This window comes from Rhynchophorus ferrugineus, unplaced genomic scaffold, assembly GCF_030347505.1.
Source record: "Rhynchophorus ferrugineus isolate W39M unplaced genomic scaffold, kcgeb_rfMv2 rfM1, whole genome shotgun sequence".
Taxonomy (NCBI): Eukaryota; Metazoa; Arthropoda; class Insecta; order Coleoptera; family Curculionidae; genus Rhynchophorus; species Rhynchophorus ferrugineus.
Window position 1 is genome coordinate 89,457,257 of NW_027472580.1, and position 72,089 is coordinate 89,529,345.

The 72,089-nt window shown below is 33.0% G+C and overlaps 1 long non-coding RNA gene across 1 annotated transcript; it reads right to left on the reverse strand.

Moving 5' to 3' along the window:
• Window positions 1-19,964: 19,964 nt before the first annotated feature.
• On the reverse strand, window positions 19,965-35,396 carry LOC143194304 (uncharacterized). Its single transcript, XR_013005288.1, has 2 exons — window positions 35,255-35,396; window positions 19,965-20,265 (listed from the first exon to the last, which is right to left on the reverse strand). It is a non-coding gene; the product is annotated as an uncharacterized LOC143194304 (long non-coding RNA).
• Window positions 35,397-72,089: the final 36,693 nt, after the last annotated feature.

Genomic DNA, 72,089 nt, shown 5'->3' on the forward strand with positions numbered 1-72,089 from the left:
TGTAGACGGGTTTTCTTGGGCGAATCTAACTTATTATTCTTTGTTTTGTAAGCGATGTTATCCACAGTACTCACAGTAATATTCAGCCTAGCAGCAACCTACTAAAAACATTTTCAATAAAATTGTATTGACTTATATTATTTAATATCATCAATAATTACCTCTCTAACGGAATTTACCAGCAAAAGGGGGTCTCCATTATCTCGTTCCTTTACGAAATAACGTATTAAAGCCGCAATCAATTTGTGACCCTTTATATCGATAGTTTTCGGCATTTTCAAACAAATTAATTTGATATAATATTAAATAAATTTTCAGAAATGAAATAAAGAAACAATTAACAAGAGTCATAATTAAAATTAAAAGTTCTAATTCAATTAATAAATGTTGTTTTATCAATAATTTATCTGGTAAATAAGAACGTTATTAAATAATTTTCTAAACATTCTCTATACATCTAACCTGTTTTTTTTTCACCGTCGCAAATTTTAACATATTATTTCCGTAATTTTTATCAGTAATTATCTCATAAGCGAAACGTAGCGCAAAAAAGCCCTTGATGTTATTTTTAAATTCAAATTAAACAGCCTTTATCTCTATGAAGCCCCATACGTAGAATAATCTGAGGGGATTACGTAGGAATAATAAAAAAACGCAAGCAAAATAAAGTACAGTACAGTTTTTTAATTAAAAATGAAATTCTACTTCATACCTTCAGAATTAACGCACAGCTACGTGTAAAAAAGTTAATTAAGTTTAGTAAATTGAACCAACCTGCACGTTCTTAAATTCTCGTTAATTATTAGTAATTTAACAGTATATGTTTTTTTATTACGCATTCAGAACGGAAATAAAAATAATAAATTTTATTAGTACATAAAGAAATGTTGTTTGTTTTTAATTTAATTCAATTAATGTAAATAATGTAGAGTTATCTTAATACTGTGGCGACCGCCACGACCCTTTAGGCCACCACCAATTCACCATCAACAACTACAAAGGTTGGCAACGCCGGTGGATTGGTACCATGCAGTTCTGGAGTATAAAAGACCATCAGAACGACGCCTCGCTCTTTTTTTTTTCTTATCACCGTCCCCCTGTAACAGTACCACTTCCACAGCGCTACCGTACTTCCTTCACCTTAACCTAATATCCTGTCCATTCTCCCATCGACCACATGTATCAATCGTAAGTTAGAATAAACAACTTTGATTCAACCAGTGTTTTTAGTTCCCGTGCAAATTCCTTCCAATAATAGTAGTGAGTATTCTGATAAACAATCGCAGCGGCAGCCACACATTTCGACCGATCGACCGACCCGACGAACATTCCTACAATTGGTGACCCCGACGTGATCAAAGTGCCTAACAGGTAAATCAACTCAACATAAGCCACTCGACAGGTGCTTGACACGTGCATGGAAGGATAGCACGAGGAACGGAACTCATGAACATCACGTGGTCGACGACATCCCATGAGACTAGCCTGATGGACGAAAACCACAGAAGCCCATCATGTATACCAGCAACACATGAGCACCCTCGCATCACGAAACGGGACACGTAACACTTTTACAGGTACCCTCAAACAAAGCTGAACGCCTCAAGACGAACGACGTCCTGCTAAAACTCCGATGGCAGCTGATCCCGTAAAACTCCTCGCTCAGGTTGGGATCCCCATCTCATCAGCAGTCCCCGGGCGTTTGTTTGCGTGATTGCGGGTGCATTCCGGAACTTGCACCACATATAGGTACGTTCCACGGCTGTTCCACTAGGAGGGGAGTTATGTGGCGACCGCCACGACCCTTTAGGCCTCCACCAATTCACCATCAACAACTACAAAGGTTGGCAACGCCGGTGGATCAGGTCGACGCCTCGCTCTTTTTTTTCTTATCACCTTCCCCCTGTAACAGTACCATTTCCACAGCGCTACCGTACTTCCTTCACCTTAACCTAATATCCTGTCCATTCTCCCATCGACCACATGTATCAATCGTAAGTTAGAATAAACAACTTTGATTCAACCAGTGTTTTTAGTTCCCGTGCAAATTCCTTCCAAAAATAGTAGTGAGTGTTCTGATAAACAATCGCAGCGGCAGCCACACATTTCGACCGATCGACCGACCCGACAAACATTCCTACAATACTAAACCCTTCAAAATGTCTTTGTCATCAAGTGATAAATAAGTTCACATCAATAACACATAAATAAATAAATAAATAAGAATACTGTTTCAAATTGTCTAATAAGATTTGACCAGTTTTTGGTTCATAATATATCTTGCACTAACGAAAATAAATTTTAAATATTACTCAGTATTTACTTCAATTAATATTAACACACTACACTTTTTTACACTCTCAGATTCTTATTTATGAAATGGAATTCTGGATGTGAAAATGCTCGTTTCATTATATGAACTTATATACTTTTTTTGCTATAATCATGGTGTTAATTGTATTGTACCCTTTTTTCTTTCAACTTTTTTCAAAGCCTTTTGTATGCCCAGCTAATTGAGATGTTTACTATGACAATTTTGTATGTGTGAGGATATATCTCACGATCATTTTGTAACATAAAATACATATATTAGATGATTAGCAATGTCTATTGGTGCATATGCTCAGGATAAATGTAAGTAACTATTAAAGATCCAAACTTAACTGTTAAATTGAGTGTTTTTGACATTTCTCTACACCAAATAGCAGTTTTTCTTATAGTTTTTTATAGTAAATCAAATAAAAATATTATCGAAGGACTTAGAACTACAATTAAGACACATTTATAATGGTTCGTAGGTTAAATTTGTTTTATTTACATTTAACTCTTTTCCACACCATTAGCAATTGTATATCTGAGAAATGTATTTTACTTTCATTTATTTCATTGTGAAGTCATCTTGGTTTCACTGTATATTTTATTGCTTTTTCTACTATCCGTATACACCATTCTTCCTAAAATTAATCACTGGATTCTGTCTAATGCATTTACCATATCTACAAAACAGTTAGTATTCACTCTCTCCTCATACGTTTTAACCTAATGCTCATGTTTAAATTTGAACAATTACAATAATATCTGTGCACACAAATCTTTCACTCCCTACCATACCATTTTCTACAGTTATATTCAATTAATTATGTACATTCCTTTAGTTGCTTCCACTCTCATCACTCTGTCTCAGGAATTTCTAGCATTGCACAGCATTAACCTATATCCTGAAAGATTACAATGATTACTATGCCAATCTTGTATGTGTGAGATGATCAGCAGTATCTATTGGTGAATATGCCATATATATATATATATATATATATATATTAAATATCCAAACTTAACTACTAAACTCGATGATTTTGACATTTCTCTACATCAAATAACAATTTTTCCTTTAGTGTTATTGAATTTTCCATGAATTGATCATTGAACTTCATTTGACCGTTAGTTTTATATTGGACTTTTTTCGCGAAAACCCCGCTTAAATGCTATAACTCTTGGAAAGCTGTATGGATCAACTGTGTACGGACGTTTAAATACTATAGAAAATATCCGAAAAGGAAAGAAAATCTGTCTTCTGAATGGTAATATAAAGTGAAACATATTGACCTCAAAAAAGAATATTCATAGCCATAATGTATTGCTGTGCATATGGTAAGATCAGTGTTGTTTTACAAGCTGTTGAAAGCGAACGACACTGTTGTCATTCAGGAATGCAACTCTGGGATTATCAAGAATTTGACATACCTACAGATTTACTATCAATTCTCGTAAAAGTATAATATTTTTTGTATTATTACTTAATTATTACATTGTTACTAGTCGCTTCCGTTTAAGCTACAGTTTGTCTTTATGATAACTTAAATCTAGATATATAACTAGGAGGACCCATCGGCCCTACCTCAGTCTCTGGTGAAATAATGTTTATACATGTCACTGCTGTCTTTTTTATCATATGCACCTCATTACACAACACTACACAACATCAGATGGTTTGATTCTTTTGGGCCTGTGTACTGTTCTGGTGGTATCCAGAATGGAGTCTTTCCTCATGCCTCCTTGCAATTCCCTTGATTTCTTGACTGACTGGGGGTATCTGAAGGTCTCGGTATAGGTTATCAATCCTGGAGTATTCGGGTGCACCCACAATACCTCTCATGACCTTGTTCAGAAAAAATTGTATTTTATTTATGTTACTCTTTGCAGAACATCCCCATAATGGAACTCCGTATGTCCATATAGGTTTCAGTATTTGCTTATATAATAGCATTTTTATGTACTGATAATTACGATTTTCTTCCAATTACTCAGTATATTTTCCTATATTTTAGTTCCAATTCTTTTCTTCTTTATATGTTCCTTTCAGCGAAATTTTGCATCCAGATTCATTCCGAGATATTTAGCGTTGTTGCTAGATGGAAAGATAGTATTATTTAATGTTATAGGTGCTTGCACGGCCTGTTTATAGGTGAATCGCACATGTACAGATTTACTTTCATTAATTCTTATTTTTCGAGCTTGTGTCCAATTATTAATATTGTCACTTGCCTCTTGTAATTTTCGCGGAGCTTCTTCATTATTGTCTAGGACAGCTATAATCGCAGTATCATCAGCAAATGTAGCCATCGTAATATTCTCTATTTGTGGTATATCACAAGTGTAGAGTACAATTCCTTGTGGTACACCTGCTTTAGCTTCTTTTATTGTTGAGTAAGCTTCTTCTTATTTGACTCTAAACATTCTGGTTCTAATGTATGATTTTAATAGATTGGTGTGTTGTTTTGGTAGTATTTTCTGTAGTTTATGAAACAAGGCCTTAATGCCAAACCTTATCGAAACTTGTGCTACATCTAAGAATATAGCTGAGCATACTTTTTTACTTTCGTAGGCTTTTTCAATAACATCTGTTATTCTGTGGACCTGGTCAATTGTTGAGTGCTTGTTAATAAACCCGAACTGGCGTGTTAGTATTGAGCTTTTACTCTCTATGATTGGTGTTATTCTTTTCAACAGGAGTTTTTCAAAAACCTTACATATTACTGGCGGCAGTGATATAGGTCTATAGGCTTTTATTTCGTTTGGTGACTTCCCAGGTTTTGGCGACATTTCCGCCATCCTCCAAATGCCTGGGACATGATTTAATCTAAGTACTGTATTGATCAAGTTGGTGGGTTTTATAATTCCCTTCCTTGGTATTTTTTGTAGTAATTCTCTTGTTATTAAATCGTAGTCTGGTGATTTTTTCTAGATATTCAGCAAATGCTTCTGCTTTTTGATGATTGTCACGTGCTCAATTCCCGCATAAAACTCTTATAGGTGGACGGTGTAGACATGAGCGCTTTAGATATTATGTGGCTTTCCAGAGTGAGTCTTGAGTCTCTCTTCCTCTTCAGTCTTTGGGTTATATTGTTAGCCCCAAACAAATCTGTAGTTAGAAGGACCAAGGTGTTCATATTATATTATCATTTATAACCCCTACTGGTTTATAAGTATGTCTTTATTTAGCTCTTTGTACATATTTGGTGTCATAAAGCGATATCAAACTTGATATGTTTATTTTATCATATATCGCCTACTTCATGTGGTAAAATTAAGAATTAGAGATTTTTACGATCACAACTTGTGGTTCTCGAATTGAGATTGAGCCATGATATATAACATAATGGCCATCAATCGGTGAACTTGAATGAAACATCGAGAAAATCTATCAAAATATTAATATTACAATACATTACGTGTAATATTTGTTAATGGTCGAAGAAGTAACTTTATTATACACTTAAAGTAATGAACTTGATTCATCCAACTGTTATTTCAGAGGAACATAAAATTATTTACCTTTAGACAATTAAAGAAAGTAAGTTGGACATGAAAACGTTATCCATGTTTTAACATCCATATTTTATAACTAATAATTCCAACAATTTTGATGGCTAAATATTTTAATATATATTGTTTAAAAAAAGTGTAAATTCTTCAGAATTTTTATTAAGTCATGATTTGTAGCTTTTTTTATCCAATTTGGTATAAATTTTTGAACAGCTAATAATAAAAGCCTAATTGTTGTTAATGATCAATTAATCTATATATATTTGTAATATAAGAAAGGAATCTTTTCGGCGCTCGTTTGGTCCAATACTGGTAAGAAAACACCATTGTATTTATTTAAGCTTCATCCATCGAAGACAGCTGTTCAGTATCAGGCTCGTTTTTAATTTTTCAACCACCAACGTATTAACTTCAAGAAACATATCGATATCCGCCGTGTAATCGGATATTTTTGTGACTTGTAGATGTCATAAAGTTGAAGACATGACACATTACATAAATCTCGTCTCAAAATATTCTGTTTTCTTTTCCTTTATTTCGTTTTTGATTTTTCTCATCGGCTACGGTCGGTTCTCGTCACATATATTGATTTTCGTTGCAAGTGAATCCCAGTTTTTTATTCTTCGATTGATCATTTTTTATTTTTTCTATACTATAATGGAGAGAAAGGGCAGATAATAAAAGGCATATTTTGGGACTATTATTTAATTTAGCTTAAAATATGATTAAATTCATAAAATGATTCTGTTAGTCCTATAGTTCTATTTTTGAATATTTGTATTCCTATTTTATCCTTTTATATGATTGTTGAACATTATCACGAGGTAACATGAGCTTTATATAGGGTTGTTTTTATATTCTTGATAATATTATTAGGCTGTAACTGCAGCTCTTTTGAAAATATATATCAAAATATATGACTTTCGATGTTTTGTTAATATATTTTTGATATATTCCTTTCCATACTCCTCTACGGATCTAATGTATACTTCAAGTTTGTTACGCTCTATGGTTTGTCAGAAATATTAAAATTCATAGGGAAACTGACACTCCAGAAATCAAGCACTTCATATCTCAAACATTCCACAAACAACAACTCAGCTCCAGTTCTTCTGAAAACGCGCTTTTTCGCAAGCTGGTCGACATGCTGGGGGCTTAGCACCGCGTCACCGCCAAACTCCCCCCTTTTCCAGGCTGAAACGACCTCATAACTTTTGCCCCCAAACAACAGTATCCAGTTGTGTGTTAACACATGTTCGCGAATCAATAGAATCGCCGGGCCCTCGTGCCCATTAACGGCTGTGCACATCGGGTGCCATATCCCCAAATTTAATGCAGTAGCAGTAGCTATCCACAGGGGTCAACTGTGAGGCGGTTTCGGTTTAGTGTATTAGTAAGCCCAGAGGCAATCCCACATAACCCGGTCCACCTTGACACTCCAGGGCAAGCCTCCGCGACCAGGTATGCCGTCATGCATTCCACCACCTGGTTTTTAGGCCAGAACAAAAAAAAAAGTTATATTCCTTAAGGGTTTAACTTCTTGTGAATTATTGAAACAACACCTATATTTTATATAATGTAGTGCCTCAAATATAATTAGATTCAATGCTGATGAGCACTAATGTGCGGCTACTCCAAAATAATTTTTCTTTCATGGAACTTCATGGTTTCTCTTTAACCTCTTCTTTAAACCCCTAACCCATTGCCATATGGAATTTCCCTGGCTTATATAGGTATACACCAACAGCGATAGTTTTGTTTTTTTACGTAATTTACACGATGGACACTAGGTTGGTTCAATATTTCCCTACAATGATCATGAACACATAATAACTCCTTTCAAATGGAGATTTTTGAAAAATATTTATACTGATACAAAGCATAATAACTTCGGCAATACATTTTTTTAAGCCTTGTAAAATAAACTAAAGATGGCCTTCCGATTTCTACATAGGATATAATAATAGAGAAAGAAGGAAAAATTATACAACAATAAAATATAGTAACATTCTAGATAATAAGAAATAAAATAATTAACTGCCACAAAGCACATATGGAATGGTTTGCATATAACCTGAATTTTTAATATCTTATTAAATAAATCTTATATTATGTTATTGATTATTTTCCGTTCTGTTATTACCTATATTTCATTTGCTGATTTTTTCAAGATATACAACAATTTCTTTCTTACATTTTGTATGTCTCATAAAAATTAAATTACTCAGTATTCAAGGAATTAATAAGTGTTAATACTTAGTGATCAAGTTGCTGATTAAAATGATTGTGTAGTTTGTGCTGTTTCTTGTGTAGTTTTTGTTGGTGTGTTATTTCTTCAGACTTCTCATGCTTCATATTTTTTCTTTTTGTATTTTATACAACATACAACCCTAGCAATTTTGTAATTTGTAATTGCACATGTTGTAAATTGAAACTTTATTCTATATTGGTTTCACAGATTTTCGTAGAAGAAGCCAATAAGGTTATTCTAGTTTCAGCACTTAGTTTCTGCAAATTTTACTTTTTAACATTGTGTTTCCATTTAATTTGAACCAAAACCAGTGGGTTGTGTAGCCTTTTGTTTGAAGATTTGAGAGAAATATATTTGAGATTGTTTAGTTTTATTCGCCATTGTTAGAACCAATTTATTATTTTATCGCTAGCTGCCTGAATATTCTTCTTGATTTTTATCTACTGCTAACAATACTGTTACTATTACTTTTAAATCAAATTATTTCTCTTGTTAATTTTAAATAAAGATTTGAATACATATATTTGAACTTATCACGCCATAAAATAAGTTAATATTATAGTAGCCAATAAATCACAGATTAATGATTTAACAGCAAACAGTAATATATAATAAAAGATAAAAGGAATGCATTTTTTAATTAAAGTGTTCGTATCAGTGCGGTTAACAATATAAAAATCAAAAAATCACAATGACCGAAACCATTAGTCTCATGACAAAGGGACCTGGGGACAATTTGTTCGTTTCTGTTCCTTTTTTTATCCAGTTTTATACGGTGATTTGTCTTTTTAATAATTTTATAGCTCTCCAACCCCGAAAGCTCATAAATTATCCACTTTATTTCCATTCTAAATAGAAACCCTTTGACAAATTTTATACGGCCGAAACGACTTTGTAATTCGGTCGATGTTTTTTGTCTTGCGAAACGCGAGCCGACGGCAAAAAATTACCGAAATATGGATTAGAGTCACTTTTTGTCCGGTTATTGCATCGCTGCCCGGACGGGGTGGCTTTCCTCTTTCCCTCTCCCACCACGCTGCCGCTGTTAATCCAGATGTGACTGCGGCAAAATCCAGACAGATTTATGATCGAATTTAATGTATTAAGTTTCGATTTCAGTCGATTTGATTCTCAGATATGGATTGATGTTCTAACATTCGTCATTTTTGACGTTTTTAATAAAAATTAATATTTGATCTCACCTCTATATTCTTATATTTGTCAGATTGTTTAAGCTGAATACCTTATAATAAATTTCTATGGTTGGTTAAATTGGAAAGGCCATTTATGACAAAAAGTTGAACCGATTAGACTCATAGTCAAGAAACTCTACTGGTTAGTTGGAATAAACCCTTAACTTGGCTTAAAATCTAAGATATTAATTTGTCAGTCAATCGTAAAGCTAATTTGGACCTATGGGGTCCAAATATGGGGCTGCACTAAAACATCAAACCAACTTGTAATTCAAATCACCCAAAACAAGTTCTACGATTAATTAATTAATACTTTTGTTATTGTTTAATTATTGCATTGTTACTAGTCGTTTCCGTCTAACCTACAATTTGTCTTTGTACTACTTAAATCTAGAAATATACCTAGGAGGACCCATCGGCCCTATCTCTGTCTCTGATTAAATAATATTTATAATTGTCACTGTTGTATTTTTTATTATATGCACCTCACTACACAACACTACACAACATCAGATGGTTTAATTCTTTTGAGTCTGTGTCCTGTTCTGGTGGTATCCCAAAGCTGCACTATTTCAGTATTCTCCTGAGAATGGAGTCTTTCTTCATTCCTTCTTGCAATTCTCTTGATTTCTTGACTGACTGTGGGTATCTGAAGATCTCGATATAGGTAATCAGTCCTATAATATTTTGGTGCGCCCACTGTACCTCTCAGGACTTTGTTCTAAAAAATTTATATTTTATGTTACTTTTTGCGGAGCATCCCCATAATTAAACTCCGTATGTCCATATAGGTTTCAGTATTTGCTTATATAATAGCAATTTATTATGTACTGATAATTGCGATTTTTTTCCAATTAACCAGTACTTTTTCCAATACCAGTTCTTTTGTTTTCTTCTTTATATGTTCCTTCCAGCGGAGTTTTGCATCAAGTTTCATTCCAAGATATTTAGCATTGTTACTATAGGGAATGATAGTAATATTTAATGTTATTAGTGCTTGTACGGTCTGTTTATAGGTAAACTGCACATGTACAGATATACTTTCATTAGTTCTTATTTTCCAAGTTTGTGTCCAATTATTTATATCGTCACTTGCCTGTTGTAATTTTCGTAAGGCTTCTTCTCTATTGTCTCCGACAGCTATAATCGCAGTTAATTACAGTAGTACATTTAGGACAGTAATATTCTCCATTTGTGGTATATTACAAGTATAGAGTTGATAAAGCATTGGTTCCAGTACCCTCCTTGTGGTATACCTGCTTTAGCTTCTTTTATTGTAGAGTAAGCTTCTTTTTGTTTGACACTTAAACATTCTAGTTGTAATGTATGATTAAATAGTTCGATGTGTTGTTTTGGTAGCTTTTTCTGTAGTTTACGAATAAGGCCTTCATGCCAAATTTTATCGAACGCGTGTGCTACATCTAAGAATATAGCTGAGCATACTTTTTTACTTTCGTAGGCTTTTTCAATAACATCTCTTATTCTGCGGACCTGGTCAGTTATTGATTTTTTGTTAATAAACCCAAACTGGTGTGTTGATATTAGGTTATTTTTCTCTATGATTCATTTTATTCTTTTCAACAGGAGTTTTTCAAAAACCTTAGATATTACTGGCAGTAGTGATTTAGGTCTATAGTTTTTATTTCGTTTGGTAATTAATTAATACTAATATTAAATTAAATTAATTCTATAGCAGTTGGAATGCGAAGTAAGTAACTCGGTTCCACTGTTCCTTTAATATCTGGCTAAATCCACAAAACTCTTCAGGGCTTTATTTTCAAATACTTTCATTATATTGATATTACTTCTTGCAGATCATCCACATAACTGATATCCATAGGTCTATATAAGTTTTAGTATATACTTGTAACAGCAACTTATTAAGTACGGATAATTTAAATATTCTTCTAAATAACCAATACATGTTTTAAAAATTCTAGTTATTTTCATTTTTTTATTATTTTATATTTTTTTAAAATTAATCTCCTACAACGTCAACAATCTGCCGATGGGCAATAAGTGTAATTATATGATTTCAGTTATATAACTATCTTGACACGTAGTAGATCACTTCTGTAAGTTGTACAGTAGATCATTTACTTCAGTAAGTGATCTATTATACAACTTATAATCTAAATCTTATTCTAGATACTATTATTTTAAAGTCTATCCTAACTTAATCTAAATATTATTCTAGCTTATTCTAAAGTTTACTAAATCTCACTCTATATGTCTATTAATCAGTTTGTATGGCAGTTTGCGTTAGAGCTTACGCACTTCGCTGTCATCGCGCACATAAACTGTTGGATGCACTAATAGTCTTTCAGAGTACTTTGCACTAATACTCCGAATCACACTCGTTATGCGTTCTATGAGGATATCGCGCTGATCAGTTTGTTGGACACGTAATATGGGGCATCGACGATGACTCGCAATACTTTATTCTGGAACCTCTGGAGAATTAGATTTGCTAGTAGTATTTAATGATATATGAATATTTTGATTGTAGGCAAATTCTATTAAAGAATTCAATATATTGCTTCTGTAGCAATTTATGGATGACTCGCTTATGCGAAACTTTATCAAAGGGTTGCCCTACTTCCAACCATAGTTTTTTAGAAATTTGAGGAACTCCATAAGTTTTCTTTGGTTTAACTCATGTGGCAACGGTATATGTAACTTTTTTGTATCTAGTCAATACTGTTTTTTTGTACAATATTTAGCTTTTGGGTAATAAAGCAAGCATATTTTCTTGATTTCGAACATTTTTTTGTTGGTATAAGCGCAATCTGTTTTGTTCTATTAATTTTTAATAGTAACTTTGAACCAAAGTGTTCGATATTACAGTTACCTACTGACGAGTGATCAACTTAATGATTATCTTATAACATTTACTTACTCAAACTGGTTACTGGTGTAAGTTTTAAAATCTCAAATATATATTTATATCCTTGCAGGGATGGAATTCGAACCGTCGACTAACGCTGCAATAGGAGAACCGCCTCGTCTAACTGACTATGTATTTATAAAATGAATAGTAATTAATTATATTATTTTTATCAACGCTTACACGAAACGATATAATTGATAATTAAAAATATACGTACACGTTAATCAATTAATAAGCGTGACATAATAAAATTTAGTGTCAGTTCGATTCATTGAAACGATTCGAACTGGATATGATTGGAACGAAATGTATGATTTTGGCAAATGTAACCGGTTTTTGAAACATAAAAGGCGTTGTATTCCGGACGTAGACCAAATGAGCAAGTAGCAAACTATTGATAGGTGGATGTCGGATAGCCGATGGCTATTAATTAAAATAAAAGCTTCATACTGCACAAATGCTCTGTTTATTGGGAAATAAATTCGAAATGTACAAAACAGAAAACATACATATCCACACATATACAAAGTCCAATTTAATCAGTTTCGATTATTTTGGATGTATGTCGACGTAAAATATTAACTAATTATCAGAGCAAAGCCAATGAGACAATAATTCTTGTTATTTTTTTGGCTTCAATATATATTGAGTTTGGCAATAGTCATTATCATCTTCAATCAACAGCTGGCCATGATGTAAAATATTTAGTTGTCAGCCGAAAAGCTACTGTAGGCCTACCTATAACCTATAAACTATTGTAAACGTGTACTTAATTTTAGTCTAAGTCGTTTGTTGGTAAAATAAATTACATTTGATAACAATATTTTAGCAACATTGCGGCGTTTTGACGTCGTGAAGTTAGATGACTAATGGACAAAATAACTTTGGATAGACTATATATATATATATATATATATATATATATATATATATATATATATATATATATATATATATATATATACCAAGTGTCACTATTTATATCTCGGAAATTGGCAACACTGTTGTCATGTAAGTCCATCTCATCTAACGTTTCCATTGTAATATTTGACATTTTTGACGTACTCAGAATATTTTGTCGCACGGACGCTATTTGTTTATTTTGTATTTAGTTGAAAGTTTCGTCTCGGCAAAAAAATTGAACTGAATCGTGAACATTTTCACTTGATGATTTCTTACGATTTTCGATTATCGCAAGGGTGCATCAATCAGCTTAATTTGACTTTTGGCGATAAAAAAACCATCGTGTATCGCTAGTTTAATGAATTAAATTGTGCTCTTATTTCGCTGTGCGACGAGTTCCGTGAAGATCTTGTAGACTCGAAGGTTTCGTGTGGTCCAAAATCGGCTATTGTGCTGGAAAACATCGATGTTGTGTGCAAAATGATTGCAAGATCGTCATGTCACCTATTGTGAGATTGAGGCATCCCTAACCATTAGTTCGACAAGTATATATGCGATCCTACATGAACACTTAGCTGTGCGAAAGTTATGTTCGCGTTGGATCCCACACAATTTGACAATCGCTCAAAAAAGCTCGTGTTGATTGGTGCAAAGAAATGTTTAAGAATTTCAATCGCGGTGCTGCGAAAAACGTTTATAAATTCGGGACAGGTGACGAATCATGAATATATTTGTATAAGCCCGAAAATAAGCAGCAGTCGACTGTATGGGTGTTCCAAGATGAACCAAATCCAACAAAAGTTGTTCGCGTTCGAAGCACTTCAAAGAAAATGGTGACCTGTTTCTTCGAGAAAACTGGTCATATTGCAACAATGTCTTTAGATGATCGTAGAACAGTAAATTCTGATTAGTACACAACCACTTGTTTGCCAGAAGTCTTCAAAGTAAACAAGAACATTTTTGTTCCCATCTGTGAAGAATAAACTGCATTGTCAACGATTTTCATCGCCCGAAGAAGCTATTGAAGCATTCAAACATCGTGTTTTGAAGATGCCTCATTCGAAATGGAATAAATGCGTTGAATTGGTTTAAGCGTATGCAAAAGTGTATCGATCATCGTGGCGAGTACTTTGAAAAGCAATAAAAGTATATTCGCGCCTTAATTTTTTGTTTCTATTCCCGAAATATAAATAGTGGCCCTGCTATATATATGCGACTTTAAATTCATATATCAGATTAACCCTAACACGTTTTCTTTCTCACAAATACTGTCCCATAAAAGAGAATCCTCTTTTCTATTTTCTACGATAATGGTAATAAATTGCTTGTCTCAATCGTTCAGATTATTGTTACGTTTATCGTTTCGACAATGATAATCATTCGTGACCTGCTGCCTGGTATATAATTAAACCGAAACGGCTTAAAATGATTAGACGGTTTTCACATGGATTAAACTATGATTAAAATACTATTACGAGCATCCATTAAAACTCGACCAAATTGCCTTCAACAGCGACAACGCTTCATGGACAAATAAAATCGACTAACGAGAAATACCAGAGCGTTCATGTCATATCGACGGGCGAAAAAACCTACATGAATATTAACGATGTTTTAATTTTTATGTGTTCTAAATAAGAAACAATCGTCGTAGCCAACATTTTTATTACGAACGCCCCTATCGGGCCCCCGCGGGGTTGGTCGCGGTAATTGACGTCGTGACCTCTAGAAAAATTAACCAGAACGAAATTACCGACAGTGCGGTTGACGCCGACACTAAATAGATCGCCATCGAGACCATTTAAGTCGTCCATTTTCTATTAACAAGCAAGAAATGTAGAATTACGGTTTTGTTTTTTCTTATTTTATTTAGTCGCCGTCTTTTGTTCCGATGTGCGTAACTAGATTAAGTGGGTGGCGACGAGAACGAGCACTTAATTCCTCTTTCATTCTCTTGCTCGTTTGGTTTTTTGGCTGGCTCGTTCGGAGGCTTGACGAAGATATTTATGATACTGGAGAGTCCCGAAATAATTTCTGTTGTAATTAGTGATGAGCGTGGAGGCGGATTTGGGTAAACACGTCGAAATGTGATTTGAACTTTCTTAATTTAGTTAAGCGGGCGTGTGGATCGTTGTAATGTTCGTTTGAATTAAAAAAAAGTTTTAATCTATCTGCCTAAATCTGTATCCTGAGATTTATTTTCAGTAATGCATTTGGTATGAATAACGTATTGGGACCAGACATTAGAATGTTATTTTTCTTGCCACAAATGCATATATTTCAGGACACAATAAAGATGCTTTAAATGTATATTTATGACAAATTTCAGTTTTTCCACTGACTTCACTATATATTTATTCTCGTATTTGTCAATTTATTACGTACTTGCATGTATCCTGATCAGTCATATCCATTGGTGACAACTCGTAAACAGCCTGGATTTATTAACGGTTTTGCCATTTATACACACAAAATTATAATTTTCCATTTACTGTTATAGATTTATTCATTTATTCAGTTGTTATTTTAAATCATTTTAAAATAATAAATGACTTCTGTTGCTTGATCTGAAGAAATCTACTGCCGAGGCCCATAAAACACATCACTTATGATGATGCTTATCGTATCCTTATTATCGGTTTTGGTTTCAACGAATTTTACGTGGTGATATTGGGGTGAATGACAAAGACCGGCCTAAGGGACCAAAAGAGTCCGAAGACAATGAATAGAGCGACTTGAACGAAAATCAAGCTAAAATTCTCAAGAAGCTTCAGTCAGCTTAACTTGGATTGAGGAACATCCCAATCCATCTATTCAGTACAGCGATTTCTTTACTTGCAAGGTGAAAAAGAAAAGTTTTCTATGACGCATTATGAATGGTAATGAGAAGTGTATCTAGTACGAATACCAATATTTCTCAATAAACATTTTGATTTTAAAGTAAGTGAAACACCTAACATAAGACCGTAGGTAAATGATAATGATGTCTGTAGATCACAGACGTTTGTACGATTAGATTCATGTTAAATTTTTGTCAAGACATTATATTTTTTGTGTCATTTGGTTCAGTTATACTTTGGTTTAGTTTTTATTAACATCTTAGAACTTCCACCGTCCGCCCGTGGGCTATAAAAATTTTTCTATGATTTCCGTTATACAATATAACTATACTGATATGTAGGAGATCGCTTCAGTAAGTGATCTGCTATACAAACGTCCTAAAGAGTATTGTAACTTATTCTAGATATTATTTTATCTCACTCTATCTGTCTATTAATATGTTCGAATGGTGGTATGGGTTTGAGCCTATGCTCTTCACTCTCATCGCGCACATTTTACTATTTGGCGACAACACTGGGATACACTCATAGTCTTTCAAAATGCTTTGCACTAAAATTTTGAACCACACTTATGGATTCCAAGGGGATATCGCGCTAAATTAGTTAGCCAATTAATTAGGTTTATTAAGCTCAAGCTGTTTGCGTTTTGTCACTATATGTTTTTTCTAACTTAAAGGTCGACCAAAATGCATTAATCAAATACTTAACATTGTTTGCCAGCAGGAGTTTATAATTAGATATTTTTACTAGGAAACAAGTCCTTCTACAAAGGGTGAATATTACATGGGTAGGTTTTGTCTCATTTACTTTGATACTCCATGTTTTCAACCACAATTTTTAGTTATATGAACTATGAATTATATGGTATATATTATATATAGTATATATTATATATAGTATATATTATATATAGTATATATTATATATAGTATATATTATATATAGTATATATTATATATAGTATATATTATATATAGTATATATTATATATAGTATATATTATATATAGTATATATATTTCCTTTTGGCTGTAATTTTTTAGTAACTAGAAATAATGTGTGTGTTTATATTTCCCATGCTACCATATCTATCAAGTAACCATCGAATTTAGAGTAAGTCAGACAATTGCTCAAAAAAATTCACGGTTTGGCATATGGTAGGAAAATAATACTATCGAAACAGATTAAATTATGATTTATTTGACGTTATTATCGAGCGACTGTTACTATACCGCCGTAAACAACGAAAAAGAGATTTTTAATATTACTGGCAGTGAAATCGTGTCAGAATTCCTGAAGCCTCAAACGTCGACGTTAAACACGAACAATATAACAATTTCACGGTTAAACGTTGAATTTTTTCGACGATTGTATTGTGGCGACGGCGATGGCGGCGGCCTATAACTCGGGCCTCGTTTTTTCCTCCGTCCGTCTTCTATTTGAAAATGATTTGCATTTTAAAAGGCGATTTCGAACAGTTTTCGGCCAGGAGAGGCGACGTGTAACGGATTGACGTCGAGAGAGAACTGTCGGGCGACGAGAAAAGAGAATTCGGATATTTAACGAGAACAATTAGCGGGTTTTGCATCGTCGGTGTTTCGATTATTGTTTGAAATAAAAATCTCCGAGATGGTCTTTTTTTTGGTTTGTTGATCGCGATGTGTGGAATACATGTCAGATAAATTTTTAATTAAAAACTTCACATTTGTATACGGGGGATGAACTATTTATTTATGAAGATGTTGGTTGCCACGCCAATTTTCAGAAATATGGCTTAAAGTGACAATTTGATTTAATCCCATTATAATCGATTCAAAACACTAGTGGCGCACGTCAATATATAACTGTTATATATATATATATATATATATATATATATATATATATATATATATATATATATATATATATATATATATATATATATATATAAGGGGTGCCAGCAGCGCCAATGAGAATCCGCCAATTCAACATTGCATTCATTCAAACATTTGTTCCTCTTTTAATTTTATTTTAGTGCTGGAATAATAGGCCTAAAATTTCATTTCATTATTTCCATATCATTTTTAATTTTTTTTTTCCAAATTTTATTTAATTCACAATCATTCAAGTTCACATCAAGTGCCAAAGCGACGATGAAGCAACGGTATGTGTAGGACCGAAAAATATCAACAGCCGTACCAGATTGCAACCGTACTAACTACAACCGTTTTGATTTATCATATGCTTCAAAGCCTTTTTCATGCGGCACATTCATTCAGGGACCATATATTTCACTGATTGTTTGTTTTAACCGTCCTAGAACAAAGTGTATAAAATAACACACTGACATATAATTGCAACATTTGGTCTGTAAACTAAGCAACTATGCAACAAGATTTTTCTTACTATACCATAGACTATAATGCATAATGTTCATATTATCTTGTATTATAATAAAGGTTGTTGGCTTCGTCTTCGGTTCTTGCCTTGACGGTATATCAAATTTCATATGAATCCTGATCTTATCAACTTTCCGTCGACTTGATATCGCGAAATAGTAGAATCTTTTTACCTTAATGTATTTCATAAATCCTGAGCCTTAATTGAATTATAGTTATTATATACTTGATACCAGCACATTCGTTTTCCTACCCAAATGGTACACCAGCCAAAATCCTTTGGACTAGCTGACCAAAAAAAATCCTTGAAGCCGCAATTACTCGGAAACCTTATAGAATATTTAACTACAGTAAGCTTCACCTCTTTATTAGATAAAAATAAATTTCTAACAAAGTTTGTTTTAACTCAGAAATTATAGGGAAACGAATCTGGCGCATATACTGGATATGGAAACAATTTGTACTACTTATTATTTTCCCGCAGTTCTAGTGTTAGGCAAAAAGCTGAAAAGATTATACACACAAATAAGTAACTGCTCTGGTTACTCCGAAGGTACTTTCATCTTGATCTAAGATTAAAGAGATGTATCATTAGTAAATTAAGCATATATGCATATGTGCACCTATGGGGTTGTACTGAAGCATTCAACACTGCCAAAACAAAGCTCTTGCATTAATTAACATTTCTTATCGATGGGTAAACACGAATGAGCTAGAAATCAATACATCCACAAAATAACACAAGACGTCATTGTAAAATATGAAAGAAGATGACTAAATCACACCAATACTACAAAACACTCAAGAAATAAGAAGATTGTAGCAAACCAAACTACACGAACTTATATAGCGTAAAATGTTACAATTAATTTTGACTAACTTAAGTATTATTTTATTTTAATTTGGCAAATAAATACTAATGCTTTTATTCAGCATTTGCTTGTGAGCGATTCAAATGCCAATAAAAGAGATAGTAAGTTAATTTATAATTAAAGATGTTTTAAAAATATTTGCAGATGTCTCTTAAGTGCGTGAGAAGATGTGTTATATTTCGTTATAGTTTAATTATAGTTATGTTTAATTTATTTTTAATTTATAAATAATTTATTATCTATTTAGCGTACGAGTCAGCGCAGAATATATATATATATATATATATAAGTAGTAAATGAAATAAAAACGTTAAAGTTAAACAAGTATTCTTTCTTATACACAAGTTGTATTAACATAGGACATGAAGAATAAAATGAAGAATTATAGAATAATTGTCAATAATAGGGACAAATCTTCATCACGTAAAATTTTCATAAAGTTTATTCGTTACCTTATATGTCATTCGAACAGGAATTTTTTTCTGTGTTTATAAGTGCTACATGATGTTTATATACTTAGTACACTTCAGAATCTATGAAAATACGAAAAAAGTTTTGTAATTAACATGCCTATTGCACCATATAATAATTATTAGATTTATTTTGCTCATTAGAGGGCTATTAAAACTACAAGTTCAAGTTAGTTTTTCTGTAGTTTATTAAAACTAAGGACAAACAGAACGAAATATAAGTAGAAAAATCTCCTTCATATTTTATGAATTTACGTCGAATTTTACTTCTTGTAACTCGAGGAATATATTCCCGAATAGTTTTATTATGAATTTACGAAATAGAAACATTTATTTGAACTTGGAAGAGCGAGTCCTTTTAACTTAAAACCTACCTGCTATAAGATAAAGTCGTTAAAAATATTTTCCTTACTCTGCGAGAGCGTAGAAGTTAAAATATCGTTAATATTAATGCAGTTCCTTCTTCCGCCATCCCATTCGGACCATTTCTGGCTGCGAGGCGTCGAGAGAGAACATGGCGAGACCTTAATTTCAACAATTTAAGTTGTTTTTCTTGGTCCAGACGTGTCCACCTCCCCTTCTGTTTTCTTTTTTCATTATTATTATTCCGGCTCTCGCCTCTTTCTCTCACTCTCGTGATCTGCAACAAATAAAATGTCGTTTTAATTTTCCACTTGACAGCGTTAACTAATGGCTTTTTTCCCGATCTGTCGCCCGTGCGCCATCGCGTCCCTCTTTTCCTCTGACGTCGTTGCGAAACACGGAAAATTAGAATATGAAAATCGTTCCTGTCAAGCTTTTTTCGTTCCGAGACCTATCGACTCGATCTTGAGCGGGGATGTTGCCGCGGTAGATCGTTGCGTTCTTTTACCGATATCGATCGTTTAATGACATCGGCTCATGCCTTTGTTTGTTGGGTAAGCATTAATTATATAAGAAGGTCGATGGAAGCTAAGGTATGAAGATAATAGGACGAAGAAAAAAAACTTTTTTTTTGTTCTGGCCTAAAAACCACGTGCTGAAATAAATGACGCATAGCTGGTCGCGGAGACTTGCCCTGGAGTGACAAGTTGGACCGGGTTATGTGGAACTGCCTCTGGGCTTACCAATACACTAAACCGAAACCGCCTCACAGTTGACCCCTGTGGTTCGCTACTGCTACTGCATTAAATTTGGGGATATGGCACTCGCTGATCGGGCAGCCGTTATTGGGCACGAGGGCCCGGCGATTCTATTGATTCGCGAACCTGAGTTAACACACACCTGGATACTGTTGTATGGGGGCAAAAATTATGACTGTAATGACGGATGAGGTCGTTTCAGCCTGGAAAAGGGGGGAGCTTGGCGGTGACAGCTCGCGAACAAGCGCGTTTTCAGAAGAACTTGAGCTGAGTTGTTGTTTGTGGAATGATTGAGATATGAAGTGATTGATTTCTGGAGTGTCAGTTTCCCTGTGAATTTGATTATTTTTTCCAAGCCATGGAGCGTTTAAGATTATCCTGAGGAGCCTATCTTGGAAAACTGCAAGTCGTTTCACCCGGTTGGGTGTAACAAATTTGAAATAGATATTCGTTCCATGGAAGAGTACGGGCAGGTAATGCCATCATAGCTCTAAGTGCAGACCTGGGCTACGGTCTTGCCCTGCCAGATGAACCCACCCATCACCCTAGTACAGTTTCTCAAGGCGCAGCAAGAATCCTTGATTTCTTTATTCTTCAAGACGTAAATCGCCATTCCGAAGTTCGAGTCCTTGACGAACTAGACTCTGATCATGGTCCGGTCCTTCTCAAACTCGGAAACTGCGCCACCACTCAAGTCCCATTAACAAGATTCGGGAAAAAAACCGACTGAAAAAAAAAACAAAAACGTTGTTATGTCTATGTTACTCAAAATGTTTCTTTTTCCGTATATTTTTTATATGATGGTAAACAGTATTCAATCGATTATTATTAGTGAAACTATCGTAATTTAACCAAAAATAGTTGTACAATCCAAAAATGGTGGTGTTATGAATTCTTACCATCAAGCTGAACAATCAACAGCAATGTTATTTGAGTATTACGCGTCACTTGCATGGAACTATTTGTTTGTCACTCAAGGAATCTGACACTCACTCTCTCTCTCTCTCTCTCTCTCTCTCTATATATATATATATATATATATATATATATATATATATATATACATATGTGTGAATTTTCTTCTTACTACTCTTAGTAATTCCACAATCTATCCAGAAGTGATCTCCTGTATAAAATACTATTTTAATTAATTAGTCTTATTTTAAAGTTTATTCTAAAGTCTATATACGTCCAATAACGAGATCGGATGGTATTTGAAGTTTTACTCTACGCTCTTCACTGTCACTTCGCCTATTTAGCTGATTATCAAGTACATTTAGATGCACTGACACTTTTTCGAAGTATTTTACACAAATACGTTGAATCATACTTGTTATAAATTATACGGAGCATTGACAATGGACCCATTGTATGACGGATATATTGAGCTTGCTGAATTGATTGATGTTTATTAATGTGTTATCGCAAACAATATATTTTTATTTCTTTAGCAATTCGTAGTTTTAAGAAAAATTTTAATATATAATACGGAGCATCGACAATGGCACGCAACACTTTATTTTGGAACCATTGTATGACGGATATATTTAACTTGCTGAATTGATTATTAATATGTTATCGCAAACAATATATTTTTATTTCTTTAGCAATTCGTAGTTGCGTTTTAAGAAAAATTTTAATATATAATACGGAGCATCGACAATGGCACGCAACAATTTATTTTGGACCCATTGTATGACGGATATATTGAGCTTGCTGAATTGATTGATGTTTATTAATGTGTTATCGCAAACAATATATTTTTATTTCTTTAGCAATTCGTAGTTGCGTTTTAAGAAAAATTTTAATATATAATACGGAGCATCGACAATGGCACGCAACAATTTATTTTGGACCCATTGTATGACGGATATATTGAGCTTGCTGAATTGATTGATGTTTATTAATGTGTTATCGCAAACAATATATTTTTATTTCTTTAGCAATTCGTAGTTGTGTTTTAAGAAAAATTTTAATATATAATACGGAGCATCGACAATGGCACGCAACAATTTATTTTGGACCCATTGTATGATGGATATATTGAACTTGCTGAATTGATTGATGTTTATTAATGTGTTATCGCAAACAATATATTTTTATTTCTTTAGCAATTCGTAGTTGCGTTTTAAGAAAAATTTTAATATATAATACGGAGCATCGACAATGGCACGCAACAATTTATTTTGGAACCATTGTATGACGGACATATTGAACTTGCTGAATTGATTATTATTATGTTATCGCAAACAATATATTTTTATTTTTTAGCAATTCGTAGTTGCGTTTTAATAAAAATTTTAATATATAATAATTTTTTCAGTCAGCAAGACATTCTTATAAATCTATCTAGTTCATGAAGAGGTTCCCTGAATTTTCTTTCTGGGTAGTTTCGTTCGGTTTAGGATTCCAGATTTTCATGATCAGTGATAATCAGTTAAATCAGCTAGTCTAAACATACTTCAAGTTTTTCAAGCCAAAATCCTTGTTAACCCAACTCTAATATTTTTTATTAAGGACATTGTAGTGACAATATAAGGCTTATTAAATATGTTGTAAATATCCCACAAGCTGTTGGGAATAGAACTAAAGAAGTCAATTATCAAAATAAATCAAGGAAGTGACGGCTAAAGAATGACAGCTACAAAAATGGCAATAAATTAGTACGTCTGAAAATGAAATTATTTTAAACATTACAAATCAAAGGTTAAAATGGAAATACTAGAAATTAAAACAATCCAAAAATATAAAGCGAACTATAAAACCAACCTGATCAATGTGACATTTCAATTAAAACATATCTTAAAGGTTTGGAAAATAGCTGATATTACATGATCCCAAAACCCAAAAATCAAATATATTTAGTTTATATTAACGTTATAGTACATATAAGGCATATATTATCGAAAAATTTAAAACTACAATTAAGAACATAGGTATAATAGTTAGAAGGTTAAAGTTGTTTTAAATATTAAAGTTTTTCCACACTAGTATAGGTAGAGTTCTAGGCGCGTTTCTTCTATGTAGTGGTACCCCCTGGAAGCTTAATAATTATATATCCAATTAATGTATTTTACTTTTACTAGAGAGCATATTTGCCTTTTAACTTTTAGTTCTTGTTTCATTCGATGGTGTGTTCACTTATTAAGTCATCTTGGTACACTTGTTGGATGCACATCTTCTCCACCAGTGTACTATGATATGGTAAATTATCCATAACAATAACCGGTGGTTCGTCTAAGTTATTTTAAATCTGATTTTAAAGCAAGCCACTGCAAATATAATTTATGGTTCGTTTCTTCATGGTAGTCATCCTTGGAGTTGGAGGGAAACTCTAATTCTACACCAGGAATAAAAGCATTCCTGTCTGCAGCAGAAAGAACTATATATCTGCAATGAATTATTAATAAATGTTATGATTGCCAAAACCTAGTCGATTACCTTTTTCCATCAACTTTTGTTATCTGTACAATATATTTATTATCATCTTGCCATGAGTGACCCACTGTACCATTCTGAAATATGCAGGCCTCATCTATATATAAAAATTGATATAATAATTCTTCCTTGACTTTATTATGTTTTTAGAAATTGAATTCTTTTAAAAGCAATGTCTGCAAGTTCAATTCAATCCATTCGTGGGTTATCTTTACACCACTTCAACATCCCTCAAATGCATATCTTTCGGTTTTTTATGGATACTTTCAAGACTAACAAGTTTCTCTGAAAAAAATTTATATGTTTCGATTGATAACACTACTTACTGTTTTTACACATTTCGTATATTTGAACTCTGATACAGCTAACACAAAGCTGATCTTGATTCATTACCCGTTTCACATAAAGACGGTTTCTTGTCCATACCCTAAATAAAAACCATTATCTATTATTATTAATCTAGTTATTTCTATATGACACATCCATAACTATTCGCTGTATATGTTATTGTTGTGTCGACGAAGTAAAGAAAAACAAGTAAAGGAAAACAAAAGCGTTATCTCCAATTGTCCGTGAAGAATTCCTAACATAACCGTTCTAAATCCATCGGACTAGCAGTTGTGTGCAGTATAATGACCGATGCGTGGAGAAACGCATACGCTTCAAGCAGACGAACCGTTAAGCGCCGTCGAAATTATTATATCTCGGTCCGTTTTTCGTGGTGAACTTTATGAATTACGACCTGGCGAAACAAGATATCATCGAGCGTGTATCTGAGAGGGCACCGTAAAAATCCGAAAAATATACGGCGTTAATTCCGACGCGGCCAGACGACATATAATAATGCGTGGGCCTTACCTTCGTATGCGACGAAACATTATATTTCTCTGTTAAAAAGAAATGGCATTCATTAAACAAGCGGAGATTTTAAAATAATATTACATATTAGTGTGTCGCGACGCGATGGAAATTTAATATTTCTCCGGCGTAGATGGCGTTGACAAAATAGCCGAGACACGGTGTGGGCGACGACGAAGGGCTATTTTCTCTTCCTTGGTTACTATTCGTTATCGAGTCGCTTCTACGTATATAAATTTGATGTCAGTGCTTACCCTTTTCATTATCTTACATCGGCATAATAAATATACAATTATACTTACATCATTATTACGTTATGTTAAGATCCAAAGGTTTAATACAGAGCACACCGATAGAGATATAATGTTAAAAATCACCTCATCTTGCTATTGAGTTTTAATATTATTTTTATATTTTTATTCAATTTCTTGTAGGTATAAGGTATGAAGAATGCGAATAAATAATCAGAAAATCAAAAATTTGAGATCAGTGATCCTCTTCGGACTAAACACTTGGTCCAGCTACGCTGCTCTAACTCTGATCTCAAAGGTCAAGTTAATGTAAAACAAGTTACTCCAGCAAGCTCTGTGCGTTCCGTGGTTTTTCAGGACCACTCAAATTTACAGAGAACCTGACACCCCAACTTCGATTTTGTGAACCACATATTCAACAAATTCCTCAAAACTTCAGCCCTCTCGGATAATCCCTGTCAGAGTTTCTTGCACCTCGATAACCTACAGCCACACTGTTTAGTCCAAGCGGATAAAAGCCGCCTTCGGGTCCTCGTTACTACTATATTACTACTGCTTTTTAAAATTATTTTTATATATTTATGCAATTTATTATGGGTATAAGGTATGAAGAGTGCGAAATAAATGCATTAGTAGATATTCCGAAATATAAAAGTAAATTATGACCTAAGGTTTTTAATTCTTGGAATTTAACTAAATATCCTTTTCCATATATTCATCGGCTGAGTAATTATTCGGCGCTTCCTTTTTGTAGCCTGTAGTTTTGTGTAATATGAACTACGCTCAGATCAACTAATAAGATCGGTGACACAGAATATATCAAGAAATATTTTAGGCTATGGTCGACTCGCTGCCGTCTCCAACTCTTATACAATACATTATTCGTCGTTTCTGTTGTACGAAAATCAACTAAGAGTGCGTGATTTTTCTAATAAAATCTGGCAAGCTTTTACCTCAAAATGGCTGCTCTAACCTCTATATTTTATATTTGAAAGGATATTAAAACAGAAAGTGAATATGTAAAAACTTAAGCTAAATGTCCACTATGTTCCAATAGGCGTGAAAGAAATAATATAGGTGAACAAAATTTGAAAACAACAAGAACGTCCTGTCCTCTTTGTTTACAAGAATCTTAGAAACTTGCCATCAATTTTGCAGTTGCAAGTTTTAATTTAATTTGGTGTCTGGTTAAAAGAGAATAACTAAGTAAAATTGTTCTTGTATAAAGACTCAGTTATTGATATGGTTCCGAATATATAGTATATCATTGTACTATATACATATTGTGGTATTAACTTCGGATTCATTTCAGGTTTATTTCCTAACAAAACACTAACCGAATATTGCAGCTAATAAATACGTTTTAATAAATAAATACGTCCCTAATTTGTCCATCAAGGGTCCATTGAAAGTCCATTGAAATTATGAAATATTAACTGTATATTTGTATAATGTTTAAAACATTTATATTTTAAGCTGTTTAACAATGACATATATAAATACATAATAGATGACAATTTATTCTTCGAACTTTGTATCATTTATTTTGATTAATTACTTTATAGAGCCAATCGATAATTTAATGTTTGTGAATATATGTCTTTAATATACATTTATAAGTTGTAAAAAATCAGTTACCTAATTGTATTTGTTATTATTTTAATTAAATGCTAAAGTCAAATGTCTCTGTTTTAATATAGAAACATGCATTATTTTATTTACTATTCCATATCTATATATATATAATAAATATTTGATGCTCTACAGTTATTACAGTTCTGAAAATAATCGTAGCTATGATATTTGTTATAATGTTCATTGGCATAGTAATTTAATCTTATCAATACCTTGTTAAATGCCACTAAAAATATATATTGCGTGTCATTTCTTGAGTTACCCTGCATATATTTTGATGTTTTAATATACACATTTATTATTATAAATAAATTTAGGTATCAAATACTGATATTATATTGAAAAAACTGTGAAAATATGTTTTATTAAAATATCATTTTTACATTATTGCCTATATTCTATTATGAGAGAAATAGGATTATTTTAATAAATTTTAATTAAATCTCGAATAGACTCTATGATTTCAAATATTACTTGAGGGATAAATAATTGAACAACAATAAGAACTGCCTCCAAAGTAAGTTCAACATAACGATATAACAAAGCTGTACTAGAAAATTTCATTTTGAAACAAAAAAGAAAATTTACGAGCAAAGAGCGAATACTTTACCGCGACTTCATTTTCTTCAGATGTATTTAGATTAAAATAACAGATCAATTGAAAAGTCCCAGGCCTGCCACATAGATGGCGCTACTAGAACTAAATCCATTTGTTTTATAGTTGAACACACCATGAACCTGTTACAAAGCGTGGGAAAACGCAACAGTCGGCTGGCAAGATTTTGATGCCTGAATTTTGGGATGCGCATGGAATAATTTTCACTGACTACCTTGAAAAAGGAAGGACCATCAACAGCGACCATTACATGGCGTTATTGAACCGCTTGAAAGACGAAATCAGTCGCATTTGAAGAAAAAGAAAATGCTGCTTCAACAAGACAATGCACCGTGTTATGAGTCTGTGAAAACGATGGCAAAAATCCATGAATTTGGCTTCGAATTGCTTTCTCGTCCGCCGTATTCTTCAGATCTGGCCCCCAGCGACTATTATATAAAGGAATGTTCGCTGGGAAGAATTTTGTGTCGAAAGAAGAGGTGACCGCTGAAACTTGAAACTATTTTAAAGGAAAGGACAAATCGTACTACAAAAATGGTATCGCAAAATTTTAGGGTCGCTATAATCACTGTATCACCCTTGAAGGGAATTATGTTGATTAAAAAAACTTATTTTGCCAAAAAATATGTTTTACTCTAGTAGACCGGGGACTTTTCAATTGACCTGTTGTGTCACCGCTTAAGATCACTTAAACATTATAAAAACATTTTATTAACAGTTATTCACAATTAATATTTTTTGATAAATATTACTTCGAAACCCGAAAGGACTACTAATAACTAGAAATATTTTTCTTTACTTGTGATATTTATAAGTGTAATGGGAATCCGTATGACGCAAACGATCTAATTAGACCAGAATATCGAAACTATTTGCTCGAGATAAAATCCAATCTCTTTCAGTAGAAGCAGAAATAATTCATCGTCATTATTTACAGCGCGGTTATTATGGAACACCATCCATTTCTATAAGCAACGCGGCTACAGACTCGCTGAGATTACAGAACTTGCTTCTTGAGACACGCACATGTATCAATGAATATCGTTGCGTCTCATTATAGAGATTATGTCGCTAATGATCATTAGTTCTATAATGGAGCTTCTGCTGTAGCATTTTATTTGTTATTCGTCGATATTCAGGAGATATCGGTTGGAAATAATTATGTGTATTACGTGGTATCTTCGAAAACTAACGAAGCCTAAGTATGATAATGTTTAGGTATTAAATTAAACAAAGAAAAGGAAACATATTTTATGGGATACATTTTTTTAAATTAATTTCCTAAAATGTCAACAACCTGCCCGTGGTCAATAAGTATTATTATATCATTTCAGTTATATTATTTAACCATCCTGACATTTAGAAAATCACTTCAGTAGGTGATCTGCTGTACAACTTATAATCTAAATCTTATTCTAGATACTATTCTAATTTATTTTAAAGTATATCATAACTTATTCTAAAAAATATTCTAGCTTATTCTAGAGATTATTAAATCTCACTCTATGTGTAATTAGTTCGTATGGTAGTTTGCGTTTGAGCTTACGCACTACACTGTCATCGCGCACATTTAACTGCTTGGCGATTGCATTGGGATGCACTAATAGTCTTTCAGAGTACTTTACATTAACACTCCAAATCACACTCCTTATGGCTTCTATGGGGATATCGCGCTGAATTAGTTTGTTGGGCACATAATATGGGGTATCGACGATGATTCGAAACACTTTATTCTGGAACCTCTGGAGGACATGTATGTTAGATTTGCTATTAGTCCAAATGAGCCTTAGTATTTTGTACAGCAAAACCTTGTTATATAATGATAATTTAGGTTTACGCCCTATCAGTCAGTACATTTGACTTAGTATAACCCCAAGTTATTTGCGTTTTGTGGCAATATGTTCTTTCCATGTCAAACGTTGATCGAAATGCATTCCCTAATATTTAACATTATCTGCTTACGGAAGTTCATGATTACTCAATTTTACTTAGAGACATGTTCTTCTACAAAAGGTGAATGTCACATGGGTAGATATTGTCTCTTTTGCTTTGATATGCCACGTTTTCAACCACAATTCGACATTGTTAAGATGAAGTTGGAGGTCTCGGGTGGCTTATATTGATTTATGAGATATATAAAGTAGAGAATTTGTTTCACCTAATATTAATTAATTAGTAAATATACAAGGGATAAAAACAATTATAATATATAAGTGGAGATTTCGCATGGCCCGTCATATCGGTTATGTGTATTGGGATTTTCGCTATTTTCGGTCAGTTACTAACAATATTAGTAATAACTATGAATCTGGAAGTATTCTTTAATTTAATTATTGGAAGAATTTTTTTTAATTACAAGGTAGACCATTATCAGATATTTTTATTGAGAATTTTGGTATAAGTAGAGAGAAAGTTAAACCCGTATACTTAAAGGAGACATTTATTTAAAAGATGAATGGATTTTCAAATTTCTTTTCGGAATACTTTGGAGAATATTACGGCAAGTTTTCTGCGGATAAACTAACTTGTGTATGTTTCTTTTATACCACATTTGATAAAGAACGATTACAAACTGAAACAACTACCAGAAGCTAACTAACAGACTAAACGAACTAACAGAAGTGAAATTAGGATGGACTTTTTAGTTTTAAAAAAAAAAATAAGTTTTTTTACAAAAATTGCAGACCATCTTAAAATGTTTATCAGGAGCCGCCACTGCTTTACATAGATAAAAAATCTGTTTCAGGAAAATAGAGATGTGTACACTTGATGACATAGTTCTTGTTTCACCGACATATTATATACTTGGACGAATTTAATACAATCAGTACTGTCAAGTAATTTTATTTTTGAACGACTCAATACTTCAAAACAAATCGAATCAAGGCGCTCTGCTTTGATCATCTCGGTCTTGTTAGTTCCTCGGTAGCAAACCGTTCAGATGACAACCTACTTTACAATTTTCCTATTCATGTAACCAGTGCGTGTTCGCTGGGACAATCCGAAAAATTACATCTACCATGTAGCCTGGTCTGGTTTCCGTTCCGTTCGGATGAAACGGCAGCCGGAGTCGACGGTAGTCGTTCTTATTCATAATTGGCGAACAACACAAGCGACGTCCATCGAGAAATAGTATCAGCATAATTGATCTGACGACGACTGGAAACGACGTAGTCGAGTAACGAGTGGAGATTCTTCTCATCGACCTGGTGCAGGTTCATTTCGCGGAAACGACATATCTTCATGATTTAAAGTCACGTGTGTCGTCCGTCGACTCGTTAGGCCCGCTGTCTCGGCGATCTCGTATTAGAATTCGCGTTTAAAGTCGAGTTTGGAGCGTTGTCTATCTCACCAGAATAATTTATAATGATTGTATAGGGTGGACTATCACTTATTTTTACTTTATGCCACTGAAACGACGTCTGTAAATATTTAATAGGTAAATTGAAAAGTCCTCGGCCAACCATAGTAAAACACACACTTCTTTGACAAAATTGGATTTTTTTATCCAACACAATTCCCTTCAAAGGTGATACACTGATTATAGCGACCCTACAGCTTTTCGATACCATTTTTGTAGTACGATTTGTCCTTTGCTTCAAAATGGGCATCAGTTTCGTCGATCTATCTGAGCTACGCTTCAGTTCTTATGAGCATACCAAAAAATGGGTCGATGCGTTGATTCCCTGAAGGTTGACAAAAAGTAGCGGATGTTACGTTTAATAAAATATATTTTATCCATTTTTTGCAATAAAGCTTCAAGTTTAGAAAAAATCATTTAAAAGTAATTTATAGGCTTATATAGGTTTGGTGTTCAGCGACGTGATATGACGACGAATGATATATTTGCACCAAAGTGAGTCTCTTGTACTTTAGAATAGGATTGACTGCATATTCAGTCGTTCCAATGAGTCGCCACTTTTCTTCATTTAAAAGAAATTTTGTTTCAAACCCTACATAGCTAATAACTAGCACAGTCACTAAGATTCTGGTGAAATTATAAGTTTGCTTTTGAATTATTTCAGTTAAACGAAACAATCTTTCGGGTCACAAAAAGATGGATGTATGTATGGTTGGATATATGTGTAGATTATATATGTAATCAAAAATGACTACAAAACCAATATAAGTATAATAAAATACTAAACCCTGGAAACTTATTGTTTGAAATTATTGTCTATTAATAAATAAAGTACTTAAAAAATATAAAATCGAAGATCGCATATCCCTTTTTTAGTTCATTTAGTTTAGTTGCATGAAAATAGTGGAAAACAATAAGAAAATTAATTTTATATTAATTATTGATAATTAAATGTTTAACGCTCAAACTCTTTTTTTTTCAATATTGCTCCAGCATTAAATGTTGCTTAGTAAGACAATATCAACTTTGTCTACTGTTAGGACACTGAATCTCCGCTTGTATTCCCCAGAAGGATCTTGGGGATGTTGGTTTGTATAAATATTCTGTATGAACTGGTAATATATCAATTGTACAGAACGAACACATTAAACTGTTTTTTTTTTATCATAACAAAGTTCTTTTGACTGAATAATAATTTTTATGCAGGTAGAAATTGTGCAGTGTTGAATCCGTTTTACACTTACCCATGAAACAGCGATTAAATGACCATTTCTAGTTCATATTAACTACTATCAGAATGACAAGTTTATGATGTTGAAAACGAATCAAATCTGAAGCTTTGTATAAATTAATTTTTATAGTTCCTTAACAAATTCTTTCATATGAAAATAAATAACATTGATTTTAATATTGTCCATAGTTTGCTATGATTTTGTGCCATTTCTAATTTACATACGTATGTTATTGTGCAAGAAGCTTGCAGGCTTCTAGCAGCTCCTGCAGATTCACGAAATATTTTAATGTAGGACGTGAAGACAAGTGTTGCTATACAGGGGGTTGCTATACAGGGTTATATATGGGTTTACAACTTCCTAAAATTGGAAGGCTGAATTCTGAATGTTCTTTCATGTGTTCGGTGAGCTCTTTCATTTATCAATTGTTGATTGTAGTATTCAGCAACCGAAAAAGCGATAAAACAGTATCTTTATGTCCTATCAGATTTACAGTGTAGATTTGACTTTTTAGGACGTATGTTTGGCTTTCCTATATTAGGCAAAAATATCTCTTTTTTGGCTGTATTTATACCTAGGCTAAGTTTGGTCACAAATTCAGAAAATATTTTTTCCATGTTTATTTTATCTCTTTTGGGTATCACTCTTTGAGTAAGATCATGTCTAAACATTTTAGTTCAGCTGAATTGACTGCATCCAGCATATGAAATTACATACATGCATTCTCATCTTCTTCTATTTTATTATTTAAATTTTTTTTATTTTTTACTTTTTTTAATGTATAGATTATTGTTTTTACAGATTATGAATTATTAATTAGTGAATAAAAATCACTCAAAATATATAATTTCAATGACAATTTTAAATGAGGTTATTTGTTTTCTTCTGTATGAAATATGAAATATGCCTGTATGGGAATGGAATTGTTATTATATTAAAGATAAGGCTGTATTATTAAATATTTGACAATTTAAAATTTTACCAACTGACGATTGACCTACGTGAACTTCAATACCTAGACTCTTAGAAGACATTTCATTGCGGAAATATGAGAATAATTTCGTGTCATCAATATGTAATAGATCAATTGAAAAGTCGCCGGTCTGACTCATCGATGGCGCTACTAGAATTAAATCCATATGTTTTCTAGTTCGCCCTAGCCCTCAAAAGATGCGTGTATAAATTTGACATCTGTCGGATCATTAGTTTGTGAATTATAGCATTTTGAGTGAAGCAACATTTGTTATAGTGAAAAAAAGGATAAAAAGGCATCAAGGACTGGTATGCTAAGTTCAGATGTGGTAAAATGAGCACCGAAAACGGTGAACGCAGTGGGCGCCCAAAAGTATTTGTTAGCGACGAGACATTTAAAAAATCCACAAAATGGTTTTGAATGACCGTAAATTGAAATTGAATGAAATAGCAGACACTCTAAAGATATTAACTGAACCTATACATCATATTATTCACGAATATTTGGATATGAGAAAGCTCTGCGCATAGTGGATGCCGCGCGAGCTCACTTTTGACTAAAAACAACGACAGCGATGATTCGGAGCAGTGTTTTCATCTTGAAACATCTCAAGCGTAATAAACCTGAGTCTTTGCACCAATATGTGATAATGGATGAAACATGGCTCTATCATTTCATTCCGAAGTATAAAGGACAGTCATCTGATTGAACCGCACACGATGAACTCGCTCTAAAGCATGGGAGAACGCAACAGTCTGCTGGCAAGGTAATGGTAACTGTATTTTCGGCTGCGCATGGAATAATTTTCATTGGCTACCTGCCTTGAAAAAGGATGGACCGTCAACAGCGACTATTACATAGCGTTATTGAAACCTTTGAAGGACGACATCGCCGATAAACGGCCGCATTTGAAGAAAAAAAAAAGTGCTGCTTCACCAAGTGCACCCTGCACAGGTCAGTGAAAACGATGGCAAAAATCCATGAATTCGGCTACGAATTGCTTCCTCATTCTCCGTACTCTCCAGATCTGGCCCCTCAGTGACTATTTCCTGTTCTCAGACCTCAAAAAATGCTCGCTGGGAAGAAATTTTCGTCGAATGAAGAGGTGATCGCCGACACTGAGGAATAGTTTGAAGCAAAGGACAAATCATACTACAAAAATGGCATCGAAAGGTCGAAGGTCGCTATAATCAGTGTATTACCCTTAAAGGGAATTATGTTGAATAAAAAAACTAATTTTTGCTAAAACATTTGTTTTACTATGGTAGGCCGGGGCCTTTTCAATTGACCTGTTACATTTATATGTTCATGTGCTTTAATTCACTTCAGTCTTATTATTTCTTGCGATTGTTGATCATTAGTTGTTTTTCTCCCACGTTGGTGTCCTTTAATAACCCTTCATTAGATAACTTTTTGGATTCATTGGATTTTTGAAGTCATTGAGTATTTATTTGTTGATTATGTAGCTAAAATTATTGGTAACTAATTGAAGATCTCGTAGGTCCAGACATACTTTCTTATTGACTATTGATTAAGTATATTTCTTTAATTCTAGGTTTGATTTGTTCAGCTTTCGGTCACACCGAAATAAGTAATATTAATTAGCATTAATTTTACTTAATTCCCATATTATAAGTCCAACAATATGCCACATCTGTTATATATGAACGCTGAATTAAATTTTAAGGCAATATTGATACAAATACTGAAAAGTTCAGCTTATTTTGCTGTTATCTGCAACTGTTAAAGACAGAATATTTTACTTTGTATATTACAAATAATATATCTATACTTTATAGTAGATGTTATACCTTATATTTAAAAAAATAGTACGGCTCATTAGCATATCTATTGCAATATACTAAGTTGTTTAATGTTACGAATAAGAAAAAACTGAACATTTTATAGCAAGTGACGTGACCATAAAACAAAACACGTAATAAAATAAAACATGTCTGTCTCGAACTTGATGAAACTGTAAACCACGAACCTGAAATATTAAAATTAACTTTTCGTTTTAAATATTCTTTAACGTCGGCTTTTTTTACGCCAAAAAATAGCTTAACTTTCTCTTATTGTTCATGGAACGCCACAAAAGACCCAAAGGAAAATTATCCCGTTTGATCTCATACGGATTTTCTTACCTGCAGCATTCTTTTAATACGATTTTAATGTTAGTTTATCATGTTTTACGTTACTTTCTCGTTCGATTTCGTTGGGTTTTTTTTTCAGTGTGTCGAAAACGCCGCAGAAAAACTCGTCTGGGATTTATTTAATCTAAAACTGAATACTATTGACGCACATTATAACATTGTTATCGTCGGACGTTGTAGATCGTTTCTATTTTTATCTGAGGCCTTTATTTAACTTCGTCGGGCTCGCGAAACTTTAAGGTAACTTTCGTAACTCGTTAAATGTTTATTATTCGAATCGATCGGATTCTGTTAAGGAACTGGTTCATTCGTCTAATATCGCGTTTATTTATCTCGGCTTGTTGCCGTGGCAATATTTGGAACAATACCAAAACGTCAAAGAGGGGTAGGCTAATTGCTTTAAAGTAAACTTCGAGCTTGTGTCGATTCACGCTCATATCATAAAATTATATTTGTAGAGAATAACAAAGTTTTTCAGATATCGCTCAATCTATGTTCTTTTAAGTTCAGATATACTAGAGAAAAGAATAATCTCTGGAGAATAGAGTCTCATATAGTCTATATAAATTAGGATATATAATTGAAGTTTTATTGTAAAAGTCGGTTCAATATATTTTATTTAATTTCGATCAGTGCTTGTTTTGGCATCTTCATAAGAAGTGACGCTAGTCAGACAGCGTAGACTACAAGTAGTAATCAGAACCGGCGTGGTCTAGAGAATACAGTGTGGATAGCAATTCCTATTTTAATACTTCCAGGTATAGTTTCGCCGATTTTCAGCATGTGGTCGATTATTATCATCCTGAATTATACATTCCGGCCATTTTTCGCACAACTCACGGCTCAAAGGCACCTACTGTAGAGAGCTATCCTTCAAATCCTCTTCTAGAAATTGTTTTGGCTGCCCAGAATACTCTTTGTCTCGGTGTCAAAATCAAAACTTTTAAGACGTCGGAATTTCATGCAGTAAGCTTGATGCAGAATTCGATGACTTTTAGCCACCTTTTTCTTCAATCTGACGTAAAAAAGTGAAATTTTCTGCAAATATTATTTACTCGGTACAAATTTGGATATTTTCTAATGCACAAAATAAATTTTAGCTCAAATTTCCTTTTTTAGAATATTTTCTTGATAGTTTCATAATAGGTTGAGGTTGCTATTTGCCTTACAAAAAAAATGATCGAAGTTAAGTGTATTATCTTTCAAAAACTCACTCATATTCGCTTCTGGAAAATAATTAGTGTTTTATCATTAACCGCCCTACGTTATTTAATAGCACTGTCCATGTGGGATTTGTAATAGTTAAGAAGCAAGAAGCCATTTGCTTCGATTTACCTCTTCCGCGAACAAACTTTGTTTGGTTTGATACATCTTGGAATACAGCCGATTTATTACTTAGTTGGTAATTTCAGATAAATGATTCGTCATTAGTGTGGATATTTTATACAGATTATGTTACACCCCAACTATATTTTTAAAAATTTCTTTGCACCAATCCATCCGAATTACCTTTTTTAGCCTTTGTCATATTATGCAAGATCTAACTCGAACAAATACTTTTTAGGATTATACGATCATAGAATATTGTATTAGTGGTTGTAATACAAATTTGAAAGAAAGTCACCTATATCTAAAAATATTAGACACTCTCAATTTGTCTTCTACTGCTGACATTCCAACAACTAAAAAGCACTATTTGGGACCTTGGAAATCTACTAGGGCAGTAGAAAAAGTACAAATGGCAGTCAACGAAATCTATAAATGGACGAAAGATTGAAAAATTTAACTTAATAGATCCAAATCTGTTCAGGTTAATTTTACATTGCGACGAAATAACAAAGCAAAACACATTAGAACACACACAACCAAAATAAAACAACTATACTGATTAGTCGGAAGATACTCTCAACTTGATCTAAAATCAAAGAGGTTGATCTATAAGATAATTGTAAAGAAAATTTGGACCTATGGGATCCAAATATGAGGTTGCACTAAATATTCGAATCTACTAGTCATCCAACGCTGTCAAAACAAGGTTCTTCGATTGATTACCAATGCCTATCGCTACGTAACCAACGAAGAATTGCACGATGACCTGGAAATTAAATGGATTTGCGAAGTTCTAAGATTTCGCCTTGAAATACGAAAGAAGATTACTAAACTGCCTTTTTTTTTAGATCTTCTTCTTATGAAGAATATCATATAATTAGTTATTTATTCTGTAATATTAGAAATTTTTATGTGCTATAGTTATTTACCGAAATATTTGTGAAGAGTAAATCTTCGAGACATAGGCCAAGAGGTCAAACCTACTGTTATCTAACCCATATTTTCACTAGAAATACCCTCTATTGATCTGAGAAACACATTAGTTAACGCTTTTAAAGTCTAAACATAAAAAATATACAATAAAAGTTTATTTAAAATAACTTTCATTCAACAAAAAAAACAGTGTTTGAAAGAATAATTTTGCATCACCGTTCTAAATGAGATTGAACGATATTAAAAACGTTGATCAAATAAAAAATCTAATTCAGTTATGGCTGCACTATATGATAACTGCAGTCAATATATCTCACTTCAATCTTTATAAGAGTCTTTAATAATACATATTTAAATATCACTTATTAAAAAAAAACTGTTCGGTTTACGTGCAAGCCTTTAGTGAACATCAGTTACTTCAGATGAAACAGACTTGTAATTTAATTGTTTAACGTCCCTTTTGATGAGTATATTGGTCCAATAAACAATAGTAAACAATTGGAGACATACAGTCCAATAAACAATCATTGTCCATAGTTTCGCCATCAATATCATCATTCGTGCTTGCAGATACGCTTTTGATTTAAAAATTACATTACGTAATTATTGTTTTGGTTTTCTAGTAGCCTATCTAACTATTAAAATACATTACACATTTATTTATAATATTAGAGGTGTTTTTGTTATACTTTTTTATACGAACTACTTAGTTATATTTTTATATACTCTTGGTTTTGTGACTTATGTAAAATCCTTTTTTTGCAAATTGTATTTATACAATTTTTAATCAAATTTTTTACATTTTCGAAATCCTTAATGCCATTTTCCATTCTAGTCCCGCCTAAACTTATATGCGAACATGATATTAACATCTATTAAATATCCTAATATATATATATATATATATATATATATATATATATATATATATATATATATATATATTATAGTTATATTAAATGTTTGGATAAATATATGAAATATTCGAGTTAAGCTTCAAGATGAGAAAATGTGTATGTTTTGAATACACAATAACCAGACAAACTTAAAATTTGAAATAAAATGATATAGTATGATCTATAAAAATAGGAGCTTTAAGCATGGCTCGAGTTTCTCGGTACTCTCCACGGTACTATTGCGCTTTACCTTTAGTAAAAACCTACGTAGGCCTACATACCTTTGTGGAGTTCTCGGAATGAAGTCGTTCCAAACCAGACAAGTGTACGTTTCCTGCTAATAAAATAAAACATATTTATAGGTGGAGTAGATTAAATTGATTGAGATCATTATCTCTACCGATTTTGTAGTCAAAGTTGTTGGTTGTCTAAAATATTGTACTCTAGTAATTTTAGTTTTCGTATTTCAGGTTCATGAAGCAAAAAAAAATTGATTTCAGGAATTATTGAAGTATAACTTCATAGACGTTTACATTTTTTGTTTTTTAATTGTGCCGACTAACGTTGATTCAAAAATGTATTTTGTTCTATATTATTTAAATGCATGGCGAGAAATTTACACCACAATTTCTAGTCTTAGTTCATACGGCCCTATGAACGATATGCTTTAAATTCGATATTATTTGAGCACTTTTCCAAATTTTTGCTATATTTTTTGCATATCAATTGTTCTATTGTGATCTACTATGTCAACATGTTCATTATCTGTCTTCTATCGAAGGAAATTATTGAACTTCTTTAAAAAATTTCAATTTAACTTTCACTGTTATTTTACATAACTCATAAATTCGATTTGATATATCTCAAAATTTATATTGGGTATAATTTTTCTATATCAGTACAGTTTTCTAAATCAGTTTATCAAGCATAGGAATTAATCGATTGGCCGATTAGAAAAATAATTATCAAAAGAAGAAGAAATACCAAAATCAGTTCTATTGTTTTTGCTGAAGAGTAAATATTGTTTTATTTGAAACCATGTTATCTATTAATACAGCATATTAAAATAAATATTAATTAAAAAAATAAAAGTTTCAGTTTAAACAATCATTAATCAATCTAACTGAACTGTTGAATCGAGAGTTGTGACATTTTTTATATAAAAGAATAGCTTCCTCTTAACATTTTATTGATTTACTAGCCCATTCACACATTTACTTTTGGTTATACTACACAACAATTTTCCAATTATTGGTTTTCGATTATTTAAAAGAGGCTTTTTGATATCAACAACAAAGAAAAGACTCGATACCAACAAACTTTAAAAACAGTGAATTGCAAAACTTACTAGATTCATGTCCAGCTCAAACTCACATAAAGAAAATAATCTTCAAGATACATTAGCATCAACTATTTTTTTACGTTTACATGCGATGAGAAACATCTAAAGGGAGAAAAATTTGCTACACACACGAATCGACTGAAATATAGCAATAATGCCATCCAAAGTCACAGAAAACAAAGAATAGATTTCTGTAGTTTAATAGTGGATCTAGAAAGACAACACAAAGCGCAATAGTTATGAGTTAGTCCAGAAGAGCGATCCACATTAACACCAAAACGGAATATTGATTTTCATGATATATTGGTGTAAAAATAGTGGATTTAGTAAGATGAGATGCTAAAATACATTAAACTCCTAAATAACATGTAACACAAGCAAAGTTTTCCATTTATATGACTACCTTGAAAGTGTTGTGAGAAATTTCACTGTTGCATTCTAATGGAAAGTTCTACAGCATCCAGCCTACTCACTTAATACACTCGACACATGAACATGTGGTGGAATATAATGGAAAATATTTTTATTTATATATATTGTATCAATTTCAATGCATTTCTGATGCCTTTTAAAGTGAAATCAAAATACATGCAAGCGCCTAATATATTTTTTAATCATTGCATTCTCGACAATATCATCTTAACCAGAATAACAATTTACGAAATATTCATAAAATCAACTAAAACTCTCGCGAATATACAACAAACTCAAAACTCATTAATTAGAGCCAAAATCAACAAATTTACTTCACATCCGCATATCGGTCGAAGTACTCTGTAAATGTAAACTATACGCTCAACAAAAATAAAACAAGAACCACTTCCCTATCTGATATAATAATTCGTTCCCAAAATTTCCAGCCAATAACAGTACTTTATTAGCGGTGCATATCGCGTACGAATATGGCCGATGGATCCGCTGGACTGTTATTGGTGCTCGATGACCAGGTGAAACGAAAATATGACCACAAACATAAACGGTTCGTTTTTCGAGCATGTGCGGGTTTCGAACTGAAAGCCGCCTTTTATAGGATGTTGATAATTACGACCGAAATAGTTGTAGGCTGGTACAAGTGCATGCGATATCATGCCGTTATGAATGCATTGTGTATAAACGGACAGGTGATGGCAACAAAATAAGGATATATTATACAGGAAATGGAAAATGGATACGAAATATATGGTTTTTTTTATCTAACACATAAAGTAATTTCAGATATATTGCGATAAATTAAAATTAGCATTGGAAAGAGTCGAAACAGTCGATAGTCAAAAAACTAGTTACTAAAAATAGTAATTACTATTTTCAGTCAAATGCACAGTTTCACTGTTTTATTTAAATTGTAAAGTCAGACGAAAATGTACGAACCCTTTCCTGTAAAAATTGTGAGAGAGGAGAGGACGGAGATAATTGCTTGGAGGCAGTTAATTTTATATATGCTTATATTGTCCGTATAAGCGAGACGGAGAGGTACATATTCCTTAATATACTAACTTTAAAAAAGACAAGGAAAAAAATAATTACTGATTACTATTAACAAGCAATTAATAATTTTAAACGAAGTAGAATTACTTTTATATTTGAATGTTCTGCGGATCTGTAAAAAGGATAGGAATTTTTCTATGAAATGGAATAACACCCCACAAATATTTTATCGTATTTTAATTTGTTAATTGCTATTTTCAAATAATATACTATAATAAATATAGACAAGAAAATAGAACTTAAACAATACTTAAAAACTAAAGAAACCATAAATACTGAATAAAAATTAAACATTGCCTAATCATAGAAAAAAAAATTCAAAACGTAATTACAAATGTTCGCACAATATCTACTAGAGCTTCTTTAAATAAAGTAAATGCTTTATTTATTAATGAACAGAAATATTTTTTAACAAAAATCGAGAGAGTAATCGAAATTTATTATTGCCATAAAAACAGCCAAAAGTATTTTACTACTAATCATTCACAAATTTTGAGAAATATCGTTCAAAAATACTGTTATATTAATATAACCAAAAATAGTAACTAAAAGTACACGATTGAAAGAGTCGATAGTAAATAGTAACAAAAAATCAGTTGGATCGAAAATAGCGACTGAAAACAGTCGACTGTAACAGTCACTGATAAAAAGTAGTAAAATCAGTCGCACCGAAAATAGCGACTGTAACAGTCGATAGTAAAAAGTAGTCAGTAACTAAACAGTCGATAGTCGATTTCAGTCGATACTTCCCAACACTAATTAAAATATATATTACGATTTTCGCATTTCAACGGCCACTTTTTGATGGAGAAAATTATTTTTAAGGAATATATCATTTAATACATAAAAAAAGGCCTGAATATGAAGATATGTGCCCAAACACTTAATTGTTCTCACACACTTAGAATGTTGGATAATGAAGAACTAAATGTTAATAGCTAAATGCATTTACACTTGACTAAAATAATAGCTTCGGGCTCATACCGTCTAAAGAATACCTAATAATACCACTATTAACATATGAGAAATTTGAGAATAATATTGCTGAGTTCAAATATTCCAGCGTTGATAAGACTATCGAAATTTCGATTTCAAAGCTAATGCACACGCGTATATATTTAAGAGTGCTACTAATGAAATATTTTTACCGAACCAACTTGAATTTATTGCAGTGGTCGCAAGCCTTTGGAAAAAAAATTGTATGCAGCGTTGTAATAAAATATCTTGTAGTATATTTGTAAATAACATGCATAAATTTAGTATTTTTGATGAAACAGTCTTGAAAATGTATAAGAACAAATGCTACAGTAACTTCGTCAGGCATTATTATAAAATTTTTGTTTAGACATGTCATTAGACACATATTAAATTATCTTAAAGGCAAGATTATTCACTTCACATGAATTTCAAAACTGAAAACTATAACTACACTGTAATTTTCTTTTGTCCATTATGCACAGACATATTAGGCTGTATATGCTTAATAGGATAACACAATTTAACTATACATGTAACTCCATAATCTGATGATAGAGTTAGGATTTTGTAACCTGTAATCTGACTGTTTAACCGTTCATATGTTACAACTTCATCCTCCAATTTTTAAGTTCCAGAAACATATTGACACATTTCTTAAACGCGTAACTAAACCAAAAATTAAATATCATAAACATTCTCATACAAGATGTCTTCGAAATGAATATTATTTTTTCATAATAGGGACAAATATTGACGTACTTCAGTTGTTACCTGTTGTAGCCAGTAGTTTTGCAGTTTTGTTTTAATTTTTTATAGAATAACTATTTTACAATATAAAAAAAATCTACCACAGATCATTGTATTTTAGAAGAAACCGAACTTTTGAGGAGTAAATATGTTACTTACGTGTTTTTCACAGTATTTCCTTATCGTTTTACCCTAGTTAAAAAAGAAACAATGCTGTTTGTTACGTTCAAATATGTAAACGAATCAGCCTAGAAAAGTCGTCTGTTTGCCAGAGACCTGCGAAATGTAAAATTGCATCAAAATACTAGTGATAATAATTACAGGTTATGTAGCAAACATTGTTTTGTCGCTTTGCTTGTTTTAATACATTTGAAATTACTGCTTATTATTACTCCGGATAAAAATGTCGAAGACATTGGATAGTCAGGGTCTGAAACATATTGCGCTTCATAGATACTTCGAACAAGAACGAGCCTCCTGTTGCTAGTAAAATGCACTGAAGAAAAATAAACTGCTATATGTTGATGTTATTAAATAATGAGTTTAAATTTTTACTGAAAATATTCTTAGTGCACTGCAGCTGCACTGAATATTAGTATCAATATCATATAAAACAATATGATCTTGAATTCACCGAAAAAACTGTCCTCCTAAGAAGCTGGTGACGAATCAATATCACCTTAATGTTAGTACTATTAGAGTTCTAATTCAAAATGTATAAAAGCAATGACTAGTTTTTTCTTTATCACCATAATTTATTTATTTATAATATAATGAATTGTAGATGTAGAACATCTTTTCATACAATGTTGGGAAACGTAGGATTTAAATAGTCGAAATATAGCCCACAAAGAGGATTAATGCAACTTTGTTTAAAAAAATACAATTTTTAAAAGCATAAAATAAAAATTTTGAAAGACTTGTTATTGTTATTCCCATTTGTGTATAGAGTATGTATATTTCAAAATTAAACATTGTCACTTATGGCAAGACGATAAGAAAAGTAAAATGAAGACAAAAACCATCATGGAAAAAGATAAGTGGTCTAGTTTATAAGTTTGTAAAGCAGTGATGTAGATGATAGTATAAATAAAGTAGTATAAATGATATCAAATTCTTATTGTCTATTGGATTATTAGATACTATAGGTTGTTTAATACTAAGAGAATTAACAAATTAAATCATTGGGAGTTGCCTTATCAGATATTTTCTCTGACCAACAACTACTTGGCTCAATCAATGCTGTATTCTGGCAAAATATGGATCTTTTCATGGACCTCAATAAAGACGCTTTTAGTTATAATTACAGAATGTATAATTAGGAATGAGGAGATTTATACTCAATTTCGTAATACACGATATGTTTTACTTGATTTGACATTATCCACATATAATAGTGAATAATTGGTTGTTTACAGACACCATCATCCGGCGTCAAAGGCCAATTAAACCGGGCCACAGAAGAAAATTTTAATGAATAGATCGTTAGACAACAGAGTCAATTATACACCGACTTTTAATTGATGGTGATTGCAAATCAGTCGTTCGTTGCAGCTCCATAATTAGTGGTAATTATGATCGTTGTGATGGAGCAGCTCGATAAAGGGGCTGAAAGGAGGGGAAAGGGAGAGCGGCATAACGAATACAGTGCTGGAATTTGTCTTTATTGTTCCAGATAGTGGAGAAATTCGATAGGCCTTGTTAAAACCATTCCAAATTGGAGTGTTTCGGTTCAAATCGTGCTGATTAATGTCGATGAACTGATCGGCACAGAAGTGAGAACGCGGAATATCGATCGTAATTTTATCTTGTTCTATTTGCTATTGAGTTGCCCGCTTGAGTGTATGGGCGTCGGTTGGGTCAAATTACTCAGCATTATCTGTGCCAAAAACGTAGCATAATTCATATACAATAAGCAATAAGGGACTTTCTCTCGGGCCGTCGATTTTTCGCTCTCCATAGTTCCTGAAACAAAACGGTTACAAAAGGAAATGCATGATCGGTCCTGATTCCTGCAGATATAATTTAGACTAGTCGGGTTTTCGCTCGTCTTGTCAAAGCTGTAACACACCCAAAGAATATACCGACAATATTTTTTTTTGAAAATGGGTTATATTGACATCTGCTTAATTTTTACAAGCGAATAATTATTTTAATATGTGTTTTAAATAAAAACATCGTCCTTGGGAATTAAAAGTGCTGAAAATATATGGTGAATAAAGCTAGTAGTTTTTCTTCATTATGCTCAACGTTCTGTGTTCTCAAACGATAAGAGCATGGGCATAATTAGTCAATACGAAAATTTGCACTACTGTTTCAGGAAGAGCAAAATTTTTCTCAAAATTCTTAGCAATATCTCAACAAATATGAAATATGCTAGTACAATTATAAATAATTAAGAAATCATTCCACTTAGGATATTAGACCAATAAACATAAAAGTGATAATAAAATGTAATTTAGTGTGTTATCTGCCTTTCCGGCTTTATTTTCTGTGTTTTATTTTCCGATTAGGCCCAAGGCTCATTCTCTCTTCTGCAATATCTCCCAGTGTCTCCACCAAATTCCTTCCTATATAGTCTTCTATTTATACAATATTGAAGTATTTTCTTATAAATTTACTTCACATTCTCCCCTTTTTTATTGTGAGGTTATTTCATTTTCACTATTTGTATCTTTCTTCTATCCTTCCTTGGCAATACCTACTTACAGCAATCCAATAATAGGATTGTTCTATGGGGTGCCTTTTACACTATCGTTTTCGTTTTGCTTGATAACTCTGTTTTGTTAATAAATTCACTAACTATACCGAAATACAAATTCATAGCATTTCCAATTCTGGTATTATTTCCTACTTCTGTCTTCCATTTTATTAACATATTTAATGGATATTTATTTCTTCTGGCTTTACTATCCCTTTGACATTACTTTCTTTTCGGTTTAATTCATTATCATTCGTTATCATATTCTATCTATTTAAGTATAACTTTCACTATATATTCAAACGGTATTTATTGAGGATGACTCTTTGAACTTGAGCTATATATTCTTATTTTATATCTTATAGATTATTCTTATTTTATTGTATATTTTTATATATAATCATTTTTTTAGAACTTAAAATCTACCCCAGTGAAATCCAGTCTTCCCCAGCTTGGTTAGTGGGCTGGTTGGAATGATCGCTCCTTGTCAGGTTTTACACTCTTGTTCATGAACCATAACAAACATGCCTTGCAAAATTACATACATGCCTTGGCGAAATTCGAACACACACTTGATCATTTATATGATTTTTTCAACTATGTACTTTTTGAACTAATTTTACTTTTTAAACGAACCTTTCGATAATTTCTTATTGTTACTCAATGTATTGCTGCGAATTAAGATTACCACATTTATAACTAATAGTTTAAGTAAATTTAAAGATAAGTGAGTATTCTTTACGAAAATTGAAAAAAAGGGCTTTATTTAGTAGTCTTGAATATGAAAAAATTCTCTTAAAAGATTATTTCTGAAGGAGATTCTATATAATTTTATATAATTTCATATAGTTATAACTTTATCTCGCAGCTAGAATATAAGATATTGTTTTGTAAGGAACTTTACTGAGGTACTTTTTAAGATTGGAAGTGTACAAAATTATAGTTCTTGTTAAATTTCTGCTCCTACCATATGATCTGCCAAGTTTGATTTAGATTTTTCTAAGATTTATTTATTATATTGTTACTAGTTGTTGCTGATTAACCTACAATTTGTCTTTACATTAACTTAAATCTAGGGGAACCTATGGGCCCTATTTTAGTCTCTGGTGTAATAATATTTATGTATTAACACTACTGTTTTTCTATTAAATGCACCTCACTAAACTACGCTACCAAGATCAAATGGTTTGATATTTTTGAGCCCGTGTAATATTTTGGTGTTATACAAGAGTGTTCTTACTTTGAGCTTGACATGAGAATTGAGTTTTTTCTCATGTCACCTTGCAATTCTCTTAGTTTCCAGGATTACAGTTGGTATCTGAAGGTCTCGATGTAAGTAATCAGTCCCGTTATATTTCGGTGCACCTACAGAGCTTCTCAGGACTTTGTTTTGGAAAAATTGTATTATATTTGTAATAGTTTTGCGAAACATCCCCATAGTTTCCGTACGTCCATATAGGTTTCAATATTTTCTTATATAATAGCAATTAATTATGTACTGATAATTGAGATTTTCTTCTAATTAACCAATATATTTTCCTATATTTTATCTAAACTACATGAGGTAATACTTCTTAAGGATTTATGTTGGGTTACTAGTTAAAGTTAAATATTAGTATCACTAAACTCGAATATTAATTAGTTCGACTATTGTGATATTGTGCACTTGATGCCTTTAAACTAAACTCTTTCGTAAATTCAAACCAACATAGAAACTCTTAAAGATATATGCATCTCATCTGTCACATTGTTCACCAGACATTTTTGTTTACCAAACAATCATTCCTACAGAGCTTGCTTAAAGACATTTAACAATTTTAAAGGCTGTTGCTTCTGCTAATCCCTGATAATTAACTCACAGTCGTTGTATATTTACATCATACTTTCATATATGTGTATGTATTCGTGTTCCCCTTCCATTGATTATTTGTCTCTGTTTTCCCATCTCCTGACATGAACTATATTAGCTTGAAACAACACGAAACAGAAAACGAATGAAACTGGTTCTATCTTGAAACGAACCAGTTTTATTGTGACATATAGCGAAACTAACAACTCGCCGGAGCTGGAAATACCGGCTAGACTAAAACCGTTTGTCACAGATACGTTTCCCGAGATACGAAACGCAGGCCTGCCCATGAAATTATTATAATGCAATAAACAATTTGCAAGTGATTGCAAAATAACGGAGTCGCAGCCTCGGGCGCCCATTCGGCTGATCTACTTCTGGTTTTGCTCTCAATACGAGAGCGAGATAGAAGCCGAGAGGAAAAAAAAATGGAAACGCGAAAAGATATATGGCAGTCGCCGGCAATCACGTCGATTAGACGTTAGCAAAGGAAAGGCGCATAATGACCGGGTATCGGCTGCCAATTCATTTACGGCTACCAATGATTTGGTCTGTGCTTGAGCGAAAAACACGCAAATATCACGAAGGAGGATGGACGGGCTAAGATCGCTGTGATTGTTCCAAATTGGTGGTTTCGATTTTATGCAATTTAAATTCTTAGAATAACGACTTTAACCTTCTTTTGTTTATTTATGTTTTCGGCGTTTAAAAGTTCAATCCTCTCTTAATATTTAATTTTTCATATCGACAAAAATGTATTTCCTGGAATTAAAAATAAAATTTAAAATTTTGAAGATTCAAAGTAAGTTGTGCAAGTGGGACAAAAACATTTCTGGTGATTTTATAATTTCAGATAAAATTTTCTTAAACTGTTTTCCTAAATGTATAAATATAAACTGTTCTTTTCATAATTTTTTTCGTATCACCTCAAACCGGTAAAAAATTAAATTTAGATTACTATTGTAGCTGCTTTTAGTAAGTAAGTAGGCGCAAGAATTTTTCAATAACGTTCTCGATTACAAAACTTAAAAAAAATCTCAACAAAATCAGTAGGAATTCTTTCAATATCTAGCTTATACGCAACATTTGCTTCGTTTTAGCTTCTTATTTTCGGTTTGGCCTCGTTTTTCTCGCAACTCAAAATAATCTCTCGCCAACAATTTCCATCAAAAGAATAGTTAAGATATTAGGTACTTGTCAGAATACATTCTACAGAATACGAAAGAAGGGAAATTCAGTGCAAGTGCATCGATGCAACGTGATGAGAATTTAAGCGTGTCGGAATTTTTTTTTTGTTTTTTTTTTGGTTTGCTCCTATTTTCGATTCAGATCCGTTGATGTTATTTAAATAAAACCTTCCCCAGGTTGGCCATTTATTGAGAAATTGAATAAAATTATTTCATATCACTACATAGTATAAAACAAAGTCGCCTTTTCTGTCCCTATATCCCTATGTGCGCTTAAATCTTTAAAACTACGCAACGGATTTTGATGCGGTTTTTTTCAATAGATAGGGTGATTCAAGAGGAAGGTTTATATGTATAATACATGCATAATATACTAAGGCAACATTGCTAATTTTAGAGGTTTCTAACGTGATGTCCTAAATTAACCTATTTTTTAGGCTTATTTAGCAATTAGCAAAAACGCTGCCTAACCCTACGAGTTAGATCAAATTAATGTACTACAGTATTGTACACCATAAAAAGGTCTACAAAAAAGTCCGCGATGGTATATGTTTATCTTTTAAGGATAACCCACATTAACCATTTTTATTGTTTACTTTTTACGTGAGAAAATGGCTTATTTACGAAGCTATTTTAAGCAATACGGCATTAATCCTTATCGAATTAAGTACCTTAAATACAGTGTGCAATTAATATAGATCAATATGGTTCCTTACAGTATGTAAATTAAACAAATATTTTCGGAGATATTACAAATTTAAAATTTGCGTTTAAAAATGTGTAATGTAATAAAAATTGTATGAATTTAGATATTCCAAAGATAGCAGGAAATCTTCATAGTAAGTATAGGGGAAGAGGAATTATTTTACTCCAAATTTAATGCGTGCAGGCCAAGGGCAGTAATGAATGAACCAAAAATACTGGATCGATTTTAATCATGTTTTCATTGAGTGACATAGGCATATATATTTTATGCCCGTGCAAAGTCGGAGCGGGCCGCTATGTTTTTATATACAACGTTCATATTTTTTCTGTAGTGTATTTAATTTAGTATCAGCATTGCACCCGTGCGAAGCCGGGGCGGGTCGCTAGTATTTAAATAAAACCTTCCCCAGGTTGGCCATTTATTGAGAAATTGAATAAAATTATTTCATATGTCGAGGTATATCATATTGCACATCATCTGACAGAATCTTTACAAAATAACTTAACTAACTTAACTTAACTTAACTACTTGATTTAGGCAAAATAATATGGGTCGGTGAATGGAGGTAAAACGAAATGAAACAGTCATGGTTTACACGATGTTATTTGTTGATATAATATAAAATGAAGAAATACAAATCGATACATGGAAGCTAAGTTAGGTTTACCTGTAGACGAGGGTTGGGCAGTCGATTATGTGTCAGTGACTAAACGAATGAGAAGACCCTTCAATAATCTCCCAGATAAACGTTTCGGGTTTGCTAAATATTCGTTACTATGTACTAGTTGGTGCTGCTAGCACCACGCCCATGTTCATCATTTGGAATTATATTTCTGGGTATACTATGTAGACCGTTATTCCTAGATGTAAAATTCGACATGCCTCAAGGACGCTACAAGGGATATAGAAAAATACCCCAGAAAGAATAATAACGAGCGAAAAAAATGGTTAGTGAAACACGGAGATGCTTCACAAATGGAAGCTAATTGCTTCAATGTTGTTGAAAATGAAGAGTTATGAATGTTAAGTTCTGCCAATTCCGCTGACCAATGAAAAGGTTTGATGAAATTTTGGTGCTGTTCAAACCAAGACTGAACATTTTAGGCTGTCGGTATGGACGCATTATTCTCTTGAAATATGGCAGTGTTTGGCCGCTACATTCCAGTTATAGTAAGAGCTCTATCATTAGGATGTTAAAAGATAAATAAGAGGGGTAGCTGAATACCACGATATTATTGCTCAAAATCATAACGGAACCTTTGTTCTTTTGTTGCTTGTTTTGAGTTTCTCCATACGTAGACACGGATGCTTGTAGGAGACAATGTAAACGATGATTCAGCAGCTTAGTGTTGATTTGTGCTATAAAAGATTTCGCAGTGGTAGTGCTTTCATGAGTATTAACTTTGTGGAGCTCCCGCCGTTGAAACTAATACTTACATGTGGCATTATTTGCACGGAAGCAGTATTGCCAATAAAATATAGTATATTGCATGGGGTTTATATTATTTTTCCTATCCCCTGTATGTTAAAATATAATAATAAATTTCTTATAATAAAACGAAATGAAAAATATTAAAACGAGAAAATTCATTTACTGTTAATAAGAACATTTGATTCCAAGTCATAGAGAGGTCGTTTCTTCAAAGAGCAATCCCTCCATACTCCACTTCCACCACTTCTACTCCCTTTTTCTCGTTACAACTGTCAGTCCTTGTCGCAGCCAAAGGGATAAGCTCTCCCCGTACGAATGCAATGTCAATTAAAGGAGAAAAACTTCCCCCCACATGACCCAATTAGTGTTGTGCCCGGTCGCTTTTTTTATACGTTGCAGCCTTGTTAACTGCTCAAGTCTGCAGGAGAAACGAGCGACGCCGGCAAAAGTCTCGATGTTTCTCCGTGTTATTAGTCCACGGCTGGAGTTATGACTCATTATGATGTTTCCTTGCAATTTATATTACGGGGTTAGTTCTGGATCGCTATACCGGGGTAGTAATTGCGTCTTAAATTGGAAGAAAATTGGTAGCAATTTAAAAGAAAATAATTAATCTCGCATAGTTTGTTTCGTCTACATTATTTCGTTTCTGTGGTAGCAGATTTATTTTAATCCCATTTTAATTGGCAAGAGTTACTAACTGGAGAACTATATGAATTGTTGTTTAGGTTTAATCCTTTTTGACTTTGATATTTCAAACTAATTTAATTAACAACTAAAAATTTGTTTTGGTAATTTGAATCATTGAAAGATACTTTTTTTATTATTTAATTATTACATTGTTACTAGTCGTTTCCGACTAACTTACAAATTGTCTTTAGGATAACCTAGATCTAGGTATATGACTAGGAGAACCCATCGGCCCTATCTCAGTCTCTGGTGAAATAATGTTTATACATATCACGGCTGTATTTTTTATTATATGCATCTCACTACACAACACTACACAAGATCAGATGGTTTGATTCTTTGGAGTCTGTGTCCTAATCTGGTAGTATCCAAAAGCGGCAATACTTCAACAATCATGAGAATGAAGTTTTTCCTCATGCCGCCTTGCAATTCTCTTAATTTCTTGACTGACTCTGGGCATTTGAATGTCTCGATGTAGGCAAACAGTCCTATAGTATATTGGTGCACCCACAATTCCTGTCAGGACTTTGTTCTGATAAATTTGTATTTTATTTATGTTACTCTTTGCAGAACATCACCATAATTAACTCCGTATGTCCATAAGGGTTTCAGCATTTTCTTATATAATAACAATTTATTATTCACTGATAATTGTGATTTTCTTCCAATTAGCCAGTACATTTTCTTATATTTCAATTCCAGTCCTTCTCTTTCCCTCTTTATATGATCCTTCCAGCGAAGTTTTGCATCAAGATTCATTACGAGATATTTAGCGTTGTTGTTATACGGAATGAGAGTATTATTTAATGTTATTGGTGCTTGTGCTGTCTGCGTATAGGTGGGATGCACATGCACAGATTTACTTTCATTAGTTTTTTTTTACAAGCTTGTGCCCAATAATTCCTATTGTCACTTTCCTGATGTAATTTTCGTGAGGTATCTTCACTATTATCTCCGACAGCTATAATCGCAGCATCATCACCAAATGTAGCCATCGTAATATTCTCCATTTGTAGTATATTACAAGTGTAGAGTAGACAAAGCATTGGTCCCACTACACTTCTTTGTGGTACACCTGCTTAAGCTTATTTTATTGTAAAGTAAGCTTCTTCTTGTTTGACTCTAAACATTCTGGTTACAATGTACGATTTTAATAGTTCGGTGCGTTGTTTTGGTAATATTTTCTGTTGTTTAGGAACAAGGCCTTCATGCCAAACCTTATTGAAGGCTTGTCTGACATCTAATAATATAGCTGAGCATAGTTTTACTTTCGTAGGCTTTTTAAATAACATCTGTTATTCTGTGGGCCTTCTCAATTGTTGATTGCTTGTTAATGAACCAAAACTGGTGTGTTGGTATTAGGTTTTTTCTCTCTATGATCGGTTTTAATTTTTTCAACAACAACAGAATATTTCAAAAACCTTAGATGTTACTGGCAGCAGTGATATAGGTCTATATGCTTTTATTTCGTTTGGTGACTTCCCAGGTTTTGGGATCATTATAATTTCCGTCATCTTCCAAATGCCTGAGACATATTTTAATTTAAATGCTCTATTGATCAAGTTGGACTTCTGCTTTTTGGTGATTGTCACCTGTCTAATTCCCACATAGGTCTCTTATAAGTGGACTGTGTAGACATGAGCGCTTTAGATATTTTGTGGCTTTACAGAGGGAATAATCAGTTTCTTTACAATCTGTTAAATTTCTCAGATAGTCATTTATGGTTTTGTTCTTAATTTCCAGTATTTCCGTTTTCAGTCTTTGGGTTATATTGTTTAAACTATTTTTATTTTCAGGTGTTTTCTTTTGTTGCCTTTTTTTCGTAATTTTCGTTTTTTCAGCTACAATTTGCTTCACTTCTTTTAGATAATTAATTCCTTTAATTGTAATCTTAATTTCTAGAGTATTATTTTAAGCAGCTTATTCAATATCTGCTACGAATAATTCTGCTTCAAAATTTAATTGTTCAGTTTTCTTGAGGGATACATCTAGTTGAATTTGTTTGATTTATTCAGTTCTTCGGCAAATCCTTCCCAACTTGTTCTCTTGTTTGTTAATGTTGGATTCCTTTCTTTTCTTATTACATTTTCACTTAACGTCAGAGTCACTGGCGAAAGGGAAATAAACTATACTATTTTGTGATATGTACTGTTCAAAAAAAATAAATATTGAACATGCCTGTTACAGCTCTCAGTTAAATTCCAATATTTTAATCAATCGTACATTTATGAAACAACTCTTATAGTTTTAAAGTGTATTATTATATTATACCTAGTCGTAACATTTAAAGTAAGTACATGTCTACGAAGATCTATTGGCTTTTAGCTAGTTTCTAGCAACAGGTAGGATCTCTTGTCATTACTTTTACAATTTAACATGCTTTCCTACATAGCTACGCTTTAGTACTCTGCATCCTGAGTCTGCGTCCTAGTTCAGTTTTACTCAAGAGCTGCACCGTTGCGGTTAACATGTGAGTGAAGTTTGTTCTCATGTCTTGTTGACAATCTCTTCATTTTCTCTATAACAGTTAGAATCTCAGGCTTTTGGTATATGTAATTATTCCGATAATATCTAGATGAATTCTTAATAACAATAAAAATAGTGTATATAGAAATTTTTTTATAATTTGATATGAGTTCCTTTATTTTTTTATATGCTCCATCTAAGTCTTGCATTAATAATTATCCCAAGGTGGTATTACTTTATGGGCTAATATTAATATTCATATATATTAGTATATGAGCAGTTTGGTTTTAGTAATATAATATTCATCAATCAATCCATTTTTAAATTTCTTCTGCATTTCAATAATTGGTATTTAAAAGACGCTATATTACTTTAGTATGCTGGGCATCGTGGAAGGTACTTCCCATTTTTAGTTTCAAGTGAGTATCATTCACAACTCGATTTTTTATCATCAGGCAGTTATTTGTCATTCAAATTAAAATCACTACTTTTAAATCATTGAAGTCATAGTCAAAAATAAGTATGGAGCAGCATCATCATGTTATGTTACTAAAAGTGTTTTATGTACTGTTTAATTAATATCGAAGATGCAATTTCGTTTAACGATTAGGATCTGCACACACTGAATAATTCAATTATATTAAGAAGTAAACTCTTTTTTCATGTAGAAATATGTTAAAACCATCGAGTTTAACAACTGGATTAAATTTTTAATAATTGTTTATCAATATCGCTGATCAGAATACATGTAAGCATCTAATAGTATCTGTATTATTATTAATAACGCTCAGACAGGCAATCTATAATCGCTATAATTTATAGTAATTATTATATTTCTTTTGATTAATGGCTTATACTACATATTCTAGAGATATCAGAACAGCCTTCACTACTTTCATGCATCTTTTAATCATCCAAATCCAATTCTCAAGTTGCCTGCCATAATACTCAACACCAAAATAATATATGACACGGTACAAATGCAGGAGGCCTTTCCATATTCGAAGTTTCTTACAGTACTAGCCATGAGCTCTATACGATATCAATATAGAAATCATTAACACATTAATTGTTACAAAAGCTTATTTGCACACCCGATTTCGCCCCCCTTGATTTCCGGCTCTTTTCGTACTTTGACAATTTACTTTCAAATATATATTTTTACAACTATAAATATATTATTTCACTCTGGTACAAGTAGTACCCCAGTTATCATAAGGAAAAACCTTTTGCTGATGGTCATTGCGAACTTCTTTGATTAGTCACTATAGCTAATTCATTTTGGTGTTGATTTTACGTTAAAATATACTGATGCTGACTAATCAACACACTGATGTAAAAATAACAACCTAATAATGATAAACTTCAATAATTTTGTGACTAATATCCTTTTTTGGATACTTTTTTGGCCATTTTAACCATATTTTGTGTTTTTGACGCCATCGTGTCAATTTTCATCGTTGTTTGATCGATGATGCTCGCAAAACTGGGCACCGCCAACTGAAACGAATAAAAAGTTTCGTCTGATTAGGAAATTCTCGTGTGGCCTCATCATCTCGGCGAAAAGAGGGAGAAAAGACAATTAATTCCACACCAGTTGAGATAATTATACAGGGGCCGCTTTTTGACAGAAGACGTAAGTTACACAACAAGGGGTAAAACTAATTATACCTTTTGAGTTTCGTCAATGTAAATTGCTGACGCCCGATGTTTGATATGCTGAAGTCGGCTATTATATTTAACTGGCATAGAAGTGCATTAGATGATTGCCATTCATATAGAGTAGAATTTTTATCAATTTAAGCCCTAATGATTTCATATTTTATATTTGAGTATATATGATTTTAACTGTTACGCATTTAAACTGAAGTTTTTTAGCAAAACATTTATCGCTAGACTTTTCCTTTAATATAATTTGTGGTTTCGCTAGACATTTCCATTTTCTGCAGACCTTAATATGTTGGAGGATGTTACAGTTTAGAATGTATAGAATGTATAGACTGTAAGCTATTTTGTACGTACGTTTGCCGCGTCATCTATAAGTTTTAGTTCAAGTGGGCTTTGATATAAAACAAAATTCTAATCTAAATAAAATAAATGAACAAAAATGTTATCAAATTTAGTTTATTTTAACATTATCGTGCATCTAAAAACTACAGTTAGTTATGCAGTCAAAATAGTTTATAGGTTAAGAGTTATACTCTTTTATCACTATTTCTTTCAAGAATTTTACATAAGTCTGACAACCGGACAACTTTGACAGTCTCATTCGTTTACGTGTTCTAATTAATCAGATAGCATTGCGTCTCTTTTCAACTAGAATAAAATGCAATAGGATAAAACCAAAATATTGTCTGTTTCTGAAACGAATTTACAAATAATAGACTGTTCATTAATTGACTACTTTTTATTATCAACTGTTTCAGTTGCTATTTTTGGTTCGACCGATTTTACTACATTTTCAGTGACTGTTTTCAGTCGCTATTTTCGGTTCGACTGATTCTATTACTATTTACTATCGACTGTTTCAGTCGCTATTTTTGGTTTGACCGATTTTACCACATTTTATCACTGACTGTTTTCAGTCGCTATTTTCGGATGATGCCATATGTACAAAAGAACTCTAAATAGACTATAGTTTCATTCGAATAATGGTTGGTATGCGGTTGAATCATATTCTGATATCTTGTAATAATTCCCATAGAAATAGTGCTGTTCAAACGGAGATCTGGAGTTCCCGATTCTCAACCAATACGCTGCAACCGTTGTAGCTTCGAACAGTTTTAGACAGTGTATTTTGCGTGTTTCTCAGACTGCTCTTATGACTTTGATACATATCCCTTCGGAGATACTTGCTGCGTCTTCCGTACCAAAAAAATTAGTTCTCAAGTTGTACATAAGGCAAAGTAGAAGGCAGTAGATTAACGAGAGCTATAGAAGACGAATTTAAGATGAGGTTTCTGCAACAGTGAGAATCTAGAATATTACATACAATGATAGCTTGAGAAAAATAAATTCTGTTTTAAAGAGTGAATAGTAGAATAAGAACAAGGCATTAAATGTAGGTATAGAAACTGATAAATATTAAAATGTTTAGTTCAATAATATATGTAGCTATGTTGTATAAATGTATTATTATAATACATTATTGTTATTATGTAAAATTATGTATAAAATCTGTATATTGTATTGTATATAATCTCACTAATGACTGTTGATCATTAAAACTTTGTAGACATATTTAATGCAATGTTATTTGAAAAAGATGGTGACTATTGAGTTCTTGAGATAGTTTGCATGTATTTTAATATACAGACATTTCATACTGTATTTAATGTTACATATCAAGCATATTTCTGATCTTATATTGAAAATAATGACAAAAAGATGTTTTAGTAATATCAACATATCATTATTAAGTTATTCTCATTACTCCGTTATGAGAGAAACATCATTAACATAAATTGTGGTCGAATTCCTATTATAGGGCGATTACTAGTAAAATATATTATTGATGCCCGTCATACTAATGCCCAAGGATGATTCAATCTCATAGTAAGTTACATAATGATCTTTCCATATCACATACAGCATCGTCCTTTTAAGGTTAAACTTGAAAAAATAGATTAACAAAATAAATAATGGATTCTACATCAGTATCCGTGACTAATTTAATGAAAACATCACAACTTTCCGTAGTTTACTTAAGCTTTGCGGATACCGCCTATTTTATCACTCAAAAGAGTAAAATACGTTACGTAAACAATCGAGCATCAGGGACGTTTGCACTTTTAGCGAAAATATCCGCATGCAGAAAATATCATGATCCTGCAAGTTTGGTCCTGCTGAACGTGTGCGGGACGGATCGGGTCGAAGGGCCGCGCGAGAGGGGGAGGGGGTTACGTGACGCCGTCGCTCGGAACTTGGGGAATGGGCTCGGGGACCATACACAGACACAGCGAATTATACGTTGGCGTTTTTGTTTGTGGAGTGTGTTTTCCGTTTAATCGGCGCAATTTTAAAACAACGCGCTTTTTCTCGGCGGTAATTAATTTTTCGATGAGGAAACAGGAAAAAACCGGTCAGTTTTAATGAATGCCATCCTCCCACGGGAAGCGTTATCGAACGGTGTTTAATATGTTTCGTGAATTTTAACTGGGTGTTGTTTACCGAACGAAATAAAATATATTTCGCTATATATTTGATTAATTTTTCATGGTCGTCATCGAATCATCCAATAATATTTAGGTCATATATTTTTTTAATTATTACACTTAGTGTTGGGAACTATCGGTTGAAATTCACTATAGACTGTTCATTAATTGAGTACTTTTTATTATCAACTGCTTCAGTTGCTATTTTTGGTTCGACCGATTTTACTACATTTTATCAGTGACTGTTTTCAGTCGCTATTTTCGGTCCGACTGATTCTATTACTGTTTACTATCGACTGTATCACTCGTACTTTTAGCTACTATTTTTGGTTCTACTAGTTTAATTAGAGTGATTTCTAACGTTCTAGCTCGGTCGTCCTAGCCGCGACCTTGACAAAAATGTACCCCATTCATGCTGACAGATTTATATGTAATATTTATAGTTTTATGATTTAGGTTGGTAGTTTGCTTGTAAATAACAATATATTGTATATTAATATTATGGCATTTTGGTACGATATTTTTCAAGATAGTTACTGTAATAGGGTAAAAAGGTTAAAATTGTGAACCATAAATAGTAAAATATTTTGGATGTTTTTATGGTAATAATAGGTAATATTTCGATTACTCTCTGGATTTTTGTTAAAAAATATTTCCGTTCAATAATAAAGCATTTATATCAATTTATTGACATTATTTTTAATTATATCTAATATATGGATTAGTTTTTTTTCTATGAGGTATATGTTTAATTTTAGTATAGTATTTATGGCTATTGTACATCTTTAGTTTTTAGGTTTTGTTTATCTTATATTGTATTGTCTATGTTTATTATAGTTCATTATTTAAAAATAGCAATTAACACATTGAAGTACAATACAACATTTGTGGGGTATTATTCCATTCCATAGAAAAATTCCATTTCTTTTTACAGATCCACAGAACATTCAAATATAAAAGTAATTTCGTTTAAAATTAAATTGTAAATTGCATGTTATGTATTATTATTATTATTTTATTCAGTAATTACTCTTTTTCCTTTTTTGTTAAAGTTAGTTCGTGAAGGAACTTATACATCTCCGTCTCGCTTATACTACCGAAAATACAACCACATATAAAATTAACTGCCCCAAGCAATTATTTCCGTCCTTTTCTCTCTCACAATTTATACAGGAAAGGGTTCATACATCTTCGTCTGACATCACAAATTGAACAAAGCTCTACAACCGTGCCTCTGACTGATAATAGTAATTACTACTTTCAGGAAATACAATTTTCAGTCTCTAGTTTTTGGACTATCGACTGTTTCGACTCTTTTGCTACTATCAACTGTCTCTACTGTTTTCAGTCGATGATTCCCAATGCTAATTACACTGTTACTAATCGTTGACGACTAACCTACAATTTTTCTCAGTCTCTAGTGGCTCTTATCTTAGTCTCTGATGTAATAAAGATTATGTGTTACCAGTGCTGTGTTTCTATTAAACGCACCTCAATACACTACACTACCAAACTTCTATCTGAGTCTGTCCTCATGTGCCTTCGCAATTTTCTTGATTTTCTGTGTGACAGGAGGTATCTGAATGTCTCGGTATCTCTTCTAGTATCTGGGTGCATTTACAATACTTTTCAGGATATTATTAAAGAAAACTTGTATTGTATTTATATTAATTTTCGAGATACATCTCCATATTCGAAATCCCTATGTCCATAGAGGTTCCAATACGCGATTTTTTGCTAATTCATTTTTCCATAGTTTAACTCCAGTTTTTCTTTCCTTTTAGTTTTAACATGTTCCTTTCAGGGAAGTTTTGCATTGGAATGACTCTTTATTTCCGAAATACTAGTATCATTTATAGTTGTTGGTGCTTGTGCTGTTTGAATATAAGTGAACTGCACATGCACAGATTTAGTTTCGTTACTTTTTTTCCAAGCCTATTTTATTTTGTTGCTTTTTTCCTGTTGTTCACGTTGCTTCTTTGCTCTTGTCTCCCGACAACAAGAACCGCAGTGTCGTCTGCATATGTAACCATCATGCTATTTTCCATTGGTGGTTTGTCACATATGTAATGTAGTTAGAAATTTGCCTCAATACAGTTCCTTCTCGTTGACCTGCTTTAGCGGCTTTTATTGTAGAGTAGGCTTCCTCTTGTTGGACTCTAAAAATTCTGGCTGTAATGTAAAATTTTAATAGTTCACTGGTTTGTTCTGACACCATTTTCTGTAGTTTATGAACAAAGTCGTCATTCGAAGGATTGAGCTTTTGTTATAGATTGAGTTATATGATACAATGCATGATATATATATTATACGATTAATGGGTACTTTAGATAGGAATCTGGATTCATCCTCTATTAGATGCCCCAAATATTATGAACTTAATGTCCACCTTAAAATCAGCAGTTCGTTTTTTAGAGATTTTTAATTACTTCGCTAACAGTATGATCTATATCTTCAACCCAACTGTTTCGAAGATACATTTTCTGCAATACTACAGACGCCTGTCCATGGTACAACTAAGTTATTTAATATCATGACATTGACTTGTTAAATGATGCCCTTTAGTTACTTTTCCTGGAGATAAATGTTACTCAAATATATTTAGTTACTCTATTGGTTTTGTATTATTTTCTTAAATAATTTTCGACTTTATTTTTGTGATCAGATACTGGTCATTGTAAAAAAATAACAGGGTCATTAAATTAGACCTTTCTGCTACTTCTGTAATTTATATTATCTTTTTACAAGATAGTGACACAAATTAGGAATTAATACTTAAAAAAGAATTACGAATAAATTACGAAATACGAAGAAAAGAATTTAACATTGATATAAATAATAAGTAATTACTTAAGCAATAATGTAAGTAATTAAGTATTGGTTTTACACCACCTCTTTGTCCTGTTTCCATTCAATGAGTGCAAAATTCTTCTAATTCATCTCTAATTAAAGAATCATCTCGTTCATCTAAGATGCTTTTAAATATATTTTAGAGTTACAGAGGGAGAACGTAGATAATATTAAAAGAAACTTAAAATAATAATTATTTTAGGTTATATACTCTCGAATTACTATTTACTCGCTTTTGCTGCTTTCTTCCTCTTTTTTTATGTCGCTCCTGTAATCCCACACTATTTAAGGTGCCATTTATAGACGTTTACTTTCTGAAATTCGCCTCTGTGAAAGACTGGGAAACGTATTTGTCGGTAATCCAATAAAAGCGGATTGAGTCGATGGGACACAAAGGCGTTTTGTCGTTTTTTCCGATCGTTTGCTGGTTGCGTAAGAATAGCTCGTTGTTTCCCGTTCGTCCCTCCTTTCCGATCCTGCGTCTGTGTTCCTGCAGCTTTTAGCGGAATGAAAACCGCGCTATTTTCGTTTATCAAACTAACGGACTAGAAAAGCACGTCGTTCTGAGACATGGCTCTGTAGATGATGTAAAGCTTTGAAAAAACTTACAAACGAACAAACGGTGCCATTCCGGGGTTGTTCGTTTTACCCATCAAATTTATGTTCTACAGTGTTTATTAATTCCAACTCCTGTATTTTTATTCAGATTATTTATTATTGTAGCGACTTGAGGCATGTCGAATTTTACATCGTGGAATAACGGTCTACAAAATACCCAGAAATATAATCCCAGATGTTGAACACGGGCGGGGTGCCAACTGGAACCCGACAACGAATAGCTGGCGGCAACCCCGAGACGTTTATCTGGGATGTTATTGAAGGGTATTTCGAGTCATTCAGTGCTCAACCATCGTTTGGTTAAGACGTGCCACCATCGACTGCCCAAGCCACGTTAACAGGTAACTCCACTGCCATCCGTTTCATTATTTGTATTTTTTATATTGTTTTTATATTGCCAATAAATAACGGTCACATAATGTAAACACCACTGTTTCATTTCGTTTTACCTCCATTCACCGAGCCACATCATTTACCCTAAAGTGGTGACCCCGACGTGATCTTTCGGAAAATTGGGTTTGGACTCGTGAATGGAGGGTACGTAGAAAATGGTGTATTTTACGTGACCGTTATATTTTCTGTTTCAAAATTTTAAATATTTTTAGTTCAATTTTACCTTCAATATTCTTTTTCATTTTATTCCTATTAATTTTTTAAAATTTTTTGTCAAAATATTATTTCACAATCTTTTGAATATTTTTACATCACTGCTTAATCATCAGCGTCTCGGCTAAACATTTCTTTTGGCGCTATGTTTAAATCATAATGTCTTCCTTCGCTCGCCGTCTCCGTCATAATGGCAGACATTTTGATTTGAAAGGCTTTGGGCAGCTTCGGTCGGATACCGTCGTTATTTGTTTTTTCTGAATTAACCTAACGTATGTGACTACGGATTAGTCACAGAGCAGCTCCAGAAGCTAGGTACCGATTGCAGTCACCGTAGACTCGTTATGTCTTCGCCGAAGTACCAGAATTGCTAACGTCTCGTCGTCGAAGAAAATAAGCTACCACGTCGTCGAACAGTCGATCCTCCCACAGCGCCGATTACGGGAGCCCTGTCCGAAGAATAGCTTGTTTTCAACGTCGTCGATGGACCACATTCAAGTGCCAAAGCGACGATGTTGCAACGGTATCTGTAGGACCGGAAGATATCAACAGCCGTACCAGATCGCAACCGTACCAACCACAACCGTTTCGAACTAGCATATTTTTTCAAAGCCCATTTTACACAGCACATTTTGTTTGGTATATTTTTTTTGTATTTGATATTTTTTCATACATTTTTGTATTTTTGTTGCTTGAATTAATTTTATGTAAAATTCTGGCAGGGGAGTATTGTAGCGACTTGAGGCATGTCGAATTTTACATCGTGGAATAACGGTCTACAAAATACCCAGAAATATAATCAAAGATGTTGAACACGGGCGGGGTGCCAACTGGAACCCGACAACGAATAGCTGGCGGCAACCCCGAGACGTTTATCTGGGATGTTATTGAAGGGTATTTCGGTCATTCAGTGCTCAACCCTCGTTTGGTTAAGACGTGCCACCATCGACTGCCCAAGCCACGTCAACAGGTAACTCCGCTGCCATCCGTTTCATTATTTGTATTTTTTATATTGTTTTTATATTGCCAATAAATAACGGTCACATAATGTAAACACCACTGTTTCATTTCGTTTTACCTCCATTCACCGAGCCACATCATTTACCCTAAATTATTAAGCATCAATTTATATTCTAGCACTATCGGTATCATATTTCTCTTGGTAGTTTATTTAATCAGCCATTATTGTTATTCTCTCGTTGCATTCTATGTATATTACATTTACAATTTTCGTGTTTTATAAAATTGTAGTGTTTATGATGATTCATTATAAATTTTCTCAATCAAACTGAACTCTCAAGATGCAGTATTATTGATCTTAAAAGTCTAGAATTGTCGGCTGATAACTCATGGTTTTTTATCATAATAGTAGGTCTGCTCTTATAGTATTGCGTGTTCTTTCCGCTAGCTCTAGACACAGTGTTAGGGCTAATATTTAGAAGCAATTTTTGTGTATTTTTCTCCGAAATTCTATGACAATTGCTAAATGTTATTAGATTAAGGTACACCAGTTGGAGAACAATAAAAGAAATAATCTGGAGATAGAGATTAGGTTAGTAGAATATGCCTGCTGAATAAAATTCTCGTAAACTTTTGCTATAATCATGAATTGGAAATTTGCGGCACCATCAGCGACATATCGTTTGAGAAGTAGGCTGTCTGCCTATATTTTGAATTATTACTTCTTATGATGTATCAATACGTATTATTATTATATATTTTCATATTATTTTTTGTTGCTTTGTTTCATTTGCAATTATTTTCAGAATTTTTTCATTCAGTTTTGCTTTGGTTTGGAGTACTTTGTAATCATTTTGCCAGAAAATCATGCCGTAGTGCAACCGTTGATATTTTGCTGCAGTCAAATGAACATCTGGAGCTTAGAATGTGGTCGCAATCTCATGGGTAAAGAAGAAGATGTTTACTGTTGCCATTATCTATCTTATGGAGAGAGAAAAAGATTTCATGTTGTTTTGATTGCTATAATAATATATAAGCTATGTTGGAAGGCTTTAATATTTGAGATAATTTCCACAAATAAAAAGTAGGTACAACTAAATAAAAAATATATGATTTCCATTCAATAGTTAGCTAGAGATAAGTTCGTAATACTCTCCAGAAGGTGTTATGAGAATGGGTGTCAGAATCTAGGAGATATTAATAACAAGGAGCAATAAGGTGTGAATTCTTAATATGATCGATAATTATACGCATCATAATGAATTTAAATCTTGCTTTATTTTTTATTTTACGTACGTTATTAAATTTTATTGAACATATTTTATATCAACAATTTCCGTTTGAACATTCAATATTTTATTTTCGACATGTATTATTTTCACTACCACCTTGTTTTTTTTAATTTTTAGAAACGTATAGTTATGCTGTTCCATCATATCCCAAAAAGGGAGACTTATTGAACGATAGCTCAGTTCAAACTCACAAATATATTTCACACAGCTTAGCAGTAGTGAATCAAATGTTTTCAGATGTTTACAATGCGGTGAGTAGATCCAAAAGTAGCGAAAATGACTACCACATTGATTTCGATTCGAATAACATTTTGAACCGCTTCAACATTGTGGTTTTGTTGGTAAGGGACAAAAAATCAGTCAGTCCAAGAGAATACGTTAATAAATAAGATATAAAGTTTTGCATCAGCTGCTAAAATCAAACGTAATTGTTACTATTGTAGGAATGTTCGTCGGATCGGTTAGTCGGTCGAAATGTGTGGCTATCGCTGCAATTATTTGTCAGAACACTCACTACTATTTTCGGAAAGAATTTGCACGAGAACTGAAAAACACTGGTTTAATAATCACTTGTTTATTTCGATATTGAGTGATACATGTGGTCGACGGGACAATTGACAGGATATTAGGTTAGGTAGAGGAAGTACGGTAGTGCTGTGGAAGTGGTACTATTACAGGGGTATGGAGAAAAAAGAAGAGAGCGAGACGTCGTCGTGATGGTCTTTTATACCCTGGAACTGCATGGTACCAATCCACCGGCGTTGCCAACCTTTGTACTTGTTGATGAAAACGTGGTGGCCTAAAGAGTCGTGGCGATCGCCACACTATAAACACCAACCTGAACAAATCGAATAAACGAATTGAATTGAAAGAAGATTGTATGAATGAAATAAATTGTTGCAAAAGAAATCAGCAATAGTGAGTCTGAAGGCTTCGAAATGCTGAAGAAATGCGAAAATGGATCAATATCAAACCAACATAATCCTTTCTATATGCCAAAATGGACACAAAATATAAAAAATAAATCAGAAATAAAGAGATGTCGAACTGAGTCTTTTATTCGGCTTGGGATCTATATCAAGCTTTAGAGTCTAACATTGATCTCTCATCAGGCCTCCGTCCCGAAATCCTCGGTATCGCTTTTCAATTTTCGCTATATCTTGGTGTTGTCGCTCGGGTCGTCCAAGTTTTGATTTGTATATTTTATTTATTTTATTTTATTTACAAATACTATTTTATTTACAAACATAAACTTTGAAATGTTACCAAAATCCAAGAATACACAAAGCTTTATCTTAGCATAAACCCACAGTTTTATTAGTACGTAAGCAAATTTGGGTAAACCATATCGTTGATCAACATTTTCTAAATTGCTCGAGGTAAATTTTTTTCCCGCATCTCACCGATTGCAGTCCGGCTGGCCGCCCACGCTCTGATTGATTTCCGTTCGACGGTTCGGCTCACCTCCGACCTCCGTGTGTCACGAAGGAACCCGGCACCGTGACCGCGGGGCCCACCTGTGCGTCAATCTCGGAGATGATGCCCATTAGGAACCCGTACCGGTCACCGACGATGACCACCATCGAGCTAAGAGTCGCTGCCTGTGTCAATATTTGCTCCTTCTTTGTCGTGCTCGACTCGATTATTTTGTTCCTCGTATGGTGATGGTTTTAACAGTTTTCTGTGTTTATTTAGATTTTATTCGAGAATAGTCACTCGCTTAACATGAAGAGTGTCTAGTTTTAAGAACGAAATATTTTATACCTCGATAGGGATGGTCTGTAAAATTCCCATGGAGCGATTAAGTGAATTGTATTGAGTAAAACGTCTATAATTAGATGTTCCTTGGCTCATGTCTTACATTAGTTACTAATCAATTTCAATAGAAACCACTCGTTGGATTCCAGTCGAATGCTAGAAATTGGTAATTTTTCGTTGTGAGGCCTTCGACAGCCGTAAATATATCCTTGGAGTTTTAATTGGACACGAATATTTTTAGAGGTACATGAGAATTATTATTATTCAAATTAGTCAGTGTTGTTGGGTTGTTGTTAACGTTTTTTATCGGGTTCATTAAAAATATTCTACTTTGGCCATTAAAATATTAGTATTGTCAAACTTTGAAAGAAGAGACTTTTTAAACTTTAACTAAATTTTTTTTATTATTTAATTAATACATTGTTACTAGTCGTTTCCGTCTAACCTACAATTTATCTTTATGATAAATTAAAGCTAGGTATATAACTAGGAGGACCCATCGGCCCTAACTCAGTCTCTGGTGAAATAATGTTTATACATGTCACTGCTGAATTTTTTAATACATGCACCTCACTACACAACACTACACAAGATGAGATGGTTTGATTCTTTTGAGTCTGTGTCCTGTTCTGGTGGTTTCCAAAAGTTGTAATATTTCAATATTTGTATGAGAATGGAGTCTTTCCTCATGCCCTATTGCAAATATCTTGATTTCTTGACTGACTGTGGGTATCTGAAGGTCTCGATGTAGGCAATAAGTCCTATAGTATTTGGGTGCACCCACAATAACTCTCAGGACTTTTTTCTGAAAAATTTCTATTTTATTTATGTTGCTCTTTGCAGAACATCCCCATAATTGAACTCCGTATGTCCATATATGATTCAATATTTGCTTATACAATAGCAATTTATTATGTACTGATAATTGTGATTTTCTTCCAATTAGCCAGTACATTTTCCTATATTTCAATTCTAGTTCTTTTCTTTTCTTCTTTATATGTTCATTCCAGCGAAGTTTTGCATCGAGATTCATTCCGAGATATTTAGCGTTCTTACTATATGGAATGATAGTGTTATTTAATGTTATTGGTCCTTTATGTTTATAAGTGAACTGCACATGTACAGAATTACCTTTATTAATACTTATTTTCCAAGCTTGTGTCCCATTATTTATATTGTCACTTGCCTGTTGTAATTTTTGTGAGTCTTCTTCACTATTGTCTCCCACAGCTATAATCGCGGTATCATCAGCAAATGTAGCCATCGTGATATTTTCCATTTATGGAATGTCACAAGTGTAAAGTAGATAAAGCATTGGTCCCAGTACACTTCCTTGTAGTACACCTACTTTAACTTCTTTAATTGTAGAGTAAGCTTCTTCTTGTTCGACTCTAAACATTCTGGTTGTAATGTATGATTTTAATAGTTCGGTGCGTTGTTTTGGTAACATTTTCTCTAGTTTATGAACAAGGCCTTCATGCCAAACCTTATCGAAGGCTTGTACTACATCTAAGAATATAGCTGAGCATACTTTTTAACTTTCGTATTCTTTTTCAATAAGATCTGTTATTCTGTGGTCCTGGTCAATTGTTGAGTGCTTGTTAATAAACCCAAACTGGTGTGTTGGTATTAGGCTTTTTCTCTCTATAATCGGTTTTATTCTTTTTAACAGAAGTTTTTCAAAAACATTAAATATCACTGGCATCAGTGATATAGGTCTATAGGATTTTATTTCGTTTGCTGACTTCCCAGGTTTTGGGATCATTATAATTTCCGCCATCTTCCAAATGTCTGGGACATGTTTTAATCTAAATGCTATATTAATCAAGTTGGTGAGTTTTATAATTCCCTTTCTTGGTAGTTTTTGCAGTAATTCTCCTGTTATTTAATCGTAGCCTGGTGATTTCCTGGGCTTAATGTCAGTTTTAATAACTTTGGTTAACTCTTTCGGCGTGACTAATTCAATCGTCGAATTCATATCAAAGGATATCAAATAATATCCTCAGATAATGTCGCTCTATCTCTTCTCGGGCATCTTGTAACATATCCGTGTCGTCTTTGGAAGCTTTTATGTTAAGAACAGAAGTCTAAGCTATTAGAACTTTGTTACAATAAAATCCGCTAAAACAGTAATATATTAAAACAAATGAATGAAAGGATACATCAAAAATCATCGTGGTCCGGACATTCCATTATTTTCGGCACTATTCGTATATTATATCGTATATATTATTATTGCTAATAGGGGATGTTGCCAAATATACTGCTAGGCTATTTGCTCTATGAATTAAACATACATTTTGTTTTGGAACAAACAATAATGATAGATGATAAGTTTTTTACTATATAGTCATATTTTATATATAGTTCTTGCCTTTAGATTTGGCAATATCGCGGAGTACCGCAAGCTGAGCATTCCTCAAAGGAAACGACCATGAGGTCATATTGGTCTGATTTAATGTTGGACATTTATTTGTTTAATTAGTAAAGCGTTTTTATAAAAGTGTTACTGCGGTTTTTATAAAGCTATTTTATGGACGTTCCCTTTTATTTAAAAGAACACCTTTTAATTATCATTTCAGCGCTTTAATATGTTTATCAATATGGAAGGCCAAAGATAAGTTTAGTTTGTTTTTACAAATAGAGTGAATTATTTAAATAACTTAAATTTTGTAGTGAAGGTAAATTAATATGTAAAGTTTTTAATAAGACATACTCATCAGCAAAAGAAACCGACATATGCGAAAATTTCACCCTGAAGTTGCTGCACAACCAAAGCCGATAACAAAAAGCATCATCTGCCATGTGTGTCCTCAACCTAATCATTTTAGTACCCATACTGAACTTTAGCAGCATCTTTGTCAGATTATAGATGTGAAATAATCTAATCTATAATTTAAGGACTTAGAAGCTTTTGAAAGTTGGAAGTCACAATATGAAAAATATATTATTGCTTAAAGGATTCTTCAGAAAACATTGTTAGAGGTTTAGCATACAGCTGTGTAAGAAGTAGTTGTGAAGGTAATGTAACAACCATAAAAGCATCGATGTGGTTTATATATTTCTAGTGATTTTTTGGTAGGGTAAATAAGAGTACGATAAGGCAAAAAATAATAATTAAAGTAAATCTTAAATAGCAATAAGGGGTTTATATATTATAACACTGCCTAGATTACGACTGTCTCTATTTTCGCTATTTCTACAATTAGCGGTAATTAAAATCATTCACTACCTGGCGAGCGATCGGAGGAAAACGTAGCGGGTTTACAATCGCGCGGAAAATTGAAAATAAGCCCTAGCAGCATCACAAAGACAAATAATTATGTCGCCGAGTCCGTGCCGGCTGGAACGGCGCGGCGCGCTTCGATGGCGAGTAATAAGTTTCTTTTGTAGCCGGGAAAAGAGCGAGCTTCGCTGCGAGCTATTAAGCGGTCGCCCTAATTGCCGCTCGGCGACCGCCCGAAAACTCTTTTTAATTATCCGCATAACGGCGATTAACGGAAATATATTTTTAATTTGAAAAAACGCCGCCAGTTGTCGTAGTTCGCGGACGCGGCGTCACCTCTCTTCCCTCCACCTCCTTCCTCATTGCGCCCTTAAGTCTTAAACAGCCCGTTGGGTAGGTTTATTAAATTATTTTAATTTAATTAGTCGAATGCGAACCATAATGAGAGTAACGGGAAGATGGTAAAGAAAGAAGCGTCAATTTGGCAACGTGAAGGAAAATACTTAGCGTGGTTGGTGAAATTAATTTATATCCAAAGTAACTGTGAAATAATGTCATCAAGATGTATAATGTATTGCCTGTTGAAGTTTATTGGTAGTTTTAATACCAAACAATATTTCTTTCTCATGTTATTCTTAAAAAGATAATTAGCGTGCAAAAGTCGTTCGGTTGTCAAATGTCTGCAAAATTCTTCAAAATATTAGAGATAATAAGAGCTTATGAATCGGCAAGCGTTGTTTTGGTGATTTGCTTGTTTTGATAAATTTCAAATAGCTGCTTAATATTTTTGAATACTCTGGTTGAAGATGCTGACGTCTAATTAACTCTACTTCGAACAGGAATAAGGTAATGGTGGCCTCATCTTGCCATTAAATTGTATTAGAGTGGTAAGTATTGGTATTATTAAATATTAAACTACTGGGGTGTTTATTGGAAATATTTTTATTATGTGGCGACAGCCACGACCCATTAGGCCACCACGAATTCGCCACCAGCAAGCACAAAAGTTGTCAACGCCGGTGGATTGGTACCATGCAGTTCCAGGCGATAAAAGACCATCATGACGACGTCTCGTTCTCTTTTCTTTTCTCCAACCCCTTGTAATAGTACCACTTCCACAGCGCTACCGTACTTCCTCTACCTAACCTAATATCCTTTCAATTCTCCCGTCGACCACTTGTATTATTTAACATTGAAATAAACAGTATTTCTTCAATCAGTGTTTTCAGTTCTCGTGCAAATTCCTTCCAAAAATAGTAGTGAGTGTTCTGACAAATAATCGCAGCGGCAGCCACACATTTCGACCGACTGACCGACCCGACGAACATTCCTACAATTATATTGCAGCTGCACTTAATATTAGATCACTATATCATTAAGATCACTTTAACTAAAATCTCTCAATTTAAGGAGAAACAATATAATTTTGAACTCACCGAAAAGAAAATATCTAGTGATATTAGCTCTATTCAAGATTAAATGTATGAAATGTATAAAAAAACGGTGAGTAGTTTTTTCAACAACCATATAATAAAATTAAGGGAGACTTCTTATTTCAATTTCTATACAGACATAGGTATTTCGAAATGTAATATTAGACCACCCTTGGCAAGACGCTAACTAAAAGAGTGTAAAGCAGAAAACTTGATAAAAAATATTCTTCATGCTATAAACAAGAATAGAATAAAAAGATCCCAATAAGTGGTGGACAAAGATTCTAATTAAAAATTGGCTTGCAAGGTATAAATTAAGTTTCGAAAATACAATGTTAATGAGTGAAGTGTTTCAAATTGTCACTTGTAAATATTTTATTGTGTTTATGTAATGTACTTTTTTATATTTAGGCCTAAAAACAGATACACAGTAAATCAGATGGATGAATAACATGCCTGCATATTCAGTCAAATTGAATTGTTACGGGTTGTGATAAACTTACTGCAGTAGATATACAAGTTGAGAAAGATATGCAGGCAAGAAATATTTGTAAAGGATATGTGAAAATGATTATTTACAATAACATCCTAGCTATGAGACACACAGGAGACAAAGTTGATAAATGGTGGAATTGTGAACTAGTGTCAGATTGGAAATGAATAGCTTAGATATTGACTCGAATTGTGGTTCAGAATGCGACAGTGAGGAAATGAAACTTCTTAAATGTGCGATTTTGATTCAATGCTGATAATACCTAGACAGGTATCATATTATATTACTGTGGCGACCGCCACGACCCTTTAGGCCACCACCAATTCACCATCAACAACTACAAAGGTTGTTACTACATCACGACGACGTCTCGCTCTTTTTTCTTATCACCGTCCCCCTGTAACAGTACCACTTCCACAGCGCTACCGTACTTCCTTCACCTTAACCTAATATCCTGTCCATTCTCCCATCGACCACATGTATCAATCGTAAGTTAGAATAAACAACTTTGATTCAACCAGTGTTTTTAGTTCCCGTGCAAATTCCTTCCAAAAATAGTAGTGAGTGTTCTGATAAATAATCGCAGCGGCAGCCACACATTTCGACCGACCGACCGACCCGACGAACATTCCTACAATTGGTGACCCCGACGTGATCAAAGTGCCTAACAGGTAAATCAACTCAACATAAGCCAC